Genomic DNA, 72,089 nt, shown 5'->3' with positions numbered 1-72,089 from the left:
GTTTGCACAGGGTCCCATCCAACCTGGACTTAAACACCTCCAGGGACAGGACATCCACTACCTCTCTGGGGAGCCTGTTCCAGCACTTCATCTCAATAAAAAACTTTCCCCTGACATCTAATCTAAATCTCCCTTCCTTTAGTTTAAAATCATTCCCCCTTGTCCTATCACTATCTGCTCACGAAAAAAGTTGATTTCCTTCATGTTTATAAACTCCCTTTAAATACTGGAAGGCAACAACAAGGTCTCCCCACAGACTCTCCTTAATTCAGAATACACCAATTTATACCCCAAGACCCTGAAAATGTCTTTGATTCCAGTGACAAAAGGCAGAAGCTGATATCATCACAGATGAATTATTGGTTTATTCAACATTTTCTCTATCATCGGGCATGTAACTTTACACATCAGATGTTGCCAGCAGGCTTGTAGGAGGCTAACTTGCTCACTGTCTAGAGACAACAGTAATGACAGTGACAAGCCAGCTGTTTAAGAGGAAAGAAAAGCAGCAATCCTAGCCCTGAGGGTCCCCTTCTATATAGGGGCATTAGATGTCTGGAAAGCAGCAGGGAATCAGCTATAAAATTCTGTAGACTCCAGTTCAATCGAGGGACCCTGTGGGATACCAGTGGTTTGTGACAGAACTGATTATCAGATGGGATGGGAAAAATGCACAGATAATTGATTGAAGCAACATTTATACCCATATAACCTTCCAGTTCTCTACTAATACTTAAAGGAGATGTCAAAGGAGAAATAGAGCTACCAATAATGATTACATCGCTTTTCATCCCATAAGAACTTTGGATGCTTTTCAGACTGCAAGATTGCTCATCCGCTGCCGAATTACAGCTGGCTACTAGAACCATTTTGTAGCACTATACAATAGCTATTATGAATGAAATGGAGAATAAACTTCTTCTATTGATCCGGCAGTAGGAATCTTCAATAGATAGAATGTAATTGCCTGAGCTAACACAGAGGAAGGTTGAAAAATGGTAGTAACTATGAGTATGAAAAGACCAACTAAGTTAGCAAAGTTAGCTTTGAAACAGCAAAAAAAATCTCTGGGAAAAGTTAGAAGACATGAGGAATGCTTTAGTATCACATCAGGGAGCAAGGGAAAAACAAACCTCAGCACTGCCCAATTATCCAACTCTCCTTCCCTCTCAGACATAGCATCCTTTCCAGGCAAAACCATCAGTCTCTGGTCTTGTCACATTAATAAATTGTGACTTTATATGCAAATATAATTAATTTGGCCCAAATAAATAGAATGAAAAATGAAGATATGGAAATTACCTTTCCAAAACGCAACCTCCTTTGCAATGCCTCTTAGGACCTTTTTGGGTGAGAGTTCCAACTCATTCTCTGGCTGCAAGCAAAGCCCTGGACAAATAGTAACACAGCCTGGTAACATCCAAGACTGGCATTTCACAGCATCTGTCTCATTCCAAAACGAAACAAAGGATCTGAATGTAGCTTCTGGAGACTTTCACTCTACATAATAGATATTAGATATTAGGAATAAATTATTTAGTGCCCGGACAGTGAAACAGTGGAACAGGTTGCCCAGAAAGGTTGTGGATGCCCCCTCCCTGAAAGTATTCAAGATCAGGCTGGATGGGGCTTTGAGCAACTTGGTCTAGAGGAAAGTATCCCTGCCTATAGCAGGTGGGTTGGAACTAGAAGAACTTAAAGGTCCCTTCCAACCCAAGAGTGTGGTTACTCTGTGATTCTGTGAAAGAGTCCAGCAGAGGGCCACCAAGATGCTTGGACTGGAGCACCTCTCCTGTGAGGAGAGGCTCAGAGAGCTGGGACTGCTCAGACTGGAGAAGAGGAGGCTCAGGGGGATCTCATCAATTTGTACAAGTACCTACAGGAAGGATGCAACACAGGCAGAGCCAGGCTCTTTTCAGTGGTGCCCAATAACCAGAGAAAATGTGAACAAACTGGAACACAGTAGACTCCCACTGAGCACCAGGCAGCATTGCTGTGCTGTGCAGGTGACAGAGCACTGGCACAGGCTGCCCAGAGAGACTGTGGAGTCTCCTCCCTGGAGATCTTCAGAAGTCACCTGGATGTGGGCCTGGGCACTCTGCTTTGGGTGTTCCTGCTTGGCAGGGTTTGGGTGCATCTTATCCAGAGGTCCCTTCACACCTCATCTATTTGGTGATATCGTGATTTATCTCACTAGCCCCCTCCTTTCTCCTTGGCTTTCTGACATACCTATTTTTATGGCTCTTGGTCACAGTTTTGTAAGCTGCTCACAGGGTCAGAAAGGCAGGCTGTCTAATTGGACAGGGAGGAAAAGAAATAATATTGATATATGATACTATCATGATGCAGTTGGTGTCCACATAAAGGACTGTGCTGGCAATTGATCCAAAGTCACATCTGTAACTGGCATAATTCCATTTTTACAGCAGAGTCTGCCCTAGTAGTGTAGAAGAGCTCTGAGAAGCTGTTGTGAGAGATGAAAGAGCTAAAAAAATTTTAAACGGCACCTAAGGAATAGGCTGCAGGGGCAAGGAGGTGTGGGGTAAAAGCTCCTCAGCTCACATTTGAGGCTAAATGTTCAGCATATTGGTTTCCCAGCATCACTGAATTGGTGTAGACCTGCTTCTCTGCCCTCTTTCAAGACAGTATTTTGTTTTCTATATCTGAAATCGTTCCTGGCTCACCTTCTGAAGACCTTTCTAGCTCAATCTACAAAGCCTTTTGCAACTCACTGTTCCTCAGTGAAAAGCTATTTGGAAAGGCAATGAATCGTGAAGTGGTCTGATAAATACTTGGCAGAGGAAAGATGCTCCAGTGCTTGGGCAGCTAGGCTGGGATTCTGATGATCAAGTTGAGGGGTTTTCTTTTCCCTATCTTTTTTTTTTTTTTTTTTTTCCTCTCTGCAGCAGATTTCAAATAAACTTGGGCATGTTATTTAACCTTACTTTCCAGTTCATGTAAGTGTTGTGGGCATGACCACTGAGATAAACAGTGATAACAGGAGTTATAACTGTTTCTTCAAAAGAAAAATTGAATCTTGTTCTATTATTCTTGCTTCTAATTCTTCTTAAATACTCTGCCAATTTTATTTTTCCATTTCTTTCCCAAGATGAATTAAAACAGTCTCAACTTTCACAAGTCTTGGGAAAACCTTCTTTACCACTGCACTCCAGTTAACATCTCATGGCAAGGTTTTGTCAAGGACACTGTTGTGTTAATCTTTGCAGAGTGATGGATTGAACAATTGTTTCTACTTATTAATTTCTGATCACTTCAAAGAGCATTCGAATCTCTGGAAAATAATAATAATAAAGAAATGATGCTTGTCAGCTGTCTCCCTTTACTGCTATAGATGCTGCATTGTACAATCAGATAGGCATGACAACTTGAAGAGGTCAGTTGTTGACAGAGCTTTCTGTGTAGCACATATAATTGCAGAAGTACTGTTTGTCTTCCTGTTGATTCATTACTATCATTATCTGTTCAATTTCAATGTCGTTTTACTTGTCCCAATTTCATTTCATGATCCAGAAAGGCACTTGCTATTAGCACAGGTAAGAGGTATTTTTCATAGCACTTATCTGCTGAAAGTCACCCTGAGCAAACATACACCTGAAAGCAAACGCGCCTTCAGACAGCATTCAGCAGCCAGGCACCCATGGAGTAAAGGGCAGATCTGCAGCAGACACACGCAGTCCACAAAGCGGGGGCTAGTGCATGACACAAGTGATCTGCTTTCTTCTCAACATGGAGCAAACTCAGCATAACAGTATAACAGCGTCTTTCCTGATGTCCTGAGGTTCCTCTGTGTTCAACTATTTATGCCAGCTTCAGGAAGATTCAGACAGAGAGGCATTGTTTTGTTGATGTTTTCCTTCTCCCTCTTCTTTAGCTGTATTTTTCTATTGCACTCCCAAAATGCAGTGAAACTTGAGAATTGTCCAGATGATGTAGAAACCTGTTTGTACAGACTGTCCTACTGCAACATGTGCTTGAGACCTGTAGGATCTTTCCACTAAAACAAAAAGTCAGCGATAAATGAAATGAGCAGTACATAGATATCTTTTCACTGAGCTGGTAGAAGAGGGTTCTTTCCATGCTGATCAGACTACTCATGCAAGCTATCCTTCTGACGCACTTCAGGTAAAACACTGTGGTTTATGTGATCTAATTTAGATGTCTTGGTCTGAAACAAGATGAAGGTGTTTGTGCAGTTTTCTCTAAAGATTAGCTGCCAACAAGGGAAAAGAATGATCAGAAGCTATAATGGTTGCCCATTTTTTCTGGCATAACTGAGTCTGAAGTTAATTGAGGTTAATCAAAGTTAACTTTTGCCCGTGTTTTTGGACATATGGATGCCTCCTGAAAGCTACTTCAGGTATGAGCAGTGGTGAAGCATTACACATGCTGAATCATGTAGCATTCTTGCTCTGTGTAGGCCCCACACACATCCACCTTCAGTCCTTTTAGGGAAGCAGTTCTGCATTCATGTCCTTGCCAAACAGAAAAGCCAGAAGAAGGTGACAATATCTGAACGCATATGCTTGACAACAGTAAGTCAAATTAAGGCTGATCACAGATTTGGCACTCAGAAACCGCACAAAAGCAAAGAGTGCAGTAAAACTAATCAATATGTTCTTGATGATGTTAATGGGCCATCCCCTTTTTGTCCTGGGATATTTCAGCACACACATCATTAATACTGCAGATGCTAAGCCCCAGATGAGGGCAGCTTGCCCAAGTCATCTGTCATTTCATGAGTACAGCTGGGCATATTCTTGCTGCTCAGACCCTGTGTTGAAGACAAAGCACTGGAGCAAGGGTCCTGGACATTTGCTTCACTAAGGCAGCAGTCTCTAGCTTCCTTGAAAAACTCATTTACTATCTTAGAAATTAAAGCCTTGTTCATATGTATTGGAATAACGTTTGTTTTAGGTGCAGCAGCTTCACATGTGCGACATAATTCATTTGATTTCTACCACTCTGAGCTTCCAGCAACCTCCATTCTCTAAGGTGGAAATGAATCAACACATTTATGACTTCAGCTGTTGCATGGGAGAGCTGTTCACCTGAGATTTATCCACTTCTGATCACTGAAGCCCAATAACTTTGAGTATAATTATGAAGAAAAAAATGAAGCTAGAACAGCTAGTTTGTATTTTACCCAAGTTAATTAAGCATAATTAATTGTGTGTCTTTTGCTGTAATTTGGCAAGCTCTCAAAAAGGTGACTTGCTGAGACCTGATTTTTACCTCTTTACTTGTCCAGCGAAGATCACTATTCCCATGAAAGCATTCTGAGAAGTAGATTACTACCTAATAGCATCAGAGCACTTGATATCTTCTGGTTCAGATGTCAATCTTGTTATCTGTCTGTACCCTTTCAAGTAACGCAAAAGCTATTTATTTACAGACTGACACATAGTAGCTTGCTTTGTTCTGTCTCTCTCCCCGAGAAAGAGGTACTGATTACTCAGTCAGCTTTCCTTTCCATATAAATACGAAAGACTTCACATATTCAAAGCACCATAGACATTCCTCTAAGCATTGACTGCTGTTATTAGCTATTACTTTAAGCTTAAATGGTATTGAATTAAAATAATCTCTTAATGATAATCCCCTCCTCAGAGGATTTAATGGTTTTTCAATTGTGTTTTGGCAAGTGTGAGACTAGGCAAGTATGCAAGCCTGGATCTTATTGAGAGACAGTTTCAATCAATGAAGTCATCAGGTCGTTTAAATGCATCACGTTACAGCACAACAACTAACATTTAGTAGAATGTTTGCAGAATATTACAAAGTCTATAAGATATGGATTAAATGTACCTGAGACACAACCAGTTTCCTGACAAACAAGAGATGAAAGCTTTTTTTTCCAGCTTGACTTTGCTGATCTAGACTTGCTGCAAGCTGTGGAAAATACTAGCTAACCTCCAAGCAGTAATATTCCTTGCAGCGGGCAGTCCAGCAAGTCTTCAAAGAGTAATTTTCTATGTGAATGATTTATTTTTCTTTGAAGCTTGATGGATTTTGATAGTTGAAAAATAGAAGTTGTAAGGGACTCCAGTTACTAACAGCCTAACCACTGGAAGATGGTATTCACCTTCCTCTTTGTACAGTTTTCACCCCTGAATGGTCTGTAAAGTGTTGCACATTACTACTAAAAGATTTTTATGCATTTTCTGAGTTTTTGTCATTTGTAATGATTTTGTATTTCTTTTCACTTTTCTTAGGATTTTGTAATTTAAATGAATAAGCTACCTTCAGATGCCTAAGGACCAAATCAAACTGTGGTCTTAACTACCAGGAGCTGGCATTGTGTGGCCTTTGCCTATTCTGCTTGTACATGACTGTTGGGTGAAAGTGTGAGTTCTTTACTCCTATGAAGACAAAGACATTTGAATAATCTTGGAAGCAAATGAAAAGAGAAGGAAACTACTCACCCAGGTACCATGCTGTTCACATTTTTGTTCATTATTAATATAGAAATTTAGCATATTGGTGAAAAAAAACAAGCCTAAGTGGATGCTGCTGCTTATAGGGTACAGAGACATCAGTGAGGATAGAAAGCTCTGAGCTCTTCTATAGATATAAAAATGCTATAGAATAGTTTGGGTTAGAAGGGACCTTTTCAAACATGTAGTTCCAACCCCCTGCTATAGGCAGGGATACCTCCCTCTAGACCAGGTTGCTCACGGTTCCATCCAGGCTGACCTTGAATGCTTTTCAACCTTTCTGGGCAGCCTGTTCCCTGAGTCTTACCACTTTCTACAGCAAAGAATTTCTTCCTAATATCTAATCTTAATCTACCCTCTTCCAGTTTAAATTTCCCCTCATTTCCCCTCATCCTGTAGCTAAATGCTCTTGCAAAAAGTCCCTCCCCAGCTTTAATGTTAGCCTCCTTCAGGTACAGGAATGCCACTATAAGGTTTTCCTTGGAGCCTTCTCTTCTCCAGACTGATGAGCTCCAGCTCTCTCAGCCTGTCTTCACAGGCAAGGTGTTCCATCCCTCTGACCAATTTAATGGCTCTCCTCTGGACCCTTTCCAGCAGCTCCATGTCCCTCTTTAGTTGGAGGCCCCATAACTGGATACAGTACTCCAGGCTTTGCCAATCCTAAGCAGAGCTGAAAAGCCTGGTGTCTAACAGTCTCCCAGACCTTGTTGCTCACCTGCAGACTAGAACATGGCAAAATACCCAGCTGGACCCAAAGACACTCCAGCAATGTTCAGCTGAACATAATCTAGTGACAGAACCCCACAAGGACTCAATTGCCCAGCAGCCCAATCTAACACAGCCCTGCTGATGCTGTCTGAATAGTGGTAATTCATGAGTCTGTCCCAGACTGGAGGAAAGATTGTGTGCCTACCATTATCTTGACAGTAAGAGCAGAACAACTTTTTTATTTCAGTAAGATTTCACTTTGCTTATCTGACAAAGAAAAAGAGAAAACAAAAGAAAACAACAAAAAAAACCCACCAACTTCAGGACAGAACCTTCTCAAGTGGATTTGACAAAAAGCTCCTTACAGCTCTGCTGCCAAGGACAACCACCCTCTCTGTCTGGCACTGTCAGTGGTCCTCTGCTTGGCAGAACATCAACCCCAGCAACACAAGGCCCAGGGCTGCAGGGAGGGGAAAAAACAGATTTAAACAAGTCCCATCAATACTGTCTTAGTGTGCAAAGTGCAAGAGGTCATTAGACTCAGGAACTTCCAACAATACTTTCAGTTTTTCCTTCTGAAGTCCTGCTAAACTGTGAGATTTCACATTCACTGAATGTTTTCTCTAGTCTGATCGTATAAAATATGACTGAGGGATAAACACAGACTGGGACTCTTCACCAGAATATCTGCTTTCAAACAGCATATCCAGTGGTGTTCAGAAGGCAACGCCACATGAAGTGCTCCTCCGCATTTTGCTTCAAGCTCTCAATAGCCACCCAGCATGTTTCAAAAACAAGACAGTGCATCTGTGAAAAGACAGAGACTAAAAAGTGCTGCCAGTTTAGGGTCTTGAAGTCTGGCTACTGCTGCGCCAGAGGAAGAAGGCTGCAAGCAAGGGATGTAGCACCAGCAGAAGAATGAGTTCAAACAAGCAGACGGGTGCTTTTTTCTCCAGCCCGTCACCTCAGCTTGCCCTGGGAGGGAGGGGGGAAGGTGCTGGTGCAGGAGATGAGCAATTGTTCCATCCTTCTGAAAAGACACTGCACTGAACAAAAGTTTAAAGTTCGCCTACTTTGGGGGAACTGCCACTGACCTCTCTCACTCAGCTGATAAAGGCTTGGGGGGGTGTTTTTGCTTTCAAAATCCGAGGGATTACTTCCCAGAACTAACTCCAGTCTGACAGAAATCAGCTGCTATGACAAGCCATTTCTCCTTTACTTACTAGCAACATTAGAAGTGGTTGGATTTTAACAACCACCTGAGTGAAAAGAGCTTTTGTTTATAATGTCAAAATACTCCAATCTAAGTTTCTCTTCAAAGTGATCAGCCTGAGTTCTTAAAAGAAGGAAACTCAACACGATGAAGCATTTGGTTTTTAATCACCATTAGCACAATACTTACCTGGATTGTGTTTTAACTGTCTTCTAAGCATGCCAGGGATAGGGAAGTATCAGACATAACTGATGACTGCCTGAGACTGGCTGGGAGATGAAACCAATAGAAAAAGGGGTGCCATTAAGGCATGGGTGTCACTGTCACCCCATGTCACTCCACTCCTATACACTGAGAACAGAGCTCCAGCTATCTCCCAAGGGCACAGATTAATTGCACACCACTGACAGAAAGAAAGATACATAAGCTTCTATGAAAAAGTGTAGAGAATATGCTTACTGTGAGTATACCCGGATATCGAATACTGAGAGTGTTATAACCTCTAATATAATTAAAAATAAATAATAAATGATTCAGAGATAAGAGACATCAGCTTCTAAATACAAAACCTCTTAAAGCAGTCTCCTAGGCACTGGGGAGGTATCCATGGGTATCAAAAAACAAAGAACTATCTAAAACTCTCAGCCACTATTAAGAGGCATCAGAATTTGATGCTGTTTTCTTCTAATCAGGATTATGAGGGAGAGTTTGGGGGTTTCTAAATTCACTTGCACCATAATCCTGAGCTCTTTTTCATTTTTCTTTTCTATTTCAAGATTGGTTTTATCTATTTATTCTGAGAAAAAACAAGCACATTCATGCTCAGAGGTTAAACACACACACAGACTCCCAAGGAATTTCAATCTTGTTTATCACAAATGCATTTTTCATTTCTGCTTTTTCTATTGCACAGCGGCAACCAGACAAGCCTTTGCTTATTCATTTGCATCCTATCCTGTCTCACTTTAAAAAAAAGATGAAAAATATAGTACCACTTAAGCACACTGTATTTATTTATTACCTGGACGTTCTTACAAGTCCCTTCTGCTTTTGGAGCTATAAAGCTTCGTGTTTTCACCATCAGCAAGCAGGAAGGTTGGGTAGCTGTTTTTTTCTAATCCCCACCCACCTATACCACCTGGATCTCTAAGCACTTCTGCAGAAAAAAGGTATCATTTCTGATAATCATCTGCACCTTATCTACATAGGCGGTATGGCTTGACATGCAGCACCAAACGACACTGCATTCTGTTCAGATCTGTGGTGCATTAAGCACAGCGTCAAAGGACAGTGGAAGATTTCTCATTTAAAGCATCAAGGTGGAGTGCAGTCACTGTAGAAAGTGCATTAAACCAAAATGAAGAGTGGAAAAAAATCACAAGCATACCGCAGCTTTTCCATTCAGTTTCATGGTCTGTTTTGCATTACACATGCCTTTCAGTTTGCCAGAACAACATGGAATTTGGAGTTAAGCTCTGGGAAATGTAAAAGGAGTCCCAAGTGGTGCTACGTACACACCTGTCTGTGCATTTACATTGCCTAAAACCAGGGCCTGGGAAAAAGCTGTGTGCACAGGAAGGTATTTGAATTAAGAACACAAAAGACAAGAGAGCTGCATTTCCAGTCAAAGCTTTTGGACTTCCTTTTGTTCAAAACAAGTATATCTCACGTCATTGCCCTAACCTGCAAGAAAAGATAGTTCAAACAACCATCTCAAGCTCTTTCTTGTGGGATGAGATTGAGATTGCATCTCCTAGAGCACTTCCATACACTTTAAGTTGTCCCTGGGTATGTTATCAAGCCTTCCATGGTCACTATCACTGAAAATGATTGAATCATATAAGGAATTCACCTACTTCTGCAAGCCCATGCAGTAACAGCATGGCTTACTGGGTCTGTGGACAACAACTTTCTCATGAGGTCCTGCTATGGGCCAACAGCTGTGGTTGGCTTTATCAGCAGCGCTTTAAAATTAAAAAACATTTCTTCAAAAGTTGCAGAAGAGCTACAGAATCCTGCGTAACCTCAGCAAACTGTAACTCTCTCTGAGTTTCATTGAATTAATTTTCCAAGAAAAACTGTTCTTCATTAATTTAAATTCAAAACAGAATTGAAAACAAAATGAAGCAGTTTTTGGTAGACAGTGCTGGCCTTTATCAGAAACCCTCTATGATTAGCAGTCTACTGGACAAATATATAAATCAGGGTGTCCAGATGAACTGAAAAAAACTAAAAGTGGACTACCTTTGTTTTCTAGTCACTGAAGTGTACTTGAACCTGTATTTTCCCTTTCACTCTAGAATTTGTTAAATCACAGAGCATCATTTAAATGTCAGAATAACATGCTTTCTTACTTGCTCCATTGTAGGGGGTCATTGGTAGGGGTTCATTTCTGCATTGCTAGTACCATAAATAATGGTTTTCATTTATGGCCTTATTATCTTTTATGTTTAAGTATCTCTCATAGTGACATTTTGCTGAGATGCAGTAACATTATCTACATGTACTGAACCACATTTGTTAGAAAAACACTCCCTACTGACATACTCTTTAATGTGGTTCTGCTGTATGTTTTCCTTGCAAATTTTAGAACTAATTGTTTTAGAGGCATTTTCAAAGCAGAGCAACACAATTTCTCACAAGTTTTCCTTTACTTTCTCGGGCATGAATTGGAATTAGCAAGTTATATGATGTTTTACTGCTCATAGATTGAATTACATTTATCACTCTGCAAGCGGAAGCGGCACAACTGCCCTTTTACATGTGAAACATGCAATTCATTGATTTCTGGAGCTGTAACCACAGCTTTACATTTATCATATGTCACTTCTAGTTTACTTAGCAGTCCCCTGTGCAGGACAAAGTAGTTTAAAACAGTGCTATTAAAGAGAAAAAGAGAAACATTTCACATACAATTGTAACATTCATCAACTGTTCTTTACAGAGCAATGTAGCACTATTTATCAACTACCAGTTTCCAATCTCTCTAGCAATAACACTCTTATAGACTGCTCAAAGATCTAAGTGCAGAATGACAAAAAGAACAGTTCAAACATGGCCCATATAAACCTACTACTTGTGGCACAGTAAAACCTCTTTTCTACCATAGGAAGATGCAATTTTTGATACCAGAACTTTGTGTCTGATGGTTCAGATCAGCCTTATGACCCGAGAGGAAATTACTTTGCCCTCAGAATTAAGAACTTCTCTTCTAGTTTTGGATACCTCCATCTGAGTGAACGACAGCTCACTGAAGCCCCCTATTTTGGAATCCTCTGAATCTCTTGAGCATTTGGCTTTGTGGTGGCAGTCCCTGTTCCAAGGGACCATCTGATGATTGGATGGAGGTATTACAAACCCAAACAAACCTTGGCAATTGCCACTTGGTCTAGAGATTCAATAAAATGAAGTGCCAAAAATCTTGCTCATAACTGAAATATTGAGATAACTATCAGAAAATATACAACAACCTTGCGTTGTTCTGAAACTCTTCCATTCACCTATCTTTTAAATATGTGGCATGGAGGCTCCAGCAACTGGTTGAGCGTGCAGGGCCAGCATCTCTGTTTCCTGGTCAAATATCGCCTACACTGTTGCCCAGGAAGTCAGGAGAAGATTATCTTTCCTTCCTTCTCTACTGGAGTGTACATGACTGTATCTTTGGGAAAAATGCAAATTACAGTATAAAATAAATTAAATTTAAAAAAATAAAAAGGTGAAAACGAGTTGTGTATGTCTTCCAAATCCTGGATGGACAGTGGGAGAGAGGCTACACAAACACACCTATGATTATGTACAAAACATCCAGTGATCTTGTCACTTCTCTCTAGATGTCAGGAAACAAAGTGTATCTCTGCAGGAAGGGCAACAAAGTGATGACTTTACCTGCCCCCAGCCCTCAAGGCAGAGTAACTGCCTGCCTGACACTGACAAATGCAGCAGTGCAGTCAAACATTCTTTCCTGCCCCAGGATCTTCTCTTAGTTCTTTACACTAGCAAAGACATCTGTTGCCAGAAGAACAGCTTGTCTTGAGGCAGAAAGGATGTGGGGGAGAAGGTGGCAACTGTCAACGCACCTTCTTCCTCCAAGTGAAATACATTTTCAGCTTGTTGAGGGGAAAAGCAGAATTTGTTCTGTCAGATGACTGCAGGGACAAGTCACCACAACTTCAAGAATCAGCAAACTTAAAGCTTATAGAAATATACTCTCCAAGGAACAAAAAAACAAAAAACCAAACAGATTGGTTTAAACAAAATGATCTCTTCTTATGACACTTAACCTTGAAGATTTTTTCTTTCTACCATGGATATTTTCATGTGGCTTACTACAAAATAGAAAAATCACTGTCTTGCTAATCACAAAATGAAGTAGGTCTTATTTACTTCTTCTTCCGTGTGTGTGAAAATTGTGTTTTTGGTTAGCGTAAAAGATGCCTGAAATGAAAGGCAGTAAAACAAGGTCCCTCCAAAAAATATTGGTTTCCAGTATTGTACAAAAATATGCTACTTAAGAATAAACCATGTGATGATCTATTTAGTCTGTTCAGGAGAAAATTATTTTTGTATGAAAAAGGGAATAGCAATGGATAACCTCCCAGAATTTCTCCACCTTCAGCAAAACAGGCTAGTATGAAAACAAAGCATGGTCCTTCCAATGTTTCCACTCAGAAAAGTCACTTGGGAAGGGGAAGATTCACATCTGAGCTCTAAGGCAAAGCTTCAGTTTGTCTTTCTCACATGCCGGGTTTGGAAAGGACCTCAAGAGATTATGTGGTCTGACTTTTTTAAAACAACCTGCAAGATTATGGCCATGTTGAGTCAAGCTGTGAACAGCTCCAAGAACAGAAACACCACAATATCTCTGGACAACCTGTTCCACTGTTTGACCACCATCATGGTGGAAAAAAAATCCTTTGTTGAAACTACCGTCTATTGTCTCTCATTCTTCTGTGCCTCAGAGAGCAGCATTCAAGTAATTCATGCATTGAATTCCCTTAAACTACTCACCACAGAAGGTTATATTAGGCTGATTGGGCCCATGGCAAATCCACGCATCAGCTGGTGTGATCTGCTGTTGCTGTCACCACTGCTGAAACATACCACTCAGTACCTCATGGTGCTCACATCCACTGTTAGGTCTCCACAAATGTTCAGCAAGCATCAGTGAACATCACTGTTTTTTTCCATGGGGAGGAATTAAACTTCACGTCTTTGTTTCACATGCAGTTCCACGTCAGATGCCATTGTGTCAGACTGCTCCTCTGCTGCCGTCTGTCATACAGCAACAACATGTAATGGAATATTGGCAGGAAGGTTCAACCTCTACTGCCATACCACCACTGTTCGCTTTTGACAGAATGGGTCAACATAACAAAATAGGAGGCATTGCTTTCAGAGCTGCCCTTTCCCTTAGGTTCTTTCCAACCTTGTTATTCCATGATTCTGTAGACAGCTTCTGTAACATCAGTAGTCAAACACTATCTATAGCTTCCACATCCAGAGTCTGAAAGTAAAGCAAAAAAAAGTGAGCTCATAATTTGGAGAAGGTGAAATGGGATCTAAAGAGAGTGTTCCAAGACAGGCAGTACCAGAAAAGGGAGATACAATTTGGCACTGAAGGTACTGACAAGATACTCTTTCCTCACAGTCACAATACCGAGCACTGAGTTCAACTTAACATTCTCAATAAATAATTAAAGACAAGGAAGTCTTCAGCCATGGTGTACAAGTGACTGACACTGAAAGCACAACTTGCTGAAGGAATATTTAATTTAGCAGAGTAGAATAAGCCAAGCTCTAATGGCAGCCGAAGCCAAATAAATTTAAGTTATGTGCAAGTTTTTAAAACAGTGAGGCAATAGATGACTAAAACACAGTTGGAAATAAATTTAAAAAATGGACTCTTCATCAATCCTCCTTCTTGGCAGTCTTTTTGGAAAGCACGTCTTATCAGAGGGGAAATGATTGGAACCTGAACGAACATACATTGCAACCTCCCTTGCAAAATATCAGACAAAAACACACCATAGACTTGAATGTTCATAGACTGAAATCAGCATAAAGAACACTGATTCTGTCTAAACAGCGAATGTAATCCCCAGCAAGCACCATGGCAAGTTAGATCTGCCCTAGGAGCGCCAAATTCAATGCAGCTGGTGTTTTCTGCCCCCAAAAGATTCATTTTCCTTTTACTTGCATTAATAAACTCAAAGTTCTAGGGATGCCAACATGAATGTGCCAGTAATGCAGTAGGGCAACAGCCTGCTCATACTCCTGCAGAATGACATTTATTGCAACGATGAACTTTACAAATACTTCAAGCCAGATGGTGTCTGGTCTCAATGGCATACAGGCAAAAGAGAGCCCCTGAGGACCTCATACAAAGGAAATCTTGGCAGTTCACAAGGTAACAAGGTTTCCTGCTTTTTTCTGCCTGAATCAGACCCTTTTAAACAGCTTGCTGTCCTGACCCCACGGCTGCTTGGTTCTCACAAATAGGCTTTAAATTGCTTGCACGTAAACGCCAGTCTCTGTCCACAAACACAAGCTTCTCTCTGCATACTGCAGATATCCCCTTCTGGTTTTATGAAATGCACATATTCACGTCAGCAAGATCTACATGCTTTACCAGGCTCTTTACTGTTAATTCCCTTTTATAGCAATGAAATAGGATGCTCTTTGAGCTAGGTGAGGAAGGCACTCTTTAAGAATTTGCCCTTGCTATTAATGCATTCAAAACAACACATTTTGCATACCTCTGCAGTGCAGCATTTAAGAATGTACCTTTTCACATTACCATATTGCAGCCAACAAATACAAGCTTAGTGCAGGGAGGTAATATTTCCACAGACATTTTATCTATATATTAAAAGCTCAATTCTGTAGACTCATTTTCCTAGACCTGGCAAAAAATATATATTTAAAAGGAAGAGATTTAGAAATAAACTCTATTACAATTCAAGGAGAAATAAAAGCAAAAAGCTACAAATTCATACAGACCTCATTTCAGACCAGTTGAACTTACCAGTTGCTTCACACATTTTCCCAAGCAAATTGAAGGCCGCTGGAGGAAAAAGTATTTGCATGTAGGCACACATATCTCATGCACACACACAGGCATATGCATTATATTTATGCATGCTTATGGTGTGATTTCTCCTTTATACTCAATAAAGCGTATCGGATCCTAAGAACTGCCAGTTAATTACAGACTGCCGGCTGTAACTTCAGATATATACCACATCTGCCAAATGACAGAGAGATGGATTGATCACCACAGACTTTTTACTTATTTGATGTGGATGTAATTTATATCAGGAGCAGAGCTGGAATGCCCACGCGGAGCAAAGGCCGTCCGCGGTCCCAACACGCTGACTCCCCATTCCCTCCTCTAGTTGTGTGCATCTGTAGATCTATCAACCTGTCAGGCCCAACTGCGGGGCTGCTTTCATGTGCTCCAAAGATAAACACTCCTATACTTAGAGGAGGAAATGAAAGACTTCTTTTGCTGATAAAAATATGATTTACAACAGGCGTTAGGACAGAACCATTCCAATTAAAAGCAACACTTAAGCACTTTTTGTCCTCAGTATCAGCAAAATCAGAATGTCAGTGTAATTCTGTTAGTTAATTTTTAAGTTGATTTACTAGGAATAATCCCCCTGAGCCAGTAGCTGACCTCCCAAACATTCCAGCTTCCTGTGGGATAACAAGGAGTAATGAGAAACACATTACTGTAAAGTAAGCATGGCTGGTGTGGTGTGAAGTTTGTTCCTGTGCTGTCAGATAGACAAGCCTATAGCAAGTACTCAGCAATAGCCAAATAAATGTCCAGAGACCTTTCTCAAAAGGACAAGTAAGCAACTTCAAACAGATTTCTTGGGCTAATTCACTCTGGTGTGGGCCGATAAAGCAGTATTAATCTGCTTTTAATCAAGTTTCTGCCACAAGGCTGCCCCAATCTCCCCTGTGTTATCAAGTATCTTAGTGGCAGAAGTTTATATTGCTAAACTGAATTTTCTTCTCTTTCAGTATAATAAGACGTTTTTTCCTCACTTATAACAGGGAGTGTAAAAACGAAGACACTGACAATATCATTGAATAAACAAGAGCTTACAATTAAAGCCATTTTCTTAAGAAGCCCCGAAGTTATAGCAAAATTACAAACACTGCTCACCTAGAAACAATCAAGTACAAGATTTTTAGTGAAAGTCAGGCAATAGATGGTTAACTTTTTTATTTACCTTTTTATTGCAACTGCATTTTAAAAATAAATAAATAACCCTTGTAGTGAAAAAAAAATCTCCAGGCACTTATAAAACACTTATTGATTCTTGGTGTGTATACTTACTCTACAAGATGTCTTAACCCACAGCATCCACTATTTTTAATGGAAACAGATACTCTTTACACAAGCCTACAAAGTTAGTGGCCCTTTGTTTCATTGGAGACAAATTTACAGTAAGTAAATGTCTCTGCATTAAATTTACTAAGCTAAAGTTGAAATGAATAACCACAGGCGACAAAACAACTTAATTTTATGGCCAGTAATAGAGCTGCAGGGTGGCTGGGGGTAGAAGGCAGTAGAATCTACTGCGGCACTGACAAATTTTACAGCCTTCACTTTTCAAGAACAATACCGCAGTCTCAGTAACGTTTAGACAGACGTGTCCTGCAGACTTCTTTGAATCTTATCTATTGCTGACCATTACCATTTCAGCAAGTGCAATAAACAGCCTCGGTCAGGTGCTCAGATCAGAGATACTGCCGCATGACTGCAGAGCAGTAAATACAAAGAACCCTTCTTATATACTGATCTGTTTGGATTCCACTCCTAGTACCGCATTAGGCAGAGCGTTCAAAGCCCCATGCTTGGGCACCGCTACTCCATCCACATCAGCTTTGCAGCGAAGCCCAAAGCTAGCTGGTACCAAAAGAAGCAATCATCTTAGTTTATCAGGCTTTGGGTGAGCAAGATAGATTAAATTTCACTCGGCTGCAATCTACATTAAGGGGATAAATAAAGCACAGCTACAGGTTTATTCTCTCTCTAGAGGAAGCAGACTTTCCTCACAAAGTGACAGCCCTTTCCACAAGCCTTCCCACAAAACCTTTCTATCTTGTGGGGGGCATTACTCTTTTGGCTCAGCTGGGAAACACAATGTAAAGGCTGAATACAATCAGGAACACAGCAAGAATAGAGCAAAGAGTGCTGCAAGGGGCTGCTGCCTTGGTTTAATTTTCATCTGACTTCTCTTGAGTGCTCAGAGCCGGCTTGCATTAAGTGTTCCTGCTTTCCCTCTTGTGACAATAGCTTCAGAGAGTCCCCTCCAGCCTCTCCATGATCTTCACCTCTGCATTATCTAACATGTCACAGCCTTTAAATTACCCATGCTCACAATTAGAGCTCCGAGATCATGGTCACAGGAATGAGCAGGAATACCTAAGGCAAGCCATGGAGAGTGGGCAGGGAGGTGGAACACAGCCAGGAGCTGGCAGGCCTCAGGTCAGCACTGCAGCAGCTTTACTGCAAGTTCTGCAAACTATTAGTAATCAAAGGAGTCTGTTCTTTTCTATGCTTCTGAAGGGGCCTCAACAGTTTTATAGTCCCATTGTTTGCCCATCATTCCCTCACTGCATTAATTTTATCCTCTTCCAAGTAAAGCTGCTTTATTGCACACATTTCAGAGGTGCCTGCAACCCCATTTCCAAAGCAAGTGGATGGTGCGTACTGGTTCATCCAGCAACCTGCACAAATCGTTTCTCCAGTTTATCCTGGGTATCCTTCTAAGTTGCAGGATAAATGCCTTTCCAAAACACTGGTGTTCTCACTGGAGACTGCCATAACTGAGATCCAGCAATAAAGGGGAAATATGGTCTTAGGCAACATAAACAAAACCATATGCTACTTTAAAAGTCGATATTTTAAGAACTTCTTGGAGTAGATATAAAAATATGTAGCGCAGTACAGATGTTAACTCTCATATTTCAAGGTGCACTTCTAAATGGAGAAGGATAATCTTGTTAGAGTAAAAGACTCCTTTAAGTGCCCTTATTTGGATTAACTGAACACAGAAAAGATTCCTATAAATATCTGCCCAAAACATAACACAGTATTTTGTCAGGAAATAAAAAAAGTACCAGAAACTGAAAGAAATGACAAAGCAAAAGGCAACCCATCCTATACTTCGCTGCTTGGTGGGTTTGTGGGGTTTTTTTGGTTTTTTTTTTGGGGGGGGGGGGGGGGGGGTTTGGTGGTGGTGATTTAGGATTTTGTCTTGTTATGTTTTATAGACTTGGGTCTAACATGCAAACACTAAGGGGGAAAGATCATTTTTCACCTTTTTATGCCAAGGAGCCACTGGTGCTAGCATACTTAGATTTGTTAGATCCCCTTTGTCCTACTGTAATACTTCTATAATTTAGTAAAACTCTGTCCTGTATGTATATAACCCAACACAGCAATATTATATGCTTCTTCTATTCCATTTCTTATAGCAATTTTCAAGCAAGCGACCATTTTCTTAAACGAGCAATTTCTCAGAAGTTAAAAACAAAACGTAAAGGGAAGATCAGCAAAGGTTTCTTAATGGATGCCTCATTTTCCACACCAAGTTACAACAGTCTGATATACAGGATGGGCACCGTTTAGTCCTTACCTTGACAGGTTTAAGGCCTGGTATCCTGCTAAGATGGAAGTCAGAGCATTCTACCACTGGCAAAGGAGAGTTAGCAGCAAATAATTCAAGATAATTACACATAAATGCATTCCCTTTGCTTGATGATACTGATTCATTCTTTGCACAAAGTGCACAGCAAAACAAAACCAGATGTTTACCTTCCAATTTAAAATCATATGCCAGAAAAACAACCTAAAGCTTTATAATATTTAATAGAATGGCTGACAAAATCATCCCACTTGTAAAACCAGGTGCCACTATTATCTCAGCTCTCCTGCAGTCAAAAGAAAAACATAAGCATCAACAAAAGTGGATGTACTGCAAGTAGCTCTCTAAGCTCACAGAATGGTCCTTCAAGATCATAATCTGAATTTCATGAACTGCACCGTGAGATATAGAGGTTTTACCACCTACAGAAGTGGCTCCTCCCTCTCATTACAAAATATTTCTAATGTGTGATTTCCAGTTTCTCATGATGCTCATCTGTCTGTTAACACCCAGGAAAATAAAATACCATAAAAATCTCAAATAATTAAGTTCCCTTTCTTAAGCAGGTTCAGACATACTGAAGAAGCACGGTTGTGTGGTGCAGGATCAGAGCAGACAGTTATCCTGAGGCAGAAAAAGCAATGGAAATACTTTAGATAGATTTATTCCTGGCACTCCTTTTTTAAGGGCTACTAGTAGCTGATGTTTGGCATATATCACCTCCTGGCTATGTGTCACCTTCCGAACGAGAGACCTTCAGGTGTTGCAGATTCTTTGCTGGTTTACTGCTTTCTATTGTTGCCTTCATCAAGTCGTGCTCAGAAGCCTTCCCAATGCTGTGAAGTTTGATTTGTCTGAAGGGAAGTATGGCATGAAATTTAAAGATGAGATATTCCGCAGTCATAGAAAAATAAGATATCTTCTAAAAAAGCAGCATCTGTGTGTAGAGCTGCAGGACGGCAGTCTGGATGATGAGACTGGCACATTTTTAGGATAGCAAGAAACTCCTCACCATCATTTTTTCTTGGTTTTGAGTGCTTTCTACTTTGAAAACTGACTTGATTTCTTTTAATGTATGTAACCATTCATTTTACAGAGATAGAAAAACAGCACACAGCAAAGCTGAACAAACAATACTAACTTTTACCTTTACACTGTCCAAAAATTGCTTTTGGCTTTGTATAAAACACTGACAAGACAGGCTGTTTTATTAACTGAAGCAAGGAGCGCGTACATACACAATTCACACTAACAGTAGGCTTTAAGGCAGAACGTCAATGCAATACTGAGAGAAAATATCTCAGGAGTTTGAGTGAGATCAAACCTGCCAAAATGCAGGCATTGTGCTTTATTTTCTTAAGCTCAAAAATGAATTTTTGTAGCAAATATCTATCAAACACGTTTACACAAAGCTGTTACAGGATGTTTGGCATAGGGCTGTTTATTCTGTTTTGCTTTGGTTTTAAGTGAAGAGCAGTAGGTGAACTACAATGAACTTACTAACATAAGACTGCTTCACATTCACTAAGTAGCAGAAAAAAATGTAGATTTTCATAAGAATAGGTTGTATTTATGAGAGCTTGTATGCATTTAAAAAGGTAGGATAAACACAATATGGACAGAGTTTGCCTTGAGGTTGGTAGTTTTGTACAGAAGTTGCCAGGTGATGCTGAATGGACTTACACAGATAAACACCAAAACAAAGAAGACTGACACCTGCTACTCTGAGAATGCCAAGACCTCTGAGAGGTCCTCATAAAATAATACCTACTGCTCTAAAGCAACTTCATCAGAAGACAGAGAGCAACAAATAGCAACATTTATCTGAAAGTTAAGGAGTTGACATTAAACTGCAGGGATTTCAAAGCTTTATCAAAAGATCCTCTCTGTTCTGGAGATCTGCTGCTGTCTGTAAAAGCCCCAGTAAGTGAAGGCTTCTGAGAGGATGATTCCTCCAAGGCAAGTTAAACCACCTGACATATATGCTTATGTACAATTCCCACCAGTTCACTGGCTCTTGAACACAGCATCTTGCAGACAAGTCATGGGAACTTAACACTCAGTCAAGTATGTAGGCAAGGTGAGAGCAGAGGATAGCTGCCAGATGGACTTGATGGGATGGCAAAACATGGCAAGAGTGAGAGGACTCCCAAGGACCTGGTCTCGGGAATGTCTCAAAGGAACGGTAACCAAAATTAAACCCTGAGTAAAAATACAGATACTACATCTGGATAATACCAGATGCCACTATCAGACTCATCTGTTCTTTGAGACATCACACAGATATACAAAGGGTGTCTTCCCTCAGAAGTTTATGGTCTACCTGTACTGTACATAGGCCTGTGCTATTACAAGGCATGATTTACTAAGGTTACAAGGGAGGTCAGCAGCAGAGGTAGACATCAAGCACAAGCCTCAGCAATCTCTGTATAATCTGTCTGTCCATTGAACTTTGCTGGCTGTTAAGCACAAAGATACACGACAGAGCAAAAGCCCTTAGTGAACTTGCATCAAATCAGTCAAGAATGAGTACTGGAAAAGCTTGATGCTGGAGACAAGGCAGACACAAACACAGAAACAAAATCTACAGTCCAGCAGTGTAAGACATGATCACAGGATTTTTTTTTTTCCTGTGAAAAACATTAAGAAAAAGACTTAGGCTTTTTCCCACACAAAAATACACACAGGTATGAGCTATAATTAACTCAACACCAGTCCCTTGAACAGCTGTAATCAAAGCATTTAAGAGAACTTACAGAAAGCATAGCTTGATGTTAAAGTTTATGAAAGTTACTCACACATTTTCATCATTTCAGACCATTTCTCTGGGAACGCTATTAGAGATACAGGAATTCATTAAATTCTAGGAAAGAAACTTCGGTGAACAGCAAAGACCAAGTATGTTTGTCTGGTCCTTCTAATGCAGTTCTTAAATTACTACAAGAAGACAAAGATTTGTATTATACTAAAATAAAAACACTTCCACAGGAACACCAAACCTAAACAAAGGAAGTGACAGCTACTTGAATTCCATCTAACTGCGTTTTCAACCTTTGTATGTGTGAAAGTCTTTAAAGTTGAAAGAACCTTTGCTGCCAAGGAAAGCAACACCAGCATTCAAAGCATCTTTTTAAAAATACACACACACATGTAGATTTTTCCAAGACATAGGCAGGCAACATAAATAAGGTTCAACTTAATGTGTCTAAAAGCTAAGGACTGAAGGCACAGATACAGTGATTAAATCCCATGTGTACTGCCCACAGATTTTAAATTTAGAGTCTTTCTTAAATTAGAGACACATTTTAGCAAAGTTATGTTATGCTGTTATGTTTAATGGGAAGCATCTTGTCTTTACAGAAGGGAGTCCTTAACTCGCTTTAGCAAATGCTGCCAAGAAAATCTACCTTGAGGCACAGGGAGAAAAATTATCAAACCGAAGAGTCCATAGAAGACTGATTTTGGACTAGCACCAGATGTGATGGAGAGAATTCATCATGTCCACCAACCCTCCTATAGACCTGTCAAGACCCACTAATTTTCCGGCGCTTGTGGCAACAAACAGACAGCAGCCTTCAGACCAGGTGGGGAAGGAAAAAGTATCACAACTCAAGAAGGCTCAGGCTCTTTTTCTACCTGTTAGCTGAATGACATGCCTGTTATTGGAAACATCACTGTTATTACATGAAACACTATACACCTCTTTCCTGAAGATAATCTTCACTTTCAAAACGTGCTTCTACCACTTATTTTCTCTTCTCTCTTGCTTATATCTTAAAAACAGTACTGTTAATGTGTGTCACAAACCAGGGGTAAGTGCAGTAATCATGTCTAGCTTAGCTCACCAGGTCCAATCTGTCACAGAATTTACATTTCCTCTAGGGCAATCCCTTCTTGATAACACACATCTAAAAGCCATAGCGCCATAACATAGCACAGGAGTCCAAAGACTAAGCAATAGCTAAATTTCTTTATATCCAGAAGGCTAAATGAGACTTAACAAGTCTAACATAATGGTTATGCATAGATCCACTTAAATTTATGTCAGAATAAGCCGATCAGCACAGAGAAGGCATCTACTAGACACCTATGAAATCCTTGTCTATGTGTTTGTATATTAGTATCGCTCATTATTTAGTTTTCTCTCTAAGCCATGTAATTCACAGATCAAGGTGCTTTTACGTACTGGACAGCCCTTGGGGTTCAGTTTCCTTTTACCACAGGTTTTAAATTTGACTAGACAGCAACAATTGCTTTTTAATCTAAGCAAACTGATCTGTCAGAGGCAATTGGTATGGTGGAGCTATCCCATGAGAATCCTAATAATCCCAATGAACCACTCAGCTCCATATGAAACTCAATAGTTGAACTCTTGGCATAGATTGTCACAAGCACTTAATGCAGCAAGTACATACAGCTGCAAACAGGTACATCTTGGCACAGATTTTTACAAGCGCAGCATGCAGGGTGGTGATCATCACTGGCAAAAATGCACAGGTAATGGTGGTAACTACCTTGAAAAAGCATGCTTTCTAGCTGAGAATTTGCACTACCAAATAGTGCTCTTGTGCTCTTTGCACCTGTTCTAGTTTCTACAAAAATAAAGAGGAAACATTACTTTCAGAGAGACCTACGCATATATTATATGTAATTAAATGGCTGTATTTTTCTATATTATTGTTTTATACTTAAAGCGTACACTTAAAGTATATACTGAATATTCATTGTTGCATATTATATAAATTACAGAAAAATAGGAACTAGTCTTAAATTCTGACAAATTATTCTACCTTAAGAAAACAGCTTCTTTCCCTCCCTCTTTGCAAGATCTGCCTCATGTTTCAAAAGTCTTTGGTGGAAACAAGAAGGTACTAAACATAGCACCACTATGCCTTCCTGATATGTTAAGACAGGGTCATTTCCTTCCCCCTACCACAGCTCATGTTTACCAGTCTATTAATTAATCAAGTGGTTTAACTCAAGCAGACTTTCTAATGCACAAGGAGAATTCCCGTACAGATAGCATCGCCTTTGATTGTTGTTTTTCCTGAGTTCTGCAAAAGGAACTCATTACTTCTTATCTGGAAAAGAAAAAACCAGAACAGTCATCAATAAGTTGCATGTTCAATTTAACACTGAATCTATTTGGCTTCCTAAAGTAACCATTCCAAAAAGATTTTCTGTAGAAAGAGCACCGCATATAACATAACCTTATATTGCAGGAGTTTATAGGAATTGACTGGTGTAAAGAGTCCCAGGCAAACAGCTGACACTGACTCAGAGTTTGAGAAGTTAACAGGTCTCTTTCCCCCGCACACATATGCTGAATAACCAAGATGTGTACCGTTGGCATCAATCATAACCCAAAACCTTATTTTAATATACATTAAAAGAGAAGTACGTAATATGGAGAAACCTCAAAGAAGTAAGGCTTGCTTTCCACTCCGACCTTCTGAAACAAACATCGTTACTGTATCTGATCTCATCTTTCTCACTTGTTTCCCTCATCCATAGGAGAAGAACTCCTTTATTCTCTCCCCACTGAATTAAAACTATTACTCAGAATCCTACATGCAGAACTGAAAAGACGACTTGGGAAGGGAAAAACAAATGGCAGGAAGGAATGAACCCTCATCTTTGTAGATCATAAGTCCTTCCATGTAAAGATTGTCTCCATTCTGGATGCCTGAAGACTGTTTTATCACAACAGGAATAAGAAGTTAAAGAACTGTTTAATTCACTAGCTGTCTTCTTTCTCCATAAATGTACTTTTTTTTCCTCCTTTTTCAATTCACATGTTGATACAAGATTGCATTAGAAAGCGCGACATTCTGAAGCACTTCTTCAGTATCTGTTAATGTATTAATAATTGCTTGAAACACTTTATTGTAAGCTATTGTTTACAATGTCTTTAAAACAATGATTGTACGGCCTTAGAGCAAGACTTCTGATTATGGACTTTTTTGTTGTTCTAGAAAACAAACAAACAAACAAACAAACAAAAAACCCTAAATTTGGAACAATGTTGCAAAGAAAGAAATGGGAAAAACCTGACAAATGACAAATTGGTCTATTTGTTCATATTCGCTGACACATCACCAGCTGCAGTGCACTGCAAGGAATTCAGAATTATCCCAGATAATAACTAAAGATAACCAAATCAAGGCTATTGCTAAGCCAGGAAATAAGGACTCAGCAAATATATTTAAATAATATCAAGAACAATTCCCACAAAAATAGTAATAATGATAATGTTACAAAAACTGTTAAGCATTCAGCAACGGTCAAGCAATTAAACTTGTCTTGATCATTGAGGACGATGGAGGTTCTGGATGATGGAGGGCAGTAGGGGAACAAAAGCAGGACAGTGCCAGCAATAGACTTCCACTGCCGGAATACCAAGGACCTCTTGTGTTCAGGCGGCAGAACTGCAAAGAATGCTTTTGCTTGGAGTGAAAAATCAATCCACAGTGTATACAAAATGAACGATGAAAGCTTGGTTCAATTTCTGTAACTGCCTCCTGTCTAATGCCAAGGAAGTTTAACTGGAAAACTATCTATGTATTAAGACCTGGAGGAACACCTAAGGAGTACTGCTTGCTTGCCGTTGTGAGGGACAAAAAGGTTATTGATTTACTTATTCAAAAGGTTTAGAAAAGCAATCTTCTATGCCACGTACCTCCAGGCTGGATGTCACTAAACAGGGCTTCCGTTCCTCTTCAGGCTCTAGAAGGTCAACAGCAATGCTTTTATTAGGTATTATTGAGCTGTACTTGCAGAGCTGAATCAGCTCATTAGACTTCAAGAACAGTCCAACCACAATAAAACTACAGTTTGGAGTTCAGTCTTTTAAATAGAGTTTACAGTATTCCAAAGCAGATGTGGTCCCAATACAGGTTTTTTACTGTATGTACAGAAGCCTCCAGGTCTCTGGAAAATTCAGGCCAACCACTTTCTCTCTTTCATTCCATTTTCAATCTTATTGACTATAGTAATTCACATGGAACATACAGTAGTAGTCATTAAACTACATTTCACAGTTTATGGTTTTAATGGTTTTGTAACATTAGATGCATAACACATTTTCAAGCATCAAAAACTAGGCTTTGCTATCTAACATTTTATAAAGATAATAAAAGTTAATGAGCGCTCATGATCTATGATGTGACAAGACATCTGTTCTTTTCTTTCCTAGATAAAACACTCACCCCCGCCTTCTTCTGGCACAGTGGGAAAGAACAAATATAAACCAATTAATCATTCTAAACTATAAGCTATATTAAGTTGTAGTTTCTCAACAGGCTTGTCATATCCTGTAGCTAATAAGGCACAGGTGTCCTAAAAACAGTCTTTCAAGGCAGCAATTAAATCCTGGTAAATTCATGTGGTCAGCTGTATCAGACAGCTCAGTTTAGTGCTTACAAAATAGAAAAAAAAAAGAAGAAAAAAGAAAAAAATTATTAATAACAGAGACACTGGATTTATGATATAACAGCAGGAAGAGCTCTACTCCGATTTTCTACTTATTTTCATCACGTTTTCTGCATTAGGTTTATATGGCAGCAGAGGGACTGCAGGGGTGGGCTCTGTTAGCAGAGCCTGCTCCAAAGGGACCGCCGCAGCCAGAGCTGAGCCGTGAGCGACATCGGGTGCGCTCCGAGAGAGCAGATGGAAGGAAGGGACGAACCGCTGTGCAACAGCAGCTGGGAGAGGGGAGCCAGAGATGGGAGTGAACGGCCCTGCGGGCACTGAGGTTGGTGCCCACCCAGGAGTGGGCTGCCCCCACGCAGCCTGTGGGGAGGCCATGTGGGATTAGCTGGGGAAACACGGCATTGTAGGAGGGACAGACATGGAGCGAGCAGGGACAATGAGCGGCCGTCTAAGAGAGGCAGAAGGGAAGCATTGTGGATGGACCACAGCCCCCGTTGTTCCCTTACGCTGCCGCAGGGGAGACATAAGAGCATTTGGAGAAAGCAAAGTGTTTTTCGTTTTCTTTTAGTTCTCACTGCTCTAGTCTGTTAGTGATAGGCAATAAATTATATTAATATCCCTATGCTGAGTCTGCTTTGCCCATCATGGTAATTGGCGAGTTATCTCCCACGTGAAAGGAAAAACAAAGTTGTTGCATAATACACGAACAGCTGTACTTACAGTAAAACATGTGGATACAATTCCAGTTTACCTAAAGAAAGTAAATACTTCATCCCTGACAAATATCATATGTTACTCAGACGGCTTTCCTTGTGTCAGTCCACCAAGCAGAGGCAGACAAAGACATGAGCAGCACAGCCAAGGAATGAGGCACTGCCCAGCTGTGCAGAAAAGTGAAGTCCTTCTGCTGACAGATCCGAGATAACTGGAATTTAGCACTAAAACCCCACATACCTTCAAACTCCTCTAAATAATCTCCCTAAGCTTCCTAAAGGAAACCACAGAGGAACAGCATGTCTCTCTGCTGACTAAACCAACAGTCAGGGCTCTTCTGACTGAACCACCATGAGGGTTCAATGAAATGCCATGCTAGAAGAACCAGCTTCCTTTTACCAACTAAAAGCAGTACTCTCCTTAAATTGCGGTCTTTAAGATGTCAGATGGAGGTTCACAAGCCTCACAATTTAAAGCAATACTTAAGCATAGTGGTGCACAAACAGAGCTTGGGGGAAAGTTTATGTTTAAAGCTCCCCCTTAAGAACAATTACTGTGGCACCACTGAATTGGATGACCCATGGATTCCTGTCTCCCACCCCCAAGAGGACATAAGTGTTTTAGATTAAATGAAATAAACACATTAAAAACAACCCAATCCCCAGGAAAAAAATAAAAAATAAAAAAAAAAAAAAAGGGAAAAAACCCCCCACATATCATCAAGTAAGCATCCTATACAGATCAGCTGGTGAACTGTATTATAGAAGCTATACTCATATTAGCACTCAGTGTAGAAGAACGTGAGCAGATCAGTAATAAACTGTGCTGAGGACTTGAACTCTAAAATGTATCTCTTTGGAGTGTTTGCTAAGCCTGCACTCATTTACTAACTTGTTATTTCACCTCTTTGGATCAATGCTGCCCTGCATTCATAACTAATGTTTATCTGTTAGCATTTGGTACATTCATGGATGGTGTTTTTCTGTTTAGTTTCAGCTGGAAATAATCCATACCACATTCTCTGGAGTAAAAGCATGGCAAGTAGGGATGATCAGATTCATTAAAAAATAAAAACACAATCCTATCCTGAACCAAAATGCTAATGTAGACCTACCATAAAGTCTTTTAAAAACCATTATAAATATATCTATTCTATCCCCATTTATTAAAAAAACAAAACAAAACATTCAGGTGTGCATTCCTGCATATGACTTGAGGAACATACCCCGGTGCTATAGAAATTTTGACGTGAGATTCTAATTATTATAGCCTTGACAGTTAACCTCTCAGTAAGCTCAGGTTCCTTCCCTGTGCATTTGCTTACGTCTATCCACAAACTTTAATAATGCCTTCTCAGAAGCTATTTCCATGGTGATTTAAAAGTATAAACAAGATGAACAAAGTCCTAGAAAGAAAACAAATATATGAAACTATACAAACTTGTCACATTCAGATTCCGGTAAAAAATATTAAAATTTAATAATAACTTTTAAACATACATTTATGTCAAGGAAAGAGCAAAGGCATTCAAACAAACAAATGGATGTAGAACTTAAATAATATTTACAAATTCTAAACTGTAAGTTGACTATAAAGTCACAAATACTTTAAATATTTAGTAGAATATAGTGTAAATTCTAATACAAATTAGATATTAATTTCATCTGATATTTTTCCTGTGATAAGTCTAATCTTTACATACTATATACATTAAAATACTAAAAAGTTATAAAACTTTATTTCTGTTACTATGCAAAGGAATGGAAAATACATCAGATCTGTCTTACTGTACAATATCCAAATTGAACTTTCCCTGGTGTTCTCTGAAAAAATAAACGGCACTTTCACATGCAACAAGGCATGAAGTACAAGCCTGTCCATTAGCAGTACGTTACCTGAATGCAAAATAAGCCAATGCCATTTGACCATCTAGATGAAAATCAAAAATAAGACAGCAGAAAGAGATTCTAACAAACTTCCCAATTCAGACTGAAGTAATAATGAAAAACGTGTAAACCAATTTCCATACAGACCTGTCATTTAAAAAAATGAAAATACAACATACTGAGAAAAGTAAGCTGTGTGACAGTATCAATGTTCATTTGTCAACACCTAATGGAGAAAGAAACCTGATGATCCTGTATGAGTTCTGAAACTCAGCCTTGCTGCAGCATCTGAGTTGCTATTCCACTAACAGCTTCCCAAAAAACAATTTCCACCACACTGAATTTCACATCAGTAGTCAGATGAGTTTTCTGGACTTCATTATGCCATTGTGTAACCGTAGCTTCCACAGTGCAATGCCACAAGAAGCCTGTCCTTCAGGATTTCTTTACTTGGGTATTCAGGTAACTTGAGCATGTTGATACTGGAAAGGGGAAGAGGAAAAAAAACAAACCAAGAACAGAAAAATAGAAAAGGAAAACTCATCAGAACAAGAAATGCAAGCATAAAGTTTTGTCTTCTAATTGAAAATTCCAAAGATGTCACATTCAGTAAATAAGGATCCAACAAAGCCAGTTCTGCATTACAATCCCATTGAGCAGCATCCACATATATTGCAGAAAAACTTTTTTTTTAATCACATTAGTTAAATTTAATACATTAACTTCACTTTTAACTTCCTTTATTGATTCCACTTGATTGAAGTGGAGAAAAATGAGCAAAAAATAAAAATTATACAACTGCCACTGAGTATAAACCCACCACCTGGATGATGGCAAGAGAATACTCCAGGAACTGTCAAGGACTTCTGGCCTTTTAATGAAAACACTCAAAATATTTTTGACTGGCATTTATAAGAAAAAGGAAAAGCTTTTATTTCTAAGGTGTTATGATGAGTATTTGACATACCACGTGCTAGATGTTGGTAAAAGGTTGGCAGTATATGGCACGGCAGCAATTGTAAAATTCTGCAGTCCACTCCCTCCCATTATATGGGCAAAGCCACCATGAGGCACTCTGGAACTGAGAATACTCACAGAAATTAGATCATCATAAGAAGAGTTAAGTAAAAAACACATTAGTAACACCACAATCTCTCTTAACTTACACTTTTATCAAGGTTCTCCCTTTCTCACATCAGTATCAAAATTCTCATTGTCTAAATACTTTTAATTATAATACTTACATTTACATTTATGTGCATTATACATCAAACTCTTTGAATGATATTCAGGAGAATTCTGTTTGCAAAGCAAGTTCACTTCTCCAACCAGTCTTTATAAGATCTCAGTTTACCACATTATCATATTTATCACACCTTATTTACTTATTTTTCTTCATTTGCAGTTCAAAAAGTACTGCATTATTAAACAGTTTATTCTCCAGTTGCTGCCTGTGTAAAAACTGACCCAAGTGTTTTGATACATCTTTTCATTTAGTACTTCAGATTTAACATTTCAGGTGTTAACTAATAAAACCATCATGGTGGATACATTCTCATCTGGTGATCATAGAATGGCCCGGGTTGAAAAGGACCACAATGATCATCCAGTTTCAACTACCCCGCCATATGCAGGGCTGCCAACCACCAGACCAGGCTGCCCAGAGTCACATCCAGCCTGGCCTTGAATGCCTCCAGGGACAGGGCATCCACAGCCTCCCTGGGCAACCTGTTCCAGTGTGTCACCAATAATGTATGTCAAAACAATACACACAAAAATCACTACCATCTTCAGGAATGCATTCTCTCTTAATCATCTTATTCTTTTATTCTTTTCTTTTTTCTTTTTTCTTTTTTTTTTCCCCACATTTCAATATATTTTCCAGGATTAATTAAAGTGTAAATAGATAATAGACATGAAGTTTTCAGCATCCTTCCCTGATTTTAAACTGAGACAAATAAAGTTCAGATATTTCTATCAACTGAAGTTGGTATGCATTACAACATAAAACCTGTTGTTATTATAGTCCTCATTACATTTTCTTTTTTTAAAGTCTGTGAACTGCAACAAAAGGAAAAGGTCTAATGAAGTTCAGTGTGAGCCAGCAATGCATTCTCACATCAAAGGACAGCAGACTCTTTGGTTGCATCAAGAATAGTGCCAAGAGGTGATCCCGCCTGTGTTCAGCCCAGGAAGGAAAGACTTGGAAGTGCTCTCTGGCAGAAGAGAGACAAGGATATGCTGTATCAAGATGAGCAAAGTGACACAAAGGGACCAGAAAACCAGCCACACTAGGTGAGAAGCTGGGGTTGTTCAGCAAGGAGTCTCAGAGAAATCTGATTGGTGTGCTTAAATGTCCAAAGGGGTAAATAAATGAAGTAGAGCTTGAGAAATTGCATTTAAACCTGAGGGGTGGTTTTGTGTTGTTTTTCTCTCTCTCTCTCACTCTGAGGGTGGTCAAACATTAGAACAAGTTGCACAGAGAAGCTGTGGGGTCCTTGTAGACCAGACAAGACCATGAGCATCCAGTTCTAACTGACCCTGCTTTGAGCATGGAGTTGGATGAGGTCCCTTCCAATTTAATCTATTCTATGACTCTGTAACAAGCAAAGAAAGAATCTGATAAAATAAGAAAAACCTTCCATAAAATATAAAACAGCTGTCAGCATTCAGGGTTATAGGAAAATTCATTAAAAATAATGAAATTAAGTTAAAAAAAAAAACCAAAAAAAAACCTAAAAATGAGAATAAGAATGGAAAAGAAGAATGAAGTAAAGCTTCAATCAGTAAAATTACATGGTGAAAATGCAGAAAAGGGGAGGTTGCTATTGCCTGATGTTAAGGAGATATATCAAACCTTGCAATAACATTTCTTAAATACACCATTAAGAGGTAGCTATAGCATCCAACAAGAGTATAGTATTCAACCACCTAGATTAATGGCAGCACAATTCAACACATCATTCCTAGCATTGGTGTATAAGGCAACCACCAGGAAGAGGAGTACTGATTATTTGCAGCCTACCATTTCTGATGTACAAATGCAATTGTGCTTGCAGCCACCCTTCAAAAGAGTTGTAAAGATTTTACAGCAGTACACTCTTTTGTATCATGTTTTTGGCTTGCATTTCTAATACAGTGCTGCATCCCCTACAGTGAATTTTTGTTCTGTGAGCCAGGAGAATTCTGCATTCAAATAAGCAATAAAATACAGACCTCATTTTGTCAACAGCCCACTATTAGCTAACTTTTTTTTATAATTTAACTCATTAAAATGCTTTTCATATGGTAGATTAAAATCATGGCTTTCAATGCACAAAATAAATGGCTTAAACCTCCAAGTATGTGATTTCATCTCAACAAAACACTGCCAACATTATAAAGAAAGCCTTTCAAAGATGTGTAAATAAGATCACAAGATCCTACCTCTCCTACCGAATGTGCAAATAGCCTTCAGCAAAAGCAACAATGCAATTCCATAGCTTGGGAAACTTTAGTGCTATTGAAATGTTTAAACTTGCATCTGAATCATAATATTACTATCTATTTTCTACTAACAGATTTTGCATAATCCTACTAAAAAAAAAAAAAAAAAAAACAGCATAGAAAGAACTAACTCACTCTACTTATGTTTTAAGAATAATCATATCTACCATATCAAATATATTGACTTTCCCTTAAAATAGCATATAGCTTATTTTTTACTTAACAGAAACTGCAGCCTCTTAAATCAGAAGAGCAGACATCCACAGTACTATAACCTAAAAACTCTGTAGTTTTAAAAGAATACTAGTAAAGTAAACAATTATCACAGCAAGTATTCAACACTCCCAACTATTAACTACAAGCCTGATCAAAAGTTGCCAATAGGCAATTAACAAATAGCCAAGTACAGTAATAAACTAAATGGTTATTAAGAAAACATTTGGGTCCCCAATGCGAATATCTGGCACATGAATATTTTGGCTTTTTCTTCAGTGTGCTAAGACCTCCAAAATACAGACACTGAAATGGCACGTGTGACATGGAAAGTGCATCGTCAAAAAGAAAACTAAAAGATGTCTCAAAATTAATATTACCGATTAATCCAATGCTATAAGCAGTGAAACTACCAAAGCCTTTACTACATGGAAGAGAAAAAGCTTTACAACTAGGGGAAGATGAAAGGTAACATTACAGAAATATTTAGAGTTGTCAGAGAAACACTGAAGATATTGGCACAAATGTAATTAATGTTATTCAACTCACAAAATTAATTTTATAGCCTTTAATTGGAAAGTAAAAATAGTACTACTTCACACACATACACACACACAAAATCAATTAAGTGAATATGCAGAAGAGACTAAAGGGAAATGGAAAAAATAATGGAAATTTAGAATGCAGATTGCAAACCAGCATACACAGAATCTTAAAATAAATTCCTCGTTAAAAAATGTGGAGCATCCAGATAGAAAAAAAAAAAAAAAAAAAAAAAAAATCATGTTTGAAATCAGATACAACTTTAATGTAAAATTTTAATTGAAATACTGGCCTGTATTAGACATGAAACTCACAGTTTGGCATCTAAATTTTCTATGTCCAGAAACTAGAGCTTTCCAGGACACTATTGGATGAACAGTGCTCAAACATGTATAATCAGGCTATGCAATTGTTTACTTGGTAAGAAGTATCCCCGAGAATCCAGGATATTATCCCCAATGTCTATGAAGTGGCATTCAGTATATTCATTATCATTCGCAATGTTTTAAGCAGCATTTGAAACATGACCTTACATCTTACATATCCTTATTTGCCACCTAGATTTAGAAATGAATTGGTTCATTAAAAAATGGAAGACCACCAGCTGACAGGCAGCAGATGTGCAGTAAGAATCACAGGAATCATTTGTGTAGAGGATAAAGGAAGATCAATGTGCACAGAACTAGCTTCTTAAATTGCCTGTGATCCCTAAAACCAATCAAATTCATAATAAATCAAGTGAAACTAATATAATTTAAAGACTGTTCCATTTGATGATATGTCTGTGGCTGTGAAATTTCTTCCTATAAAAGACACAGTTTAATGATCTAAATTTGTATTTTACCACACTTAATCACAAAATTTATAAACAAAGGAAAAGGTCAACTGCTCTGCTGATCCTCAAGTATGAAGGGAACACTAAGTTAAGAAGATGGTGTAATCTATATCTACCACCAGAAAAAGAAACAAAGCAAAAAAGAACTACAAAATTCAGCCAACATATGTCACTTTGCAAACTATCTGTACACACAGACCTGGCAAGACACCCAGATCCAAGTGAAATTTACTGCTCAAACCATAAAATGAAGTAAAATTGGCTTTCTCTGGAGAACAACTAGAATTTAGGGCAGCAATACTATATAAAGCAAACAGGCTTACATATGGTTACATTTTCACTTGATCTTGTTGTGCTGCACTAACATTAAATCCAATTGAGCTTTAGGAAGTTCTGTTTACACCAATTAAAATCAAACCTAGTTGTTTCTTATAGTAAAGCCTATATTTATTCAAACCTTACAGTGATATGCGTCCCTTCCCATAGAAATGGGGTTGGAACTAGATGATCTTTAAGGTTCCTTCCAAATCAAACCACTCTATGATTCTATCCAGTTCTCACTGGAGAAACCAACAGATACATAAACATGCAACAGGAAGGTGAATATAAAGTGTCATTAAATTCATTACCTCCTTGAAAATTACCCAAGGCAACAAAGTAATTACACAGAAGCTTGGTACGGGGGTCACTCCTATTCAAAAACTTTATCAATGATATTGATGAGGGGACTGAGCACACCCTTGGTAAGTTTGAAGACAACAGTAAGTTGGGAGGGAGTGTTGATCTACATGAGGGGAGAAAGGATAGATGGATCTGGATAGACTGGATTGAGAGGTCAAGGTTAACCGTATGAGTTTCAGTAGGGCCAAATGTTGGGTCCTGCATTTTAGTCACAACAACCCCAGGCAATCCTACAGGCTTGGGGAGGAGTGGTTGGAAAGCTGCAGATGGACTTTGGTGTGCTGATTGACAGTCAGCTGCATATGAGCCAGCAGTGTGCCCAGGTAACCAAGATGGCAAATGGCATCCTGGCTTGTATCACAAATGGTGTGGTGGTAGGACTAGGGAAGTCATCTTGCCCCTACATTCAGCACTGGTGTGGCCCCACTTCAAGTAATGTGTTCAGTTTTGTACACCTCCGTACAGAAACAACAACATTGAGGAGCTGGAGCAGGCCCAAAGAAGGGCAACAAGGTTTGTGAAGGGTTTGGAGAATATGCCCTACAAGTAGCAACTAAAGGAACTGGGGCTGTTTAGTCCAAGGAAAAGGAGGCTGAGGGGAGATCTTACTGCTCTCTTCCAACACCTGAAAGGTAATTGCAGCAGAGCAGGGCTGGTCTCTTCTTGCTGGTGACAGGATGAAGGAAAATGACCTCAGGTTACACCAGGAGAGGTCTAGGTTGGATATCAAGAAAAACTTCTTTACAGAAATGGCGGTTAAGCACTGAAATAGGGAGGTGGTTGAATCACCATCCCTGGATGTGTTTAAAAACTGTTTGGATGTGGTGTTCAGGGTCATGATTTAGTGGGGGGTTGTTAGTTACGGTAGTATGGTTATGTCATGGTTGGACTCAATGATCTTTAAGGACTTTTCCAACCTGAGTGATTCTATAATTCTGTGAGGCCTCCTGCAAAGTAGTCAAGTATAGTGGGTGAATACTTATCCATTCAAGCAGCAATATAGGTAACAGAAGTACTAACACACATTTTGCCTGTTTAGATAAATGCACTGAACACCAAAATATTCACAGTAGTTTCTAAGTATACGACCTTAAGTCTGTCGACTTATTTCAAAGTATCCAAACAAAGATTTGTTGTTACATAGTTTCTCACCTGCCAGTAACGAACTGTAACAGTAGCACTCTCTCTTCCTGAGTTAGTTCTTCCACAACATCCCAGAACCACTAAGGAAGAGATAAGTTAGTTTGCATTTTCCATCAAATACTTACACCATTTGAAAACATAATGGTAAAACTACAAATTCTTTGTATCTTAAATTACAACAATTTTCACATCAAATATATAACTAGGTCACTTAATATGGGAACACAGTACAAATTAAAAAAAAAATTCTTGTGGATTAAAATGCAACAATCATTATTAATAAAAAAAATAATTTTACCTGGATTACTTGGTCTCCTCTCTCATAGCCGCTGGTATATTCTGTATTATTTAACCAATCATTCACATCAATTTCTGGCATACCAGACAACAAAAGCTCCTTCAGAAGAAGCACACAGCTTTTTGTTAGTGTGGACTGACCATTAATTTCAAGAGATTATGCTAGTTTTAAACAGTAATGCTTTTAAATAATAATAATAATAATAAAATGTTTGTTGCTCTTTTTCTGCTTAGCTTTACACTTACAGAATCTTGTGTTATTACTAAGTTTTACTACCAAAATCTATCTTGAGATCAGGCAACTGTACACAATCTGTGTAATTCAAGCACACTATCTCAAGAGATGGAAATCATGATGGAAGAGCCTAAAAATAAAAGCTCTAAGTTTTACCATAACTTGAAACAAAACTTGAGATACCTTAGTTACAGAACAACAAACTACCTTAAAAAACTTATTCCAATTTGATTCTAAAACTAAAAGAAAAAAAAAGTGAATACAGTACACAGCATCTCATGATTCTTGAAGAAATTCTGTCTTCCAATTCTTTCCTCCAGAAAAAAGAAAAAAGTCCATATATATATATATGTATATATATAACATATATATAACATATATATATAGTCAACAATTCTCAAGGCACAGTTTATAGCATTTATCACTGTCATTTTCCTGCAATACTAAGTAGAATAAGCAAGAATACTCAAACTGAGATCCTCATTGATAGATGCAAATGAAAGGACCGATATGAAAGATACAAAATATGTATTCTCGGGGCTCTGCTTCTGCACTATCACATTATCGAGGAATGGTGCTGAACAAAGTCTCTGACCAAAAGTACAGGCATCTCTGCTTACCAGTTCGTATTCATCAAAAAGTTGAATCAAAGATGGTGGAATGAACATATGGAAGCCTTGTAAAAAGGCATTTATCTGAGGTTGAATGGCTCTTGTCATTCTAAGTTCAGTGACAAGCTGTACATACTCAGCCTGCAAAAAAGAAAATGACGTTAAGACATACAGAAACAAAAAAACCTACTGATCACGCACACATAAATGCAGTCCTCCAAACATTACAAATTTCACCTCCTGTTAAGGCATTAAGAGTCCCCTATGCATTTTCCACACAGTTAAGTAACACAAGATAACTCAGATGATCCTTTAGAGTTCATAGTCCATTGTTTTATTCCATCCTTCCAGCAAAGACAACTCCCAAATGCAAGAGTTCAAATCACAGCAGCAGCCAGTCATGATGGAGCTAGACCAAGACCACAGAAGTGAATAAAACTTGTTTGTCATGCCTGCATCTAATATAGCCACCTCCGATGCATGCTGTTGCACAGTTAAGCCAAGTGGTGTAACTCAGAAAAAAAAAGGTAACATTCTGAAGCAATATTTGCTAGTGAAAAAAGCCTGCTTGCTTTCCTTGTGCCTCTGGGAGTCTAACCCCTGCAAGCTTTGTTGTATTAATAACTTTTTTTTAACTAAAGTCTCAAAAGCCACCTCAATTTTAGAGGGAAGAAAAACAACAGTATTTATACCATAAACATGCAAACAGACAATGCAGTATTTTGCATGCTTTAGAGATTTGAGGGCTCTGTTCTGCTTTAAAAGATTCCCATTAGAAAAGGAATTCTCCAAAACTCTGCTTTTGTTGCAAACACAAAAGCTTAAGAGGCAGTTAAAGGAAGGATTTTAAGAAAGAGACAGATTTAAAAGTGCCTGCATTAAAGCTGTGCAAACACCACTCATTTAACCTGACAAAACAATGCAAGTCTAAAAAGTATTCAAGAACAGAAAATTTGTCCTCAAGTAGAAATCTATTTCTGGATTTTTTTAAAGCATATGGTTTCAAAGTAATGCTTTTTTTTACTTCCTAATTGTGATTTCTAGTAAGGAAATCATAAAATATATCTCCCAATTTAATCATCTCTACCATCAGCTTGCTTCAAGACAACAACCTTACAAACATGCAACATAGATGTTTAAATTAAAAAAAATAAATAAATCATTAACATAACACTGAGGTTTTGAACCCGAAGAAAAACAAATAAGTAATCTGTCTCTTTCTCTTGAAAAAGAAAAGAAAGCCAAACAAAACAGAGCATTTTTTTTCAAGGGCAGTTCCTTACAAGCACAGAAGTACACAGTTTAGCTACTTGCCTCACAGCTGGAAGATATTCTTAAATGCATTGCTATCATCACAATAGAGCGAGAGGATAATTAATTTGTAAAGAGCTCTGAAGACATACCTAAGCATGTCTTCAGCTGCAGAGCTGTTAACAAAAGTCTGGTTGCAATCTAGTAATCTCCCTAGGTTGTTTTTACTATCAGTGGAACTGAAGACAACTCCCTCCTAATGAATTAGATGAGCAGCCAAAGGATATTAACTGCAGTAGAGAGTTCACCTCTGCAACTACTTTTATGAGCTCTGGGTAGAAATAAGAAACTTAAGCAATAACAGAATTAAAAGTAATGTTAACATTGTTCTTCTACAAGCAGAAATATTTGTTTTTAAGTCTGTTACTTGTTAGGCTGCTCAAAAAACAGGGAAGTAGAGGAAAAAAATTCACAATCTTATTTTTAAAAATCCACTAGAATTACACAGAATCACAGAATGACCCGGGTTGGAAGGGACCTCAAGGATCATGTAGTTCCAACCCACCTGCCTAGCAGTATGATGTATAAAAATTACACTATTGCATTACAAATATATTTACATTAAACACTTCCATTATGAAAGAAAATAGTTGCTGTGCTTTAGGAAGAACAAGAAACCTTTAAACAGCCTGGAACAACATAGCATACTGACTACAAGAACTGGTGCATGCTGAGAGACCTGTCCCACTACATTTACATAAAGTATGCCAGCTAAAAATGGCCAATCTGTTTTTGCCTCTGTTTATTTCATTTGCATTTTATTCCTTCTCCAGAGCCTTAAGAACACATTACAAAAACAAAAAAAAAAACAACTTCATAATTTTGTACACAGTCCTACATAGCACATAAAAGGTACAACTAACATATTCTTTATTCAGTGAGTTGCTCATCGCAAACATAATGGAGAAGTCTAGCTGGGGTAAGGGCTTGTATTGTATTTTCCTTTGAGGTAAAGCAAGCAAAAATTTCACAACCCCATGCACTAAGACAAGGATCAACATCTATTATGATGTTCAAGTTTAGGGGGCAGACACATCCTAAAGCTGTTTTAAAAATGTGTTTTGTTTTTTTTTTATTGCCAGACAGCATGGCCAGGTCACAGACAGACAGGTCCAAAAGTCAGGGAAAGAAATATGACTAGAGATTTGGTCTACTTTTTGAAACAGCATATGGTCAAACTTTGATTCTCATTTTTCCTACAAGTAAGTCGAAATCTACAAGAACACACATAGAAAAGAATAAAGAAAACTGCATAGCAAGGAAATGGGAAAAAGCAATCCTTCTCCCTCTGAGGTCTCTCCATTATCATCATAAAAGGCTGCTGAACCACTACTATAACAGAGACTTCTGTTGGAGCTATGCAGACAGCCCAATTGCAAGAATGGAACATTTACATGGTATGATCCCACAACCATTCACCTATTACACAATGGAGGTAAAAAGAGAATTTGCTCAAAGAAAACACCTTTTTACAAACAGCTATGCAGCTATTACTTCTACTCTTCAACAATGTACTTTTCTCTTTTCCTTTCTGCGTTTTTGTAAGAGGAAAATGGATGGTTTCTGTGGGCTTGTTTGGTTGGTTGGTTTGTTTGTTTGGGTTTGGGAGGGTTTGTTGGTTTGGTTTTAAAGGAATAAAGATTCACTCAATTTCATTTCAAAATACATTATCTTCAAACAGGTAATCTGCTAGTGTGCAGACACAGCAAATTCTTTTAGAAGCTGGTTTTTCCTTCTCCCAGAGGTATGACAAATACAAAGATTTTTAAGCAAAAATCTTTTGTTCCTCAGGTAAAGGCAGAGAAAAAAAACAGTATCTGTTGCAGGAAAAAAAAGGGGGGGGGCTGTGTAAATTACAGTGCAGTCTTTTCTGTTTAACCTGTAAGAGCTGTTAAAACATACAGCAAAAATCACGTCATTTTAAAGACACTGGAAAATATAACCAAACAGTACTAAACCACACTAAAAAACAGTTCTACAGTTCTCAGCAGCTTGGTACACTGACGTCAAAATCAGAAATAAACACTGGCATCTTATAGATGTACGTAGACTTTCCATTTTGCAGCCTTCGAATTAAAAAATCAATGAATAATAACAGTTTTAAAGCTACTATAACAGTTAGCTGTTTCTTCCCACCCTTCAAATAAAGGCTACACAAGCGCCAGTCCCTTCCTGACAGCGTTGAGGAAGGCTGATGAGCTGGCAGGAGTGCATATGTTCTATGCACATTCAAGCACCTTCCTCAGACTGCGCCCCGAGTCATAAGTTAATGGAACAAGGTGAGCTATTAATGACTGAGGAAATCCTCATGTGGGCAAACTTCTCATTTCAGGCTAATTGGTAACTGCGAAATACTTTTAAAATGGTCGTAAAAAAGAACGCTATTCATTTCATCATCAGATCTGCTTTATACACTGCAATCAAGACCACCTAGAAACAAGAATCAACACCTTTGCAGTCTCTGGTGGGCAGTAAGGAAATTAATCACCCACTCACTTCACAATCAGACTTGTTTTATTGTCCGTATTCTTTCATGAATGGCTGTATTGCAGGAGACAGGCAGAATCAGGCTAATAACACACACTTCAGCTATTGCAATGGCACTCTACGTTAATGAAAATGAGGATCAAGCATACAAGAATTCGGTGCCAACTGCGCCAAGAAAATAGAATTTTGTGAGAGCAAATGCTGACACCAAGTGGTGATTACTATTACAACAGCTGTCTGCGTCAGCAGGGAAACCAAATGAGTACTGCATACACAAAGTAAATTAAACCTGCTGATACAACAACATAGTGAGTGAACTGCAAATGGCTGAAAAGCCTCCGGCAGCTTTTCAGGTCATACTGTATATTACTGCATGGCAATCTAAGGCTGCCTTACCTACAGTTTTACTTTTTAGCAATTGCTATTGTTCTACCCTCCTGGCATATTCAGTCATGATTTAACATTATCAATATCTGTAACTTTTAAAACAAATACTTCATTTTTCTTCCAGAAGTTCTGACAGAAAGAACATCAAAGCCGAACACTTAAAAGATACATATAATAGTACTACTTCAGCAATGCATTAAGCTAGAAAAAGAAAGGGAAAAGAGCCAGTAACTTATTATTTTGCATGCTTTCTCAGGAAAAGAGTACAATTGTTTTTTCTTATATTACCAGCACCTGAATAAATCTGTATACTCACCTTGTTTTCCTGTGTAACAAGTATACTCGCACCCCCAGGCTTTAATGGCACTTCTTCCATTGCTCCAAATACATCAGTCTCAACAGAAAATGTCAGCTCTAAACCCAGATCACTGATATCATTATCTAAAATCCACTGCAAGTTCTTTGCATACTCTGGATCAATAGATGCTACATCCTGATAATTTACAGGTATACCTAAAAAGAAAAATAAAGATAAAATAAATATGAGAAGGTAAAAAGGGTTCTAATTTTATATGTAGTAGAAGATTGCCCTCTAGAGAGGAAACAGAATAATGCAGTAACAGAAGAGAGGAAAAAGGGATTCACCGTTATTATACTACAGCAGAACTGTACTTAGAGCGATTTAAAAGCATTAAAGTTTCCTCTGGATGTGTTTTTTTCCCCCTCAGAGAAGCAAATGGCACACCTCTTAAGCAACAACAGTCTACACAATTTTAGATGGCTTGTGGATTTCAGTAGAAGCATCTAACAATACAAAATGTGCAAGGTTAAAGAAATGATCTAAAAAGAAAAGCTCCTTTAAAGTTTTCTATTTAACTTCCAGGAACCCAAATCCATTCTTTTTTTCCCCCCCTGTACAGTATCTCTTCTCCCCAGGAAAAGATTTATAGCTGGGAAAAAAAAAAAAAAAAAAAAAAAAAGCCACGAATATCTATCTATATTTTGAAAATTCCTTCACTCTTCAGTTTTCTTTTTTCATCTTTTGTTATGAGTTCTACTACTCAGTCGAAAAAAAAAAGTGATTTATAGAAATTTCACATTTTCAAACTGAACTTCAGGTCACTCAGAAGCACTGAGATATGCACTGAGGTGCTAGAAGTTTGGCTGCCAGCCCAGTATGGAAACTGCTTATTTATTATCCTCTTCACAGACATGGCACTTGAGAACAAGTTTGAGCAAACATGTTGAGAACAAGGTGACTGAGTTTGCACAGAAAAAACTACCTCTTCACTGCACAAGAAAGCAAACCTGAGTGACTTTACAAAGACAGATAACTTAGATAACTGTCAAAATAAATACATGGAAAAGAGGAAGAGGGTATAAGTGTTAACAGCTTTACAGGAGAAAACTAATTACTGGGAAGTATGTCTTTTACTTCACATTTTTCTTGTTCGTTTTTAAGGTGACACATGAATGTTCTATTAGTAGAGGTTTTAACATGCTATGGACTGCAGGATCAGCACCCCAGACAATAAGACAATTCAGAGGTTAACAGCTTGTACAAACACATAAATGCAAAAATCTCTTTACAGTATTTCACTGGAAGGTCTGAATAGTGCTAAGATGTCTTTGGAGGCTGGAGCTGAAGTTTCCTCTTCCAAACAGAAAACTGTCTCTTTTTAAAAAAATACAAAATAACTGGGTAACAGCAACAGGGAAAGTATCTTCTCTTCCCCTGCTTAAGCAGAAGACCGTTTGAGGGAGAAAAAAAAACGAAGAGACCTTAGTAATTTCTAACTGTATTCTTGCCGTAGTTCTGTATCTGTAATAGAGTACACTGATAAACAAAAAGAAAAATGAAGTTTAAGAGCACAAACAAAATGTAATATCACTCAGAAATTTTAACACATCATAAACCACGTTTCAACTGTGTTATCACCAAAGCAGATCATTCCTTGCCTACCAGATATTGGGGCAGAAAGATCCCATCACAGTGTAAAAAGGTGATGAGCCCACCCGAACCTGAAAAAAAAAACTGGCCTCACTTGTTGCCACAGGTTTCAGCTTTTACCATCATCAGGAAAGGCAAGTAAAATGAAAGATTCCAGTGCGAGGTGAGAAACCAGAAGTATGAAACTGGTCTCAGACTTCAATAGGATGTTTAATACTCCTTTGCTTATGACCCCCAAGAAGCTAAAGGAAACCTCTACTATGTCTGTAACCTGGAAATTTGTATTTGGCATGAACAACAGTGAACATAACCAACACCTAAACTTGAAAAAAACCTCAGGAGCACCTGCTGGTGTGCATCTCAGGTTCCTGAAGTGAGAGGAGACTCACAAAGGTGAGGGAACTGGCATTAGAAATCTTGTTTGAATAATCCACTCCAATGCAGGAAAAACAATTACTTTGGAAAACAGAGGTATAATTTTTGCATTTTATTGTGTCCAGAAAGTAACAAGAGGTGACAAAAACCTGTGAACCTTTTGAAATTAAATGAACTGAATTTATCAAACCTCTGAGGAGTTACAGGGCGTCAGTGAAACAGGACAATAAGACCTTATTAAGAGGTACTGGTGACATCTTACTAACAGTGGCTATGCACTACTGTTTAGTTTTCAAATAGAGAGATGCCCTGGTAGAAGAGATGTGGCCAACAGCTGACTTACATACTGTGATAATTTCTCACTTCAGGAAAAATATCCTGTGGCAAGAGTAAAAAAGCAAAAGAAGATCAACACCTGATTGTTTTCAAAGCATGTGAGCAAACAGGATTAGAATGATTCCCATTTCTGAGTACAACACATGGAGATTATCCTTTAAGTGTCATTCTTCTCCTCATGTGGGAGAATCTCTTGATGAGAGGCCAATCCTTAAGTCAGCATCAAATTGCACCATACAAAGAAACATCTATTTCAGAACCCTCCTATCATGTGAAGAAACAGTTACTATGGAAGCCTAATGGGCCATTGCCTATTTGGTGCTGCTTCAGACCTCCATTACCTCTTGCCCAGCACACGGTCACACAGCATAAAGCAGATCCAAGGGAGAAAAGTAAAAGTTAACACTATTCTCACACAAAAGGATCTTGAGAAAGATAAGCAGGCTGATTGTAGAAAATCAGAATGAGATCTAAAGAATCTGAATGTCTTGCTAGGACATAAAGTAAGGAGTGGTTCTTGAGGAAAAGTAAGACTCCTTATCCATGTTCTCGAGGAAAAGTTAAACAACAAGCTATCTTACACCTCCAAAGACAACTAAGGAATAGCACGTCAGAACAAAAGACATTCTGCACAATGTGACAGTTCATAAGAGATACTCAGTATAAAACAGTAATCACTACCATATTATGCTGTATTCTGACATACACAAAATAATAGCAAGACTCTGTGCACTTTTAACACATACAGAAGTAAAAAGGAAAGAAATTACTGCTCAGACAATTGTTACAAGTAATAAATAGGATTTTAATAAAACCATACCAAGAATATGCTTGTAGAATGATCTTGTGAAGTAAATGTTCACCAGCTGTCTGTGATTGAGAGCTAATCCCAGGATCTGGCCTGCAAAGCGGAAGTAGTTCAAATGATCTGGGTTTACAGAAGAGTTGCTGTTTGGCTGGAAGGTTGTTCCTATAAAATAAGAACATACTTGGATTTTGTTATTTTATCTATATATCTTCTCTAAGCGAAGTTTGTGTTTGTCAAACACATTAACTATTGGAAAACAAAGTCTTATTTTGCAATTCTGGAAGGTTGGGTTTTTTTCTGTTCATTTCAGAAGGACAGAAGAAATAAACGTATTACAATGTAATGATATCATATTACTACAATGATACTGCTTAACCACTCTCCAAGGCAGCACTCTGAAATAATTATCATCAACAAAAGGGTAAGCATGATCTGCAGAACTTGGTCTTCCATTTCTACATGCACCTTTGCTCACTCTCGTGGGCCATGCTTCTATAAACTCATGAACAAGCTCACAGGAAAGAATACATTCTATTCCTTTCATCTGGATCCAGCCAGATGCACACAGCAGGCCATCCAGTCTTGGTCTTCTTGGAAGAGACCATCTCACACAGACATCCCTGAACTTGTCCTTTCAACTTTCAGAAACTGATTTATGCTTCTGCTGTTGACTGATATCCTTGCCACTCCCTAAGACTTAAGCTAGAGGGCAAAATATGTATTACTGCTGCTGATATGAAATCTTTTATGGATAAAGATTTGCTGTGTACGAAGCACCTAAAAGACAAAAAGTCAAATACAAGGTAGACCATGGAGACCAACAGATCATTTTAGCACAAAAGTGAACTGCTGGACTTTGTGGTTTTCTAAAGAGAAATGAAGGAATATCTTATCTCTACAGCTCCCTTAAAAAGAAAGGGAAACACTTTCTATACTGCTGTCAAAGCATTATGTTCCTCTAAAACCAGACAGAAATAGAATGGAATCATTAAATAGCATGGATTCATTAAAACCGACAATTCATTCTCCTCTTACAAAAGAGGAAAAAATTTAAGGAAACTTCAAATTAAAAAGTATTCACTTGAAGTTTTAAAACTACATGTTGAACAGATCCCTTCCCTACACGCAAATACAATTCTGACAGTTTCACTTTTAATAAGTAACAGTCTTACAATCTGTAATCGATTAAGTGAATATGAGATGATAAAAATGGTTTCACTACCCTAAAATTAGGCAACAACAAAAAAAAAGCAGAGACATACCATCAGCTGACTGGGTAAATAAGGCATAATCAGGGTTAACTATTTCACTGGATAAGATATCAAACCACTCACGCACCACACCCTGTCCCTGCATGTCAAAAGAATAAAACATATTAGTACCTAGAGCTTTTACTGCCAGTTAAGTTAGATAACTGCACATTTCTTAATGAAAGTACAGAAGTTATTTTAAATTTGGATTTCATTCTAAACAATACTCGTGAAAAACAGGAAAACCATGTAATTTTACCCACCATGCCTTCTTCTCCGTGAAATCGTACAGCAATCCCTTGCTTTAGTTTTGCACAATTTGCTTTAGAGACAACTTCACAGCTACTCCTAAAAATGGAATCTAAATATAATGCATCAATTAATTTTAAGCATTAATTCACTTTATTCCAGAGACATCCAATTCCGTTTAAAATAATACCTCTGTGAACCAGAAGGATGTCATTTTCATTGACAGGTCTGTGCACCATGTCTGAGTCTGGTTGCCCTGAATGCAGATGTTCATAGAACCATTCACAACGATCTTTAAATGGCTAAAAAACAAAAGGTAAACAACATTAGATAAATGCATTCAACTAGATAATTCCTACTTCACAAGCATAGCAAGGAAACATTGTTCCATCTAAACATCAGGCAGCACTTCTTTACTGTGCAGGTGATGGGACACTGGCTTAGGTTGCCCAGGGAGGTTAAGGACTTTCCTTCAAAAGCCACATGGACACAGGTCTGGGCACCCTGCTTTGAGTGTCCCTGCTTGAGCTGGGTTTTGGACAGCTGGACCCAGAGGTTCTGTCAAATCTCAACTGTTCTGCAATTTTGTGAAAATGGTTATGCACACTACGAATTCATTTCAATATGTGCCTAGTTACTTAGTACTATCTTAATAAGCTAGGAAGTATTTTGGGATAAGGAAAGGGCAACAATGTCAAAATGAGGAAGCGTTGCATAAATCAGACTTTCATACTGAAGTTTGCCTGCTATTTTTTCCACTTAGCTGCAGTAATTTTCTCTACAGTAACTTTTTGGTCTAGAACTCACATCCCACATAAAACCATGAGGTGAGCTTAGGTTACACAAGACATCAGGATTTTACTTGGCAGTAAAATTACTTCCCACCCACAATTAATCGAACAGGAAGAAACAATGTTTCACTGAAGGAGCTCCCACTAAGTAACCATGGCAAAAATCAACTAATAATGGTGTACTGATCCTATGGTTTTTTTTTGTTTAACTTATCTTAAAGTATCTCAGATTCAGAAACACTGGAGGATACAATTCTTCTATCCTCCCCCAATGGATTTTAAAAACAAGCAAGCAAAAAAAAACAACTCTCTTTTACTCATAGAAATTGTAGCAAAACATATCTTTGTTTTTACCTGAGCCTTTATGATGTGCATAAATCTGGACATAAGTTCAGGACACTCAAGAAGGAAATGAAAGTGATCAAAAATGATTTTGGGATTCCTGAAAGAAAAATACTTTGAGTCAGAAGTCTGCTGGACAGAGATCTAATAATAATGCTTCATGACACATTAAGGCTACTTAAAGAGCCAGTGCTCTTTATTCCTATTGAGCAGTTCCAACAAACCCTTCTTTTTTGTAACATTTTCATTAATGCTTGCTTCCAAATGACTTAAGCTACACATCTGAGTAAGCATGAAAGTTGGTATTCGCCTCAGAAGAATAGGCTTGGAAAAACAGAGGCAATAACCTACTGAAAAAAATTACTCTATTACTCTTTATTCACAAAACCTCACCAAATCTTACAGAAGGTTTGTTTAGAAATGCAGAAGAATTCATTTAAGCCTGAACTCTGAATCATTAATATTCCCTCTCCCAAATTTGGAAGGACTAAAGTGCGTTTGGAAAGACCAAAAGTGTGTATGCTCTGTATGTCAAAACAATAACCTCAAAACAATTCTGTGAAAAGAAAAGGTGTATGAGGTTGGACAACATCAGACAAAAAATAAATGAGGAACGGCACATTCCTCGAAACTTACCGGTTAACAAAACACTTAAGGACATCATCGTGCTTACAAACAAATTCTATGAAACGAGGTGACGTCATCCTGTTCAAAGAAAATCATAAAATATTAATGGAATTGTTTAATAAAACAGAATTTGAATTTGCATTCTACTTTTTAATACAATGTTGCAGAAACAAAAATGGTTGGTTTTTACCCAATCATTAAACAAAACACCAAGAATATGAAGACACACACATTTCTCTGTTGAATTCTCCCAGCTTTCAATATAATGGAAACATAAAGGACTACTGTATACACCATATATGCACACTGTTCTATACAGTTCATTAGCTAAAACTCCCACCACACACTTTGTAAATTGTACTAAGTGAGGAAAAGTGCTATGAAGAATTAATACTACAAACAGTGAGCTCATTTATTATGGGGGAGAAGGTGAAACTTAACAGCTTCTTAAAGAGACCAAATTATTTGCCACACAAGCATCTTGTACATTAGCATGGAATTTTATTTTTTCTCCTGCATATGTTCAGAGAACATGGGAGGAATTTAGATGGGAGTTATGTGGGTGCAAACTTGTTTATGTCTGTGCTGTGTGCCTCTCAAGAAGAAGAGAAATACTTATTGAGTCCTTTAGTTTCCAGAAGAGCAATATTAGCAATTGAGGATGAAATCATCTTAAAACACGCAGTATCTAAGAACGGTAGTAAAAAAAAAAATAGTGCTTTTAAAAAGTCAAGGACAGTAATCCTAAAAGATCTCTGATAACTTAATAGAGCTCTGAGTTATTAAGAAAATTAACTACGGCAAACAAGTTGAAAATCACAGATTTCCAGCAACAAAAGCCTAAATGTAACAATGCCCTCAACATCAACTTAGATAAAAGAGCTGATCATTTTTATATAAAGCTGAACCATTTTCCTTCCCCCTCTTGTTCACTAAAATTTCACCATATCCTTTCCCTTATCCTTACACAAATCAAAAAAACTTACAAAACCTTCCACGCAGAGTATGGACATTTTAAAAACACTATTTCTGGCCTGAGATATGGTTTGAGACTATTGAACAACTATAATGCTGTCTCCTCTTTACAGATTCTGTGGCAATTTACACATTTAAATGTAACTTACAAAAACTCTCTAAACTCTTGGGTTTTGATGCTGAAGACTTGTAAAATTTTATTTCAGTATTTTGACACAGGATGGCTAGATTCAATAAGAGCATTCACAGAAGAAAAGTAATCATGGTGTGCAAATGAAAATAACCTTAATGCTTCAAAAGTTTTCAGAGCTCAAGTGCTAACTCTGTTTCCACTCAGTAATTCATTATCAGATAATTTTCCATTAAAGCATGAAATGCCATCTTTTATTGTATGAATATTGCAAACAATGGGAAACTATGAGCTCTGTTTACCCTTCTTCATTAAACATAAAAGACACTCAAATCTGAAATTAGAGCTATTCAGGTTTATTTTCTGTCTGAAAGTGTCATTTGTAGGAATTTCAAATGGTATTTGAACATAGCAGCAAGTTTTATTCTTTTATCATGATGATCTTTCATATGAAAGGTCTGTATAACCTCTGTTTACCTATTGACTGTGTAACTGTACACATCCCAAGTTCTCCAAGATACCAATAAATCACTGAAACCATTCTGACTCTCCTAGCTTCTACGATAGTATCCACAAGGTTCTTCCCCAATCCCAGAATAAAGCATGTGGAGGAATAGAACCACTGGGAAAGGTCCACAGGCAACTCAGCAGGATACAGACAGCCTCAAACTTAATTTTGTTATAGATATAAATCAAAGGGGAAAAAGGAGTACTTACTCATTCCTAAAAGTATTTCTACTTTTCATTTGGCTGTCATAAATACACTTTATTACTACAGCATCTTAACAAGTTTTGTTGGAGATTTCAATGGAAAAGGCTTTAAAACAGTTTCTAATTCAAGGTGAAGTAAAACTAAAAGCTGAAGTACAAAGCATTTGTTGAAAGTGTTGATCCTCAGAGCATCTTCCAAAATGCCCAGAGAGGAGACACCAGACAAACGGCACTGGCTGACTTGAAAGTTTTTGATCCACTACATTTGCAGAGAAAGAAAAATCCGTCCAGTAGCAGGGAATAATCAGGAGTTATCACAGAATCACACAACAGCAGGGGCTGGAAAGGACCTCCAGAGATCATCAAGTTCAGCCCCCTTGCAAAGTAGGCCCCCTACAGCAGGCTGCACAGGTAGGTATCCAGGCAAGTCTTGAACATCTCCAGGGAAGGAGAATCCACAGCACCCCTGGGCAGCCTGTTCCAGTGCTCCATCACCCTCACTGCAAAGAAGTTCCTTCACATATTTGTGCGGAACTTCCTATGCTTCAGTTTAGGGCCATGAAATCACATAGAGGGAACCTCACTTGAAGATTTCTCAGGGTCCTGGATCAAATCTCCATACTTTCTTAGCCCTCCACTCAGAAAGGTCAAAGGATTTTTTCCTTGCAAGTTCACTTGACAGATATAAGCAAGCCTGGACAGACTAAGACCTCAGCTACAGAAGAGACACTTCATTTTAAACCAGACACTGATGGTATCTAATTTACATAAGTTATGTCATGTCTGTTCCACACAAAATAATACCTGCTAACCTGGGGCAAAATTCCAAGTGAGTGTTATTTTGAGATGAAAGGCTTCTTTGGAAAGCTTCTGCAATACAGCCAAATGAGTCTTGCCCCAGCTGTCATTTTCATATATGATCTGCATTTCTTCTGAGATCAATTATAGTTGTTGTGGGATAATCACATTAAACTTAGGGATACTTTCACACTAAGAACCAGCAGCAGAAACAGCTAATTTTCAAGAGATCAAAACTACATTTCCTGCATGTATCCCACATGATTAAAAAGAGACAGTCAATATGAAACCCACTCCAATGCAGTTACCGACAGCATTAAGTAAAATTTGCTGTGCCATTTGGTGTCATTAAAGCAGGAAAAAAATCAAATAATTGAACTAATGAAAGCATCAGGAAATATGCCCTCGACTGCCATTAATATCATTTGGTCAGCAACAACACTCTTCCAAGACAGCATATATGATTGTGAAAATGTAATAGCTTAGTTAACGAACAGTATCCTCCTTACCCCTGAGGCATCTGACAGGAACAGCACATATAAAATGCTTGAATGACAGCACTTAGCCTGTTTGCTGTCATGGAGATAACATCCTGGCAATCAGCATAAGCTTCCTGCTTCCCTGCAACTTCATATGTTTTTGAGTCCCCTGTGTCAGTGGATAGCTCTTTTCTGCTCTCTGTTCCTGTGGTAGCAAAGGAAGGCGTAGGAGTAGCATCCTGGTGATCTGGTCCTTTTTGCTTCAGCAAAATAGAAGTAATATTGGCAGAGTCCCTTTTGTTTTTCATCAGCTCTGTGGCTATAAGAACTAGCCATTCGTCTAAAGAGTGCCAAAGCAGTTCTAGTGGCTGCAATAAAATAAGCAAAAAAAAAAAAAAAAAAGACAAAAAAAAGAACACATTCATATTAGTTATATGATCATTAACACATTCTCTTTTCCATACATTGCTTTTGAACCAACATTTGTAATCAATTACAGAATGCAAGGACTTAGCAGGCAATGAAAAGTACATTCTCATCATCTAACCCTGCCCTTAAGTATTAAGAGCTATTTTCAGCAGAGAGTATCAGAAGTCTAGATTATATGGAGCACTGTCAGTGTACCTAATAGCCATATGCTCTCAGAACAAATTAATTCCCATTAAAGCTGCATATTAAAAACTCTTGTTGAAGTTCACTGTTAAGTAACTCAAATGCTTCCATTTTCTCCAATAAGATATTTAAGGAAAGAAAGCCAGTCTGTTCTCCATGTCTGGTACTGGTATTGTTCTACATACCATATAAAACTAACTTCTTGCCCTACCAGCAACCACAATTCTCTCTGGATGGCCTGTGGTGAATTACATAAAGGGAAACTTAGTAAAGCAGAGATGGCTCTGTGATTTTCTTATTCTTGTCAAGAAATAACATTCCTCAGCAGCCGCAGATCAGAATATATTCACCTTTCCAATTTTACTCTATATTACAATGATAACTCTTCAAAAAAGAAATTTGTAAGACAGGTGGCAAAATTACTTCAAATTTCTGAAATGCTAAGCATCTAGATAGAGAGCTAGGAGATATGGTTTAGTGTTTTTTTATAGGTATGGTAAAGGGAGGATGGTTGGACTAAATGATCTTGTAGGTCCTTTCCAACCTTGTGATTCTATGATTCTGTGAAAGTATGTTCAAACAGTACACTAATATAAGAAAACTGTAACACAGTGTTGGAAAAAAAAAAAAAAAATAAGAGAGAAAAAAGGTTTTTCTTCATTTCTCATGCTGGATAAAGCATGTTTTTGCATCAGCTCTTCAAAAGTCATCATGCACAGACATACAGAAAATGTGTTCAGAAGAAAGGAAAAAAAGAAGCCAGCAGCAACTGAAAAATATTCCTCTACTTTTTTTGCTTTTTAATAATGAGTTTTGAAATGATCTCCAGTAGAAGAGAAAGTTCTTTCTATTTTAGTCTATGAGCCAGAACAAAAATGTAAAGTTAAGCTACTCCCAAGAAAAAAAGAAGAAAGGTAACAGTATATGTCCAACCTTTTCACCACAAATATTTCTGTATTAACTGTGTTTAGCATCATCTGCTTGTTGTCTGATCTGGTGCATATAAACAAGTTTTCAATGAAAGCATTAAAAAATATTGTCTTCAATAAAATGATTCTTGTGATTTGGGTAAGGCTTTGCTTTTTGAAAAGGAATAAAACATGGTTAAATTCACAAAGTGCCAATTTAGTTCAATATGTTTTAATGAATAACCCTAAAGGACAAATATTATACTGCATACAGTATGATGCATTACTTTGTGCACACAGTGTTTTTCACATTCAAGCTCTAATCTGATATTGATATAAATGAATGTGTTATTTAAGCTATTTTCCTAAAGAAAAAAGAAAGAAATGTTTGTTTTTCAAATATTCCAATGCCCTTCTTCCTTCCAAGGAAGGCATTTCCATCTTTCCAAGGAAGAAAATAAAAAATTAAGCTAAATAACTAAACATAGCTGTAATTAGATTGTCATCTTTCATGAACTTATTAACATAGCTCTGTTTAAAATTTACTAGAAATAATTTGATAAACCTATCACACACACACACACAAAAAAAGCAATAATTTCAAAATATCCCATTTTTAGAACACCTGGTAGAAATGTGAAGGTTAAAGAATATTCCCATCATTTAATCATTGGCTTCTAAACTTGGTGATACAAACTGTGCCATCAAGAAGATGGAAGGAGGAAGAAAAACAGAAAAGAAAAAAGACTATCTTTCAGCTGTTAATCTTTTGGTGTTCTGAATAGCTTATCAGTTGTACTCCCAATGCAGTGGCATGCAGGAAACTGAGACTGCTTTAGAGAAAGTAAAGCTACAATTTTTGACAGGATTCCTCGCAAACAAGTATTTAAAAAACTTGAGAAATTAAACACCTAGAGGGCCAGAGCCTAAAGCACATTTTTGAAAGCAGCTATAAATCAAGAACCTTTCAAGGGAAGTAGTGAGCTGTACATTCTAAAGCATATAATAATACCACTCAAGAATAATTGGGGGAGGGGGGGGATCATGATCAGAATGAAAACAACAAATAGATTAGAAATTTTGAAGCAACATTAACAGAATCTCTTTTACATTGCTTAATATTACCACATTTTGAGATCACTACGTTCTAAAATAAAATATTTAAAATAAAACCAAAGTTTATGAAGACCAGTCAAGAACTAAATTTTTAACATCTAATATATAACACATCTAAACCAAACAAGAAATAAACATAAAGAATAAGGTGAAATGTACATTAGTGTTTAAATGAATTCAGTGGAAAAAATAACTAAACAAAGGAAAAGAGTCAGGCTTAACTTAAGAAGGGATAGGGACATCAACCAAACTTACTTCCTGTTCATGAGATGTCTGATTAATGAATGCATGCTTTGTGAAATTCATCTCTTTAACGTCTATCTTCCTAACAACATCATATACTTTTCTGACCTTGAACACCTGACTTCTTGGAGTTTTATTTCCATTGTAGCCCATGTCATTTCCATTACTGGGAGAGGATGGGCCAATGCGAAAGACATGGCAAAATATCCTCACGATCCTTAAGAGACTCTTCATTTGAGCTTCATAATTACTTGACAAGCTGAGGGAAAAAAAAATGGAATATTTATGTTTCTTTTCCTAGATGAAACAAAGTAGTATATTAAGAAGTAAGCAATCTAATGTTGAGATCTGACACACACGATGAAAAAAAAAGTCCTTGTTTTTAATCCCTAATGTATTTGAAATTTTATTTCCTGCACAGGTCATGGGTAAAAAAATCCAGCTTTTTACCATAAAGATCTCAATGTATGAAACAAATTGGGTTAACCAGTTGAAAGCATTTTTCATTCCAGAAAAGAATCACATATAATGGTAAAACTGTAATGATTAATCAGATATACCACCACAGCTCATCCATAACCTAACTCCTGTCCCAAGTGTCTATTAATTACCTTAGTCAGCTAAGGGGTCAGGATGATAAATGTCGCTGATTTACCCAAGGAAAACAAGTGACCTAGAAGATGCAACATAAGAGCACTGGGTTTTTACTTATTTATTTAACATATATAAGTTTTATGCCTTATTAATTGGCCAACACTGAAATCTATTAAAACTCCACCACAAACACAGTGTAGAATTGGAGACACTCATGAGTTTGTGCACAGGTGGAATACTCTTATTCAAACTTAACTTTGTTTTGTTTTAAGTCCCAAGAGGTAAGAATTTGTCAATCCTGAGCACACACATAAAACTGCAAGAAATTAAAATTTCTTTTACTGAAATCTACACAGTTCTGGGAGCAGCCCTTTGGAAAAGGACTTGGTGGTGCTAGTGGATGAAAAGCTTGGCATGAGCCAGCATTGCATGCTTGCAGCCTAGAAAGCCAGCTGTACCCTGAGCTTCATCAAAAGAGGGGTAGCCAGCAGAACAAGGGAGGTGATCGTTCCACCCCTGCTCTGCCCTAGCGTGACCCACCTGAAGTACTGCATCCAGGCCAGCGGTCCCAACATCAGTTCCCACAAGTCCCAATGTGGACTTGTAGCCCTACTCTGGACTCACTCCAACAAAGATGCTCTGAGGGCCAAAACACCTCTCATAAGAAAAAAGGTGACTTTCAGCTTGGAGAATAGAAGGCTCAAGGGATACCTCATTACAGCCTTCCAGTACTTAAAGGGGACCTACTGGAAAGATGGGGAGGCACTCTTTACTGGGGAACATACCAACTAGGCAAGGGGTAATTGCTTTAAAATAAAAGGGGAAAAATTCAAATTAAGTACTTAGAAGAAACTCATAGAATAGTGAGGCACTGGGACAGAATGCGCGGAGAAGGTGTGGATGTTCCACCCCTGTAAGTGTTCAGAGCTAAGTTGGATGGGACCATGGGCAACTTGATCCAGTGGAAAATGTCCCTGCCCACAGCAGGAGGTTGGAACCATTATAGGTATCATCAGATACACATGCATGTTTATAAGGAAGTATATATTTAGTTTTATCCTTGAAGTACTTGCTTTCTAAGATCAACACACTCCAGAAGACTGACACCCTTACAGGATGCTGCACACCTCTGATGTAATTACTGATCTGCTAATTCACACCTGGTTTCAATCAACCTAAACTCAAGAAACTAATTATACTTCTGAATAAAGCTCTTTCCTCAGTGCTCTGCAGGCAAACCTTTTAAAGCAACTCAAACCTTAAAAAATAAATAATAAGAAAGAACACCGAAAGAAGTGGGTCATTAAGAGCCTACAGGACACCCACATGTATGGGAAACTGTTGATCACAGCCTGAACCTCTGATTAACCAGCTGAGGCAAGCGATGAGTCAGCTGTGGGAGCACAGGTGAAGGTAATTCAGCTGTGCTACCTGAAGGGGTGGAGCTTGGCTCCATCTCTCTTTGAGCTCATTTAAGGGCTGACCACTGCTAAGGCAGGATCTCTTTCTGGAGATTGCTCCTGTGTGGAGTTTTACAGCAAGCCTCAACATTGGTGAGCATCTATCTTTACAGCAAGCCTCAACATCAGTGAGCATTTATCATTAACCCTCTTTCTATTACATAACCTCTGTTTATCCATCAACTTTATAACTGTACAATTGTAACTGTACACCTGCAGTACAGGCATCTCCAGAAATGCTAGCCCATGCAACAGAATGCTTCTAATTTGTCCTCCGCCTGAACTAGACAATTCACATTCAGCAACTACAGAAGCACATAGCTTATATTCTGAGACACATACAAGCTGTTTGTACAGTCTGTTTCTTCAGCCATACTGAATGTTGCTCAATATAATGGAGCAATAACAGTCATAAATCAAACAGAAATGCAAAATCATCAGTTTAATTTACATTAAACACATTTGAAACTCCAACACGCTACAGATGAGGTGTTTTGCACAAACTGCCTTTAACAGATGCCATGGAAATTAGTAAAGCATACTAGGAAAACACACTTGCCTATTTTACATGCTTCTTCAACTAACTGCTACTTGCACTGCTGAGATAGCTATGCTGTTGATGCTGTTTTTGCTTTGGTGCAGTACAGGTACTTTCATACATGTATTAGTAAACATGGAAGGCAACCAGAGCCAGCAGGCATGATTCAAGTGGCTAAAAAAAAAAAAAATTCTTCTTAGGCATACCAGGAAAGCATGCAGAAAGTAAAGAAAAGTTGTGAGGAAAAAAGAAGAGGGACTGCGAAGTCTGTTCTGCGAAGAACTGGCTAAAAAGTTTCCCTTTCTAAAGATGACATAACTGTATCAAATTTACTTTAAATAAAAAAGAAGTTCACTTTGCAACTCAGTCTTCCTGGTCCTAACAGCTACACAAGGAGGATACCAACTTTCTGTATTGAAATCCTTGCGAAGACAGTGATCTAAGCAGGTCCTGTTATCCAGAATTAGATATGAGATCCATTTACTCCAGTATGTGCCCAACATCAGATGGTTTAGATTATCAAATTTATTAAGTGGCAAGAACTACCTGGTAGCTTACCAACCAATTTATAATCCCCTCACACTTACCTAAGTAGTTTGTGACCATTTGTTGTAGCAACTTCAGCAAGACTTGTCAGAATTTTAAGATACTGGCTTTCACTCTGCTGAGACAAATGTTCCAGAACTTGCCGCAACTGGGTTTGTTAAAACAAAAGAGATTGCATAGAGTGTCAGACCAAAGTTTAATTTAAAATACCATTACACAGTCTAGCTTTAATTCGTAGAAACATTAATGTACATGCCTCTGTTGTTGAACATCTAACCTAACCTTAGTTAACATTTTATAAACTCCTTTGTTGTACACTTCTTTCTATCCTAGGCATTTTCTTACAGGGGAACCAACTCTCCAGTGACACCATTCATCATGCATTCCTAAATCTTCTCATTTTCTTCACTTCTGTCACCCCCACTTTCAGAAAGATCAGTAATCCTTCTCACAGAACACAACAAAACTGCAGGAAGGCAAAAAGAGAAAAGGAACTTCACAAAGGCACTCTAGCCCAACACGCTGATCCCATGATAAGAGCTACTTACTGCATCTGTGATCCAAAATAGTTTGTCTAATTTGCCTGGTTCATTTTTAAACACTTATGTGTCTGGAGGCAGTTTCGTCAAGTTCTTTTCTAACACTCCACTAACCTTAACTATGTGAAAGTTCTTCTCAGTGCTACAAATGTCTAAAGCAAAATATTTCTTACTGTACAAAATTATTGGACAGACTTCTACAAACTTAAGATAGTCAGCAAGCCTCTTCCTATCCCAAACTTCTTTCTGCTACATAACTGTAACTTTCTATCTTTTTATAGCAGTCGTTTCTCATGTTTATTATTTTCTTTAAACTCCTAGGAGTCTTCGTCTTCCTCCAAACACGGTTTCCAAAGCTGGATGCAATATTTCAACTAAGATAGCAAGAGAGAACTTGTGCAGCAGGACTGCTTTGTGTCTTAAAGGAAACAGAAGTTCCTTCCCTCTTCCTCACTCTCAGAAACTGAAAAATATGATGCCAACATGTCAGCACAACTTGTAGCCTACAACAAACATCAGATCCTTTTCTACGAAGCTGCTCCACAGGCAGCAGCTTCCCATACTCTGTTTCAACAATGATTGTTCCTACGTGAGCACAGGAGCACTGTACTTGTGCCTAATGAAATCCATTCTTTCACCCTGCAGCTTATCAATATTTTTTTCCAGTTTGTCAGGAACATTTAAAACATGAGTCTTGACTTCCAAACTCTTCACACCATCACTTCCAGATAATATGAAGTGGTCACTGTCCAAGTCTCTGGGCAGAACAGTTTGACCTTAGTTGTAGAAAACCATACTTAAGGTTTCATTCTTTTTCTAAAAGAAATACAGATATATAATGAAACATCTAACATATTTTCAATGGACTTCCGTTCAGATCTGACTGTGCATACACTCCATGATTGCTCAGATAAGATGCCCATTTTCCTTGCTTATCGTCTTCACTTATGATACAATACATGATAGTGTGCTTTGTCATTTGCCTTTCTGTGGAAAGTCATTTTTGTTCCATGGTTTTAATCCTTTAACATTCTCTTTTATTTGAGGTCAACTACTCCATCTCCCTATGTTTCTAAAATAAACCCTGAGAATTCTCATCTCTTTATCATTTAACTTTATAAAACTCTACACTGTTTCAGAAATTTAAGCACTGTTTCTATAGTGACTTACATGTCCTCAACCTTTTAGTGTAGGCAATGGGATTACAGAAAACAATAAAGACTTCCAAAATCTAGTAAACCAAGTTCAGTGAAGTGGCATCCAATTCTTTACTAAAACCATTTTTCTTTTTAATCTTACAATCTGCAAGATTGTTTGCAGTTACTTTCATGTAAACAATATATTAAAACAAAATTATCTAAGTTGGGAGAGAAGAAAAGTAACCCATGCTAACAGTCCCCTGCTAGATCTACAAAACCTAATACCATATTACCATGTTTTCCCGTAGATCTTCATTCTGAGTCATTTGAATTATTGTCTGGAAAAGTCTAGGATGGTACTGTATTAAGACTTCACAAGTCTCTCCATATCCACCCTAAAAAGCAACAGTTCAAAACAGTTCTTAATTAAAAGCAGTATTCAAATTGGGCTTTATCCTAATATAGGCATTAAGACTTACTGAGCATTAAAAAGACTTAAAGAAAGACCAACAGCAGAAATTCAGTCCTAAAATAAACTCAAAAGTCAATAACACATCAACGTTAGACATCACTGAATGTTTGGGAGAGGACAGAATCAAGTTATTTAAGTATATTAGATCAAACAATTATTGTATTATTTAGAATGCAGTGGATAAGCCCTCCCTCCTGGAAAATCAAAGCTAGCTTACACTTAAGCAACACCTCCCCAGCAATTCACCAAAGAGACTAAATACAGTACAATATTTAGCTTCTCTGCTGATCAGTGATACCAATTCACCTACATACACCCAGAATTTGATCCTTTGAAACAAATCCTTCATGAAGATTCATAAGGTACAAATCTGATTTGTTAAAGTAAAAAAAACAAATAGAAATAAAATAGGATAAACATACAAAAAGGTTATTTAACCTCAAAATGAATGCACATGTACAATTCCACATGTGCCCCAGATCAATAGTGCTAACCAACTTAACGTTTTTCTCAAACAGTTTTGTTATTTGGAAAGAACAGAACTTGAATTTGTGGTTTGTTTCTATCAAATCTTATTCAATACATCTGCATTTTTTAAAAGGACATCTAGCAGCTGAATAGATGTCACAAACTGGAAAGATGTAATTTATTAAAAGCTGTAAGTCAAGAAGATCCTTCTCTGTACATGACAGTTCAGAATGCACTTCAGTGATAGGAGATTCATTGAACAGATTGACTAAATTGCTCCTACTGCCAAGAACTTAAGTATTAAAATTGCAATCACTCTTAATCCTCAAGAATTAATGAATGTCATCTCTTTAAAAGTAAGGTTATACCACGCTAGCAAGAAATACACAGATCCACAATCTCAGTCCTCCTAAAGCATGACTCTACTCTGAAAATCAAATCCACTATCAAAGAATAAAAATATTCATATAAAAGAAAAGAATATATTTTGTTTTCTCCTTTTTTACTCAGTATCACTAGCTTGTCTTTTCTAGAGGATCTCAAATGCAGTATTATCATCCCTACAAAACAGCAAACACCAGGTGTCAGTATTCACAACTTCAAAGAAAAAATAGAGTTTTGGAGTGGTGCTCATCCCTCTACTTCCCTAGAGATTGTAAATCTGGAAACTAAAGCAGATATTTGAAACTCTAATCATAAAAAAAGAAATAAGAATAGTACCACTAAGTACATACTGCTATACTTTCTTACAGGTTTATGGATATAAGAAGCCTCAAAATCAAGTAGACAGTGCAGTTTTACAGTAGCAGTAAGTCATTCTGCCAGAACAAAGAAAATATCTACCTCTGAGCTTCACAGAAAAGGCAGCAGTGAGACAGTAGAGTGAACGAGTACTTCTGAGTTTTCAGGCACATTCAATATACTTCATTTATTTTTGATGCCTTACACTACTTTTACAGCTTTGGGTTACAGAAGGCAGGAGCAAAACAACCCTCACCATTTTCTAGAGGTCTCATTAGGAAAAGATCACTTTAAGATGAAACGCAATTGGATCTACTTCCTGCTCATCAGAAAGGAATCAAACACATTTCTGAGGGTCTTCCACTCCAGTTATTTGCTGACTTCCCACTTCTTTCCCATATAAGCCTTCCCAATAGTAATCTGAATCAGATAATACCTACAGTTGACTTACACATCACACTCAAATAAGAGATTTTACAGAATTCCTTAAGCCCTGAGAACAGACACAAGCTTTTAAGTACCACCATCAACATGCAATTGATTTCCTTGCACATGACATTATAACCAATATGTTAATTAAATCCAAAGTCTTTACTTTAATGAAGGTGCATAATTTTTGTTTTTGTAGGGGAAGGCTAAAAGAGAAGGTTTTGTGAGATTTTTCTTAAAAAACAGTAGAGCAGAACTGAGTAAACTGCTTAGAATTTCTCCTGTCCAAAAAGAAATGCCATAAGTAGCTGAACTTGATTAAGACTTTTCTCCGATAGCCTATAAAATAAGTTTTGCAACATTAATTATTCCAAAAATATCCCACAGGTGCTAAAGACAACAGTCATTACCATGTAAATACAGATACTTCAACTGCAGGTCTTAAGCACATAAGAAATCTTCAGGATAACTTGAGATTAACTTCATCTTATCTTCATCTTCTACATATACACATATATATATTAATATTGTTAGCAAGTGACAGTTTGTAGGAGAAAAAAAAAAAAAAGAAAAAAAGAGAATTGGTAACAATACCTGTACACAGAGATCCAGTGGAGTAATGCCATTTTTATCTGGTAAATATTTGGCTCCTCTCATCAAAAGAATTTGTGCAGTGTCTCTCTGACCATGGCTATCCAAATGAAGAAAAAGAGTTAAGACAGCAGTTATGCTTTATTAAGAGTTGAGTTTTATTACACCTGGCAAACACAGTCAACAAACTATTAGGAAGAAACTAATACCATGTAATAAGAAACTAAGAAGAAACATGAAACAGAAGATAATGCAACACTCACATGCCCCACCACTACCCTTCCAAGTCACTATAGAAGCCCAGTAGAAAATTAGATATGGTCCATTTATGCAGAGTCATCCTCATCATTCAGAAATGAACCAACCTTGCCTAGCCTGCTAAGTATCTATGAGCTGCATTTCCTGCGCCCTATAAAGTTTTCTATGCTAAATTAGTTCTTCACTCACTCCTAATAGATTTAGGGGGGAAAAAATTATTGAACTAATAAATTATTTAGTTGTGCCAATAAATAAATAAATAGATAGATAAAATTAAGTACCAGTGATTACATGCTGATTTAAAAAAAAATAAAAAATAAAAAATAAAAAAAATAATTAAAAAAAAAAGTCCATTTCACAGAAGCACAGAATTGTAGGGGTTTGAAGGAACCTCTAGAGATCATCAAGTCCAACCCCCCTGCCAAAGCAGGCTCCCTACACAGTCACCTTCAAGAATATTTAGTGCATATACTGACAAAAAAAGTGTAATACAGAAGTATCTAAGGACTATAACCAAAGAGAAAAGATGTAGCAACTAAGACTACAGATCCAAGTTTGTGACCCGAATCTTCATTGGACAACACTAGCCATCTCAACAGTCTCCAGCTGAGTTCACCTCCCCCATGTCTTTGCAGATCAGGAAACCAATAGTTTAGACTAATGTACCAGACTTCAGCCTAACACATTCAGCTACCAGATCTCATATAGGAACTAAGACTAACTGCCTTATGAAGCACCTCTTCACAGTAAGTTTCCACACCTCTAAAAACAGGGATATGCAAGTCAGACTTCAAGCACTCATAATCCTTCTCCAGCCATTACCAGACACTGCTGCCACATTCTATTCACCCTGTCCTCAGTGAACTTTCTCCTTGGCTGGCAGCAGCATCAGTTGGCACTTATTGACAATGAGATGTGTTTATGTTCACTGTGCACTCTGTCCGCTCTACCCTTCCAGCTGCTCCAATTGTTTATTTCTAGAAGAATATCACAACAGACTCACCATGTGTTCCCTCCCCACAGAAAAGCTCCAAGGTGAAACAAAGTTGGTTACATCTTCTAAAGCGAGTGCCAAAAGATAGCAGCTATTTATTCTCTGCTTCCCTCCTTATCAATTGACAAGAGACAGAACACACTAACTGCAAAGCTCCAGAAACAGACTCCCACAGTGTAACCCTGAGCAGGCCAGCACTCTTCCTTTTGTTTTTACTAACATTTAACCACAAGTGAACTACTTACCCTATAGCCACAGCCTAGGGATTACAGAATTTCAAACAAAATAACAGCAAAAATGGTCCAATTAAAACAAGTCGTCACTTATCATACAACTTTGAAACAAAGCTGAACAGCATACACTGTAACACCGTAACACACATTAACAAATAGTCAAAACTGCTGTAGAAAACTTGCACTTCTACAAAGTTATTAACACAGCTATTATTGCCTTTATTATTCCTATGACTCAACATGTGGGGTCTTCCCACATTAGGGAAATAAATAATTTAGATGATATCTCGAAAATGGCACAAAAGTGATCTTCCTGGCAGACCTATATTTACAAATGTCCTGGAAAGGTTATCAGTGCTTAGCTATCCACAAGAGCTTAATGCACAGAACACTGACCCAGTAAAAAGAGCTACTTAAATTATTACTATAAAACACACAGGTTTTAAATAGTCACAGGAAAGAGAAAAATATTTGTCAAAATAATCTACTTTGATGGATCTCTTCGTAAGTCATAGATTCTTGCTGTAAAATGCACAGCTATGTGTTTAATATGTCTGTTACAAAGAGGTAAGAATATATACCTGCAAGCAAAATAGAGTGGAGTTGCTCCTGACACATTGGGCCTATTTATATCTGCACCACTGTCCAGCAGACACTGTACTGTCTGTAACAGAAAAAAATACCAACATTAGAGGGACAGCAGCTTGTAGACTTGTACTCTAAGAGCATATATTCAGACCTAAAACAGGACCACACCTAAAATTACATTCACATAGATCAATATACGAAGAGTCTGTGAATTTGTTTACTCCTGATTTTAAATAAATTAAATATATATATATATATATATATATATATATATATATATATATATATAAAATCCAACTCCATGCAGGTTTTATCCAGACTAAATTAAGACCATTTCAGATGTCAAAAGTTTTTAACAGACATTAGCTGGTATAATTATGAATTATTACAAGTAAGAAGGATGAAAATCTTCACATCAAAACCTGCTGTCAATAAGGCAATAGCACTATAGAACATCGGAGTATACAGAGTAAGTCTGCGTATACAGAGTACGTCACATAGTCTCAGAAAAAGCAACACCAGGTATCTCTATGAGAAGAGTATGGAGTCAATGTTAAGACAAACAATAGAGCTCTTAACATTCACCATCATAACATGCATGATTGGCCTGAAGTTTAAAAAAAATAACAAGCAACACCATTTACGCATTACAGGAATGAAGATTTGCATAATAAGTTACAACAGTTTAAAAACTTACTGTTTTGTGTCCATTTTGACAAGCTACATGAAGGGCTGTCTGTCCCATTGCATCTTCAACATCAACATTACTGACATGCTGCACAAGATCATGAAGCAATTCTGTCCGTCCATTGACAGCCAACCAATGAATCTAAGTACAAAACAATGATAAATTTCCTCAAGCAACGACACAAATAATTTATAAATAAAATTTTCAGTCTGACTGCATAACTGACAACATTTTCACAGGAGAAGCTTTGAATATCAAATACTTCAGTATTTCAGTTACATCTTTCATTCATAAAAGCACTGGACAAAGCAGTTTCGTCAAGTTACAAGTAAGATGGCAGAAGCTTAAGAAATCTGGATCTTCAAATTCTACATTCATTTTAAGTTCACCATAAGAATTAACAGCACTTACTGCAGTCAAGCCTTCATTATTACAAATGTTGACATCTGCACTGTATTCCAGCAGCTTGCTCATGCATTTTTTCTGGCTATAAACAAAACAATACATTAAAATTGAGCTAGGCAAAATCATCTTCTTAGGCTCCATTCACTCTAATTAACCACTAAAAAAAACAATAGCAGACAGTCTTACTTCACAAAGACTATGGTACTGAGCACCTGAGATAAATCATCATTAATAGCACTATAGATTCACATAGTAACCGTGACATGACAACAAGGGACAAAAAACAACTATGTAGCTGAATGTTTTTGTTGGAAGCGTACAAGTAACTATCATTGTAACAGCTTCCATTCAGCATGACTTACATTCTCAAGACAAGATGCTGGAGCTAATGGAAATCCATAAAGCCAGTCATCATCTGTACACTTCAGTGAACATATTTGTATTAAACCATTTTAAATCATTATTTAATAAGACACTCATTGTAACACCACATGCATTTTTGGCAAGTACAAAAAAAAAAGCCTTAATGAAAGCAGGAGTGTTTTTCCTCCTTCATGTTTTGTTGGTCTTTTTCTGCTCTCTAATATTCTGAGTGCTTTACCCACATGAGTTTATTCTCAATTCTTTTTATTCTGTACTTCTTGCACCTTTTCTCACGTTTCCCTTTCACATAAGTGTCTCACATGCACTTCTGTATTTCATGATGATGCCACTTGGCTTTTTCTTTCTTCCTTCTCCTACAGATACTCCTCCCCCAAACTAAACACACCCATCCTCACTAGAACAAACAGCTGTGATACAGTTTGGTTACTACTAACACACAGATGTTCTAGTCATGTGCTACCTAAAGCAGCCTTTCAGAAGTGTCGGTAACAATTGAAGAGAGAAAACCATCACTAGCATCAGAGTTGGAACAGCTTTATCTTTAGCACTGCAAAACTTTACCATCAAATTAACAACTATGTAACTGCAAGACACAGATTATTCAGGCTGAACTTATTTTTCCACATGGAAGGAGAAAACGATTTTTCAAAGGCCAAAATAAGATCTGACGTTTTCTCATACAGCAACCAGAAGTAACAGTTAAGGCAAGTTCTAACATCATGGCGCCTGAAGTGAATTATGTGCAACACCTTTTTAAGTTTTAAAAGCATTTTTCTTACCCATTCCTCGCAGCTAAATGGAGAGGTGTGCATCCTGAGATGTCCTGATAGTTTGGATTTGCTCCTTTTTTTAGTAATAGAACAAGGCATTCAACTGAGCCACAGCTAAGAAGAATAGGGAGAAACAGTGACAAGGATATTTACAAACCAAATTTACACTGACACAAAGACAACAGCAGTACTATGTGCAGACTGCAATTAACATAAACTCTTAAAACTAAATAGCTTCTACACCTTTATATTTTAAATCACATACAGCTAAAAGGAAAAACACTTAAATATGATGAGAAATGACTGAGCATAACTTGAACTAATAAATAGATGTTAGGCTTGCATGTGATTTTAGTGACTCTAAAGCCCAATAGTAAATCTTTAAGACTGCCAATTTATTGAAGTGTAAACCATCTATAATGTGCTTTTCCCTTCAATGATTCGTTTGTTATTTCCTCTAACCTCATCTTTCACCTATTCACAGGTCTGAATTTTCCATAATTCCAGTATGATGCTTTCTTTACACTTCAGTGCCTGGAAATTACATTTAGTAGTTTTAATATCAGAAGAAAAAAAAAAATCTAAAATATTAGGAAAATGCTAGAACTCATGCAAATGCTTCTTGGCACTTTGGTTCTAGTAGGTAAATCCTCTTTACAATTCATAATAGGGCAGCTCCTTAGGGTAATCAAAGCCACCAAGAAACTCTGTAACAAGCATTTATTCTGCTTCTGAACTCTCCAGAAAGAACTGATTTGAAGTAAAAAAAATACAGTATTTTTGCATTCATCCTGACCAATTTACCTATTATTACCAGTGCCTTCAATGACAAAACTACTATACAACAACCCAAAGACACTGAAGCTTAGCTGTTCAGTAAGTTGTAAAAATAGCAACTTGATGACCTCTTAATGATCCAACAAATAACCAAGATAAAACAGAATCCACAGGCTCTGTAAGACAATTTCTTGTGTTCATTTGACACCACATATAATAACTGTCTCTCCATAGGGAGACAGGCACATTGATTTAAAAAAAAAAAAAAAAATACAAAGAAAGTGCAAAAACAAATGTTACTGATACTACAGAGTTTTCCAGCTTACATTGATGCCTTAGATTTGTGGTATTATTTTCATTGTTAACTTCTGGACCGGACTCAAATAAGTCTTACTTTGCTGCAATATGAAGCAAACTTCTCTTCACACGTCCAAACGCATAATTCACATCAAATTTTGAATTTGATAGCAGCTCTGAGACAGACCTTCAAACAGAAATACCAGATGTTAATAAAAAACAGCTGACAATATCCCGGTATATGCCATAACTTGTACACAAGTACTCAATTTCTTACTTGATCACAACTTTTTTTCCCCACAACCAACTTTTGAACAAAAGTTCCAACAATATTCAAGCATCTGTATATTAACACCTACTTCCACTCTTTCACTACAGTCTTACACGTATGTAGCACAAGTGCTAAGTCATGGCCTGAAACAGTGATTGAGCACCCGCTGGGAAGGCAGGGCTAAGCCAGGGAAGCTCAGGCACATGCAGTGCATCTAAGTGACCCAAATGGGTGGAGCCAGGATCCACTCTTCCCTCCTCCCCCCCCAGACCTCACTTAAGGACAGCAAGGGGAGGGTATCTTGCTTGAGGTCCCTGCCTGCCTGAGCCCTTCCAATGGTCAGCAGTTTTTTCCTTCCTTTCTGTGCCCACAGCTGCTGCACTCGGGCTTATCCTCACCTGCTGCAGCCCAGGACTTTGATACCCCATTATCACTGCTGTGCTTTCCATCACATTATAGCATTACAACATAAAAAGGAATTGTGATGACGGGCAACTGTTTCACATGTGCACTACTTGGCATTAGACCAGATGGCCAAATGATATCGTTAGAGAAAGAAAATAAGTATATCACTAGCATATGTTTGAAACAACTATATAGTCTCATTTCCCTCAACTAGAATAGGATGTCTGTGCTGAGAATATCTACATGCTTTCCTAAATATAAATAAAGTTCAGAAATAAGACTAGTACAGGAGACCATTACGTAGGAAGACATACTATAATAATACGGCAAATTTAAATACAGCCCTTCAAGTTCTAATGAACTGATAAAGATACAAAATCTCAAAGTAGGTCAGATTGCAAGTGGACTGCTCATTTCAACCTCCAGTAATGAGCTAATCGCATAATGTAAAACCACTGCACACAGAATCAACAAGATATTATGTGTAACAAATGTTTATACTGATTAGATAAGCAATTTCTATTTTCAGCAGGAGGTACTACCTGCATGCCTACAGAACTCAGTGGGAGGCAGCACCACTTTGTTGGCACCATACAGCTCACAAGTCCCAAACACAATAAGGGCAACTGAGTAAGAGAACCAGCTGCCTATGTGAGGAATCACAGAAGTGTTGGTCCCATTGTCCAGCATTCATTCTATGTTTTTTCGGAGACATCTACATAAGACTAACAGCTTTTATGTCATAAAAAATACACACTTAGAGCTACAACACCGTTACAAAACTATGTTTTCCTTACTCTAGAGCAAATTCCTTTCTGTGAATCAAGGGAATGATGCAGTTCCAGTTTAAAGCGCAAAATAAATCAGATTTCTCAGCCAGTCACAGTCAACTACTAACTTCAGCTATAGAAGAAACTTCAATTCAGCACTAGAACTATCAAGCACACTCCAGCAGCTGTAGCCACAGCAAACATGCTGCTTTTTATGACCTTAAAATAAAAACATGAAATGTAAATAAGCTCTCACCTGTGCTGGTCAGCCATCACCATTGGCATCAGTGTATAAACAGCAGTTTCATTATCTGTAAAGAAATTAAATGACTCCATTATCAAAAAGTAATATTTTACCTAAATTAAGTTCATCTAGCAGCAATTATTCACCTTTTAAAGTACCCACTGTTCAACAGATCACCCTAATTACATAGGTTATAGGTACCTTGAGTTACATCATAAAGATCTACCATACTCATAAAGAGGTAAAACTTCAACATAGCATTTTTCTCTTTCTGTCAATTTATTTTAACTGACAACTCTGCTACATCAAAGCATTTAAGAAATGTGCATTGAGCAAAACAAAAAAATACATCTTAAAAAGACATAAATTTCCTATATTGAAAGGTGACTTCTATAATCCTCATAGCAATGAGTTTGTGAAAGTGAAAGTTACTCCACAACCATTTATTTTAATCCCAACATGAAAAGTTGAATACAGTATACTTTATCTGCAGTGTTTCATACCTCATATCTGTCTGCAATGAAAAAAGGCTGCAACACAAAGATGCAGATAGATGATAAAAGCAGACTGAAAATAGACTGATATGAAATGATAGTCTCCATCAGTATTACCACTTCACATTTGCTTCCATTTCAAGTCACAAATATTAAGGGCCTAAAAGTTGCAGCTCCAGACTACAAGACCTGGCTTTCAGACACTGAGCCTTTAGAGTAGAATCCAGATATTTGTGTTGAGCTCTTAGGTGCTCAGAAAATGCCTACTGAATAACTTTAAAAACCCTCTACTAAATCATGTCCCTGAGAACCACATCCAAGCGGCTCTTAAACACAACCAGGGATGGTGACACAACCACCTCTCTGGACAGCCCATTCCAGTGCTTAACAATCCTTTCTGTAAAAAAGTTTTTGCTGATATCCAACCTAAACTTACACTGGTGCAACTTAAGGCCATTTCCCCTCATCCTGTCACCAGTGAGAAGAGACCAACCCCACTCTCACTGTAAGCACCTTTCAGATATTGGAAGAGAACAATAAGGTCTCCCCTCAACCTCCTTTTCCCCAGACTAAACAGCCCCAGCTCCTTCAGTTGCTTTATCTTCAGAGGAAGATAAACACGCAGATTCAACTTCATCGGTACAAGGAAGTTCAAACACACATTTCCTGAACACCTCTAGACCCACTCCTGCAGTACTCTTGTGATGGTGTGCTCTCTCCACCCCTTCATTCTTTCCTATGGATACTGTAACTCTTAGTTAAGGACAGAAAGCAGAGGAAAACCCTGTATTTTTACAGTTAAAGCTATTCATAACACACAAGAAGCCATCAAACTACATGTCATACTTGGCTGGGCGTGGTATATTCTAAGCTGATCCTGTCAGAACACGTTTGGAGCAAAGCACTAAATCCCAAACTGCTTACACAAGAGCTGCTCCTCAAGAAATGTTTGGGCAGGCCAATAAATGGCCAGGTCCAGGGAGAAGACATTAGATGTACCAGTGCAAGACGGTCGGTCATCAAACAGAGGTTATCTTGGAACATAATTCACACTGTAACTAGTGACAGGACTAGAGGTAACTGCCTCAAGTTGCACCAGGGGAGATTTAAGTTGGATGCTAGGAAAAACTTCCCTAACTGAATGGTGAGGCACCTTAACAGGCTGCCCAGGGAGGGGGTGGAGTCACCTCCCTGGTCATGTTCAATAAATGCTTAAATGTTGCACTGAGAGACACGGTTTAATGGGACATATTGGTGACTGGTGGATGGTTGGACTGGATGATCTTGGAGATCTTTTCCAACCTTGATGATCCTGTGATATTGTCATCATCAACTGGTTGAACTCTTACTACATTATTCCCATAAGTTGGATCTTAGACTGGCAGTACCAAATCAGTTCTCACTGCCACTGCTCGTCAGATGCAGGAAAGCCCCTCTGAAGCACCTGTCTTGCAGTGACATTATCAGTCTGAAGCCATCCATGGGGACACGGAGCCGGGAGCAGCAGAAGGCCCCACCTACCAGCTAGGAAGTCCCAGCAGAGAAAGCATGCAGAAAACCAGGCTATTCCTTCCGCACAACGCCGCAAACGAGAACCGGCAGCCTCAGTCAGGCTCAGCTGTAAAAACAACCCCCCGAAGGAAGAGCAGTGACAGCGCATGACTGACGGGGGCAAACCCCTTGGGTTTCCCGCAGCTGCTCCATGTGACACCGGAGGAAGGAAGAGGATGAAGAAAAACAAGAAGTGCCCGTTGCGAGGAAGGGAGCCGGCTCGCGTTCCCGGTGTCCCGTGCTGAACCCGCTTAACCCGGCGGGGCCGGGTCGGGCCACCGGACCCAACGCAACCCCATGTAACCCCTCAGCTCCTACCGTCCGGCAGCTCCACGGTGCGGGCGCGGCGCAGGGACCTGGTGAGGCGGTTGAGCTGCTCCATGGCTCTCTCCATCCTCGGGGCAGCCCGCCCGACAGCCGCTTCCAGCCCTCGCACCGCTCCGCTCAGCCCATGGCCGTGACACCGGCGGCACCGAGGCTGCCCGGGCCTCCGCCGGCACCCGGCGCTGTGCGCATTCTCGGCGGTGGGGTGGCAGTGCGCATGAGTGGGGCAGCGGCAGGAAGTGAGATGGGCGGGAAGGAGTAATGGAGTTTGTGGTGGTGTGATCGCAGAATGAATCGCAGAATGACCCGGGTTGGAAGGGACCTCAAGGATCATGTAGTTCCAACCTCCCTGCCTGGCAGGGCCACCAAACATACACCTTTACTAGATCAGGTTGCCCAGGGCCCCGTCCAAGCTGGCCTAATGTGATATGCTTGGGTTAATGTGGGTGATGCGAAACAAGTTGCTTGTGGGTGCCTGAACATCCCATGTGGAAACAGCTGCCAGCATCAGTCTGGCTTTTCATCGCTGCTTCCTGTGTTCTTGATGGATAATGTGTCGTTTTCTGAGATACTCAGCCTGTCTTTGTAGTCCAGTGTATTGGCATAATGTACTTTCCCTGTTTATGATGACCTGAAGGCAATAAATACTGAATATCCATTTATTTCTTTCACAGTAAAACTGATGTATTTTGAACAAGAATCCCCAAAATCACATCACAAAAATAGTCAGTTTTCACAGAAATCTTGTGAGTTGAAACTCTGGACATGAAAACTGCATCAGTGCTGTAGGTACTGACCTGATGTTGATTCCTTCCTCTGAAGAACTTCCTAGTTCAGTTTGCCCAGATGTTTTTGCCTTTATCTGCATTTACACAATAAGATGATAAAGCTTTCTTATATGAGGTACAGTAAAGCTCCAGCAATCAAGACCATGAAAATGTGAGGCTTCCTTGTGTGTGTGTGTGTTTCTGGATACACCTAATTGCAGAACCACAACGTGTGTGAACAACTGTTACTCTTCCAGGAACTGAAGAGAAGCAAGGAAACCTGCAAATATAACTTCTTAATAAATAAATTGTCTTTTGAGACCCTCACTGGCTACAGTGACCCTCATC

General features: G+C 38.2%; 1 protein-coding gene across 3 annotated transcripts; it reads right to left on the bottom strand.

The window, feature by feature from the left end:
- Positions 1-28,642: 28,642 nt before the first annotated feature.
- HACE1 (HECT domain and ankyrin repeat containing E3 ubiquitin protein ligase 1) lies at positions 28,643-71,181 on the bottom strand. 3 transcript variants are annotated; one of them, XM_015858756.2, is made up of 24 exons: positions 70,969-71,181; positions 68,618-68,672; positions 67,013-67,102; positions 65,851-65,955; positions 64,694-64,769; positions 64,292-64,423; positions 63,588-63,670; positions 61,525-61,621; positions 59,114-59,215; positions 57,184-57,290; positions 54,017-54,263; positions 51,156-51,493; positions 48,042-48,110; positions 47,418-47,505; positions 46,463-46,574; positions 46,287-46,384; positions 46,036-46,123; positions 44,786-44,935; positions 41,620-41,816; positions 37,128-37,259; positions 36,274-36,372; positions 35,985-36,055; positions 30,042-30,155; positions 28,643-29,556 (listed from the first exon to the last, which is right to left on the bottom strand). In XM_015858756.2, exons 1-24 carry the CDS (start codon positions 71,042-71,044, stop codon positions 29,454-29,456), a joined length of 2,829 nt encoding a protein of 942 aa, XP_015714242.1. In that variant the 5' UTR covers positions 71,045-71,181; the 3' UTR covers positions 28,643-29,453. The 3 variants fall into 3 exon arrangements, with proteins under 3 accessions (XP_015714242.1, XP_015714243.1, XP_015714244.1); XM_015858757.2 differs by having other exon boundaries at positions 54,113-54,263; XM_015858758.1 differs by lacking the exons at positions 68,618-68,672; positions 70,969-71,181 and having other exon boundaries at positions 66,945-67,058.
- Positions 71,182-72,089: the final 908 nt, after the last annotated feature.

The sequence above is a fragment of the Coturnix japonica genome, chromosome 3, assembly GCF_001577835.2.
Source record: "Coturnix japonica isolate 7356 chromosome 3, Coturnix japonica 2.1, whole genome shotgun sequence".
In the NCBI taxonomy this organism is placed as follows: Eukaryota; Metazoa; Chordata; class Aves; order Galliformes; family Phasianidae; genus Coturnix; species Coturnix japonica.
This window is presented reverse-complemented; position numbering and strand designations above follow the sequence as displayed.

Excerpts from the sequence above, each read along its gene's own strand:
- HACE1 (XM_015858756.2), bottom strand. The coding sequence starts at position 71,044 with ATGGAGAGAGCCATGGAGCAGCTCAACCGCCTCACCAGGTCCCTGCGC. Across the intron at positions 57,291-59,113 it reads AAGATCTACGGGAAAACATG|TTGCGGCAAGTTCTGGAACA; the intron begins GTAATATGGTAT and ends TAACAAACCCAG. Across the intron at positions 46,124-46,286 it reads TTCACGGAGAAGAAGGCATG|GGACAGGGTGTGGTGCGTGA; the intron begins GTGGGTAAAATT and ends TTTGACATGCAG.